The sequence below is a fragment of the Cucumis sativus genome, chromosome 2, assembly GCF_000004075.3.
Source record: "Cucumis sativus cultivar 9930 chromosome 2, Cucumber_9930_V3, whole genome shotgun sequence".
Taxonomy (NCBI): domain Eukaryota; kingdom Viridiplantae; phylum Streptophyta; class Magnoliopsida; order Cucurbitales; family Cucurbitaceae; genus Cucumis; species Cucumis sativus.
This window is the reverse complement of record NC_026656.2, coordinates 12777963-12838910: the sequence shown is the minus strand read 5'-3', so window position 1 is coordinate 12838910 and position 60948 is coordinate 12777963. Positions and strand designations below refer to the sequence as shown.

Sequence of the window (60948 nt, the reverse complement as noted above, 5' to 3'; positions counted from 1 at the left end):
CAACTCTCGTTCTTGATTAATGAAAACATCATTGGCAAATGTTTTCGCAGTTGTTCAGTAATAGTATATGTTTTAAATGTAAAATTATTTTAGTTTAATAAGTAAATAGTAAACAAGAGAAATTTGAAATGAATGTTTATTGTAGTTAGTGAGAGACTTTTAAAAACATTTATGCAAAATCGTGACGCGGTCTTAGATTCTCTAATCATGGAAAACAAAATATTGTGCATTATATTGAAAATGAAAACCCTAGGTAAGAATTGGTGAAAGAAAAAATGTGGAGAGACAAAATAAATCAAAGCTCATAGAGAGCAAATCCAAATCCCATTTTCAGCTCAAGAAGTAGAAATTTTGATCATAAATATCAAACAAACAAATCCCACAAAGCAAAAGGAATCAAAATTCAGGATGACGCATCTTCTTCTGCAGCAAATTCATCCCCAATTCTACTTTTCGCCATTGAAATTCTTACAATCTTCACCATTTCCCTCTCAATTTCAAGCTTCCCGCCCATGCGTTTACTCCCCAACTTCTGTCACCCTTCTTCCTCCACCTCCGGTGATGAGAGGCGCAACCATACGGTGTATGGCCAATTCACGTAGGATTAAAATGGTGGCTAAGCAGATTCAAAGGGAGCTTTCCGATATGCTTCTTACTGATAAGGTGTTGCAGTTCGCCATTCTTCCTGAGGCCTCTTTGGGAGCTGATAAGTATCTCTCGTCTCTCACTACCATTACTGATGTTGAAGTCTCTGCCGACTTGCAGGTATTGAGAGATTGCTTAAATTGAAGAGCTGGGTTTTATTTACTTTTTGCTGTTCTTGCAGAATTAGGTTTTATTTTTTCTTTTGTGCTCTGTTGTCGTGAAATTGGAATTGAAGCTAAGGGATAGTAAATATTTGCATTTGTACAAGAGAAGATATTCTATCAAGTTTTGACTTTTTAAATTGGTATACTACTCAATTACTGTCTTGGATTGTGTGTATAGTGTAGTTTAGCCACTTGGAAATAATTAGGAGGCTTCAGAAGCTCATTTTCAAATGTTTGGTTGAAGACATTTTTGATATTATTATCTTTGAAGCATAAATGAAGTTATAAAAAAATTAACTTAAAGATTTAACTTATTGAGGTACATATTGAAATTGAAGAGAACCCACCTTGAGTAATGCTTGAAAGTTACTTTAGCCTGGATAAATATTTCGGAACAACGATGCTCTTCGAAGTATTCCTGGGAAGTTATGCTGACATCAACCGCTGCTAAACCATTGCTTCTCAAGCCAGAACTGATTCTACTATAGAGACCAATGAAAGAAGTTCATTGATATCTTTTTTTTTTGTCATAAGGCAACTGATCCGGATTGCATCTGCATTTGAACTTGCAGTGCAGTTGTGTAAGTTGTGGCCATTTCTTTTTATTGATGTTTGAACAAATTTAACATTGAGTGAGCTCCCTACAATATAGGATTTTCCTTTTTTGTCTTATTTTAATCAAAATATTTCTTAAACTGAGGTTCAAATATTAATATGTTACACCTTTGACCGTTGGAATAAGATATGTTAAAGGGATAAAAGCCATGGCAGTGCAATAAAAACCCTTTGCTCTTGATTGAGCTGTTTTGGTGTGCTCTTTTTAGACTGTAGTAAGTCTCTTGACTTTCAATCTTGCTATAAATGCGTTTGTATGCTCCTCGTTACTTGATTGATTTGATGTCAAATGCAACATAGAGATTTTTTCATAAAATAGTGAACATGTACCTTTTTATTGTTGTGAAAATTTGAGTACTATGAAGGTCAGACATTATGTTTGCCATTTAACTCTTCACCTTCCATGAGTTATCAGTTTTTTTTTTTTTTTTTTTTGTTATTTACAATTTAGGTATCATGTGCATGTGATGTGAATATGCTAATCTCAACTTACACTCAGATGGAACAATAAATACCTTTTCATATTCATTTTGGTGTATATGTTGGCTGCTTTGCCCCATGCTTGAGCTGATAAGTAATGGTTTTGCTCTATTATATGAATACAAACAAGCAGGTGGTTAAAGTATACGTATCAGTCTTTGGTGATGAAAGAGGAAAGGATGTTGCTATCGCTGGGTTGAAGTCTAAAGCAAAGTATGTTCGAAGTGTATTGGGAAAACGCATGAAGCTTCGACTAACTCCTGAGATTCGCTTTATAGAAGATGAATCTTTTGAGAGAGGAAGCAGGGTAAGTAACAAACTAACATTTTATGTTCTTGCTTCTTAATTCTTATATAAATTTTCTTGCCGTGGCCAGGACCAGTTTCAATTATTCTTAAGAATTCCTTCCACAAGATGTTTTCATCTCATATTCTTCATGGTTTTCCAATGCATGTGTTCGTCTTACAAACTTCATGTTTATCTCCTATTTCCTGTTGAAATATTCCTGGGAAGCTCTAGAAATAATCATATTTTTGGCTGCTATTTCCTACAACAAATGCTTTGAAATGACAAATTTACCAGTTAGAAAAAGAGAGATGGTCTTATCATTTGTGAGAGCAATGGGTCATCTTCTTAGTAAGGGCTCAAACGGTCATGGTCATATGAAAACTAGTAATTGTAGATTAGATTGACTTTTAAAAAGTACAACGCAATTAGCCAGGGTCATATGCATGGTTAGGTAGGTTCCTCTTGGGTTTTTCAAGTTTCCAGTGTGTATTTTGTCTCATTATAATTCGAGCATTAGTCTCTTTTCTTTCATCAATGAAAAGTCCCGTTTCCTTGCCTGTGCGAATTTTCAAGTTTTTGCATCCCTATAATTTAACAACTGGAAGATTACTTCAAGATTCTTTTCTGTACTGATTTGGTTTGAACTTTCCCAGGTAATTGCCATATTGGATCGAATCAAGGACAAAAAGAAGGATACCGTTGATGAAGACTTCGACCAACCTGAACTATCTGATGCTCTTGATGACGACAGGGATTGGAAAGGTGACGATGCTGATGAAGACATAATATATGTACAATAGGTTATTCCATTTCTTGTCCAACATATGCTCATCTATCATGAGGCATCGGTTTGCTCTCACAGGTTGGTCATCTACTAGTTAAATCTACTCTCTCTACCCTTGTCATTATCTTAGTTTTTTTGTACATATGAAATACATTATTACATTGATTTTGTCGAGATGCTCCTTATGTCTGGAATTCATGGTTTCATGTTATATAGTCAATCATCCAACTGATCTTCTTCTTGAAAACTTTGGGGCTCTAGGTTGAAGTATGTAGCCTGCCTATATAGCACTGTAGCTCCTATAATTTCTCATTAAGGGTGAGTTTGGCCATCCATTTGATAGGAATTGCTACTAGGAAATAATCAATTAGAGTATTAAGGGGATATTAGCAATTAGTTAGAGAAATGGTTAGAGTAGCAATAGGAGTATGGAAAGGGAGAGACAAACAGTATATTTATGAGTAATTTAGGGCATGAGGAATCTCAAGATTGGGAAGGTCCAAATATCCCGAAAACTTGGGGTCATTATACACTTTGTTAAAAGATGTATTATTCCACCAAATAAATTTTCTATACTTAGAAAAAACTGTTCTTCAAGTAAATAACCAAGACAAAAACCAATTTAGCCCTATGATTCTTTCTGTTCTTTGACTTTAGCCAAAACTCGAACAAAGCAAAAGGAGAAGTTGTATTAAAACCAATTAAACTTAGGAAAGTAAAAGGTGAAAATGACAATTTTGGTGTGTTCAAGAACTTGGATTTTGGATGATATAATTTTGAATCCTCAATTGTTATTTGCAGAGCCAGAAGTCAATGTAAAGATGCTTCAACCACCAAGAAGTCAGAATGTTCTTCAAAGATTCTCCACCAAACCATTCAAAATTCTATCATCCTTAAAGATGGTAGATAGAAATGGCTTGTTTTCTCTTCTGATTCAATTGTTCGTAGTTACCTAAATAGTGATGATGATAATCATTTTCATATGCTAACTTCTACTGGAATCGAATTAAAATATTGATGTCAAGAAGAAAAGTCATTTCGTATTATTATTTATCATGATTTGACTTTATATAATATATATACACACACACACATACATTTTGTTGATATTCCCAAAGAAAAAATTAATATATTTGTCCTCAACATCGGTATCGAATGTTGATGGTAGAAATTAAAAGGTTGTTTTTGGTAGCATCTATATATATGTATATATATATATATATTTTGTATGAGATGGTGTTCATCTTTGCAACTTGTTTTTCTTTTTTCATACAGATTTGTAAGTGGAAAAGACCTTAAATTATTCCCAATTGTTTTCTTCCATTAGTTAAATGTCAAAAGCAATAGATTACTAAACTTTTATATAATTAATTGAATCATTGTATATAGTTGAAACCATTTGTTCTTGTCTTTCTATTTTCCTTTTTCTTTTCTTCCTAATCTGAGTCAGTTACATAGGGGAAAACTAAATGGAAATGTTAGTTTAAAGACTTGAAAAACATGGGCACTCAACTATTCAAGTTAAATGCCAAGTCATTTCAAGTCTCTAAGCTTACGTATTTCTTCCCTATCTATAACACTATGATATGACTCATATAATACAATAAAATTAAAATAATCACATGAGGGAGGGAGTAAAAATGAAATTATCTAACATTTCTATGTTTTGATATGTTGTTTGTTAAAATATAGCAACACTAACTAGTCTAGAAGAGTCTTGAAGTGTTCATAATATATCACTAGTGTGTAAATTAAATTTCTCTAAAATTATGTTGAAAGATGTAAATAAATATCTAAATGAGAAAAAATCTAAAAATGTCCTAGATTTTATTTAGGTCAAGGAACTCTCGAAATTGGCTTTGGCTGCCATGCATATAAATAGAATGTGTGATTCTTATTTGTGGATCAAGTAAAATAAAGCAAATAAGCAAAAAGAGGAAGCGAGAAAGAGAGTTTAGTAAAAAACTTTGAGTGAAACATAAATCTCTGGAAAAGTATTCATCATTTATAAATTTTCAAATTTAATAAAACTTTCTTCTTATAATCGTGCTCTCGTTGAGAGTTGAACTCAAGACCTCCCGCTTACTAAACGGGTGCTCTAACCAACTGAGCTACAAGAGCTTGATGATTTATTACCTATTTATAACAAAACAAAAGATGAAAATAAAATGAAATAAAAACCACATTAAGTTGAAACTAATAGACTGATTAATAATTTAAAATATGGTTACAATAATAAATATTGTCATTTCAAATATGTTTGGTCATTTAACAGTTAATTTAATTTAGAGTCTAAATTTTAGGACTAAAGTATACGTCTAAGAATTTTATAAATTAAAGTCCAAATTTTGTTTTTTTCTTTCTTTTTCATTTTATCTTCCCAAAAAATAGTGAAACCTTTAAGAAAAACAATTGAATGTTATATACTTCTATTATATAAATTAGTACATCTTAAATTAATATCTTTTTTATCCAAATAATCACACATATATATAAATGTCTTCCCATGTATTCGAGAAAAAAATTACTTTAATTTCATATAAATTTGTGCACTAAAATGTAAAAAAAAAAATGAGTGAAAAGGCTAATATCGATAGGACGCAAATGCATAAATACACAAAGAAAAGTAAAATTTTCTATATATATGAGGAGAATCAAACCTATAATTATAACGTTGATTTTACAAGTTTTATGTAAGTAGAGTTATTTTAAACATATTTTATTTAGTCTTATATAAATTCAAGACTTCAATATTAAAGTGTTTGTGATTATAATGATTTGAAATCAAACGTGTATTATCATTTTAAAGTGGTTGAAGTTCATGACCTTTTTGAACTTTTTAGGTATGGATCGATTGCATTTTTGTAATTTTGCCAAAACAGGAAGAATGCATTTAATAAATAAAATTGAGGATAAACTAACGAAAAATATTTACTTCATAGTTATTGTAAATTAATTAACAACCATTAACACAAAATACTAAGCAAGTAGTAAAGAAAAATATTTTTGTGCCCTCTAGGTTCTGAATGTAAATTGGTTGGATTGGGTTGAATTGAAAATGTCAAGTTGGGTTAGGGGATATTCTCAATCCAATCCATATATTTCGGGTTGGTTGGGTTGACAAACCGTATAACTTGAATAGTATTTATTCACACGAGACTTTGAAGAAATGTAATTTGTGGAATTGAACTTTGATATAGTGATGAATATTGTGAATACAATATCTAGTATTTACTCATTTGATATTTTCTCTCAAATACAAATTAAAACTTAGAACTTTTTATCTTCAATATTCAACATATTGTAGTTGTAAGTCGATTTGAACTTCAATCTTCTAGAATCCAAAGAAAATTTAATCTTTCAAAATCTTGAGGTTGATACGAACTTACACGTCTTTTGAGGGCTTGTACTTCAAACAACTTCAGTACTTCAATTTTTCCTTCAACCAAATACCTCCCAAAATGATTGGGAAGGTCTCTATTTATAGAGAATTTTCATGGGCCCCCATTATTTATTTGGCATCGGGAGCGATTGAATTGAGTTGGATATGAGAAAACTTAGACTACTAAATTATGAATATCATCATTTTTTCGTGATGACGTGACACGATTTAATTGACTAAAATTTATCACTTAAAATATGGGTTGCATTGGGTTGTCATCCCTAAGTATCAAAAATATCCTAATCAACATGTGATTAATTGGTCACTCGATGAATTTTTTTTATTATTCGTACTTCCTTTAGTAAATGAAAATGGAGAAATTTTTTTTGAAATAATAATAATAGAATGTGCTCTCGTTGAGAGTCGAACTCAAGACCTCCCGCTTACTAAACGGGTGCTCTAACCAACTGAGCTACGAGAGCAAGGTGATGGAAACCATTTTAATTTTACAAATTTGAAATATAATTGTTTTTTTGTTTTCTTATTTTATTTAATTTGTGAAAATAAATGCTCTCTTTGTTTGTTTTATTTTATTTTATTTTAATATTAACTCTTTTGTAAATCCTTTTTTATCTTTAAATTTGTATGGACTTACTAAAATTTTGTTTTTTACATTTATGAAATCTATATTCCTTTCATCTTTTTAAATGTTTTAGTATTTTTTTCCACTCTTAAATTTGTAACAATTTAATCGATGACAGAACAAAAAATTAACCAAAAATTAAATGTTAATTTTAAATATTTAATTTTTACTGATCCTTTTCTTTTTACCACTCTTTTCACATTTTCAAATATTGATTTAGACATTCTAATTGGGAAGATATATATTAAGTTAGAATGAGTGTATTTATTTATTTTAATGGAAATTATTTTCACACTAAGGACTAAAATATTAAAGATTAAATTGGTATATATATATATATTTTTGTTATCAATAGCTATAATACCCACTAATTAAACAAACCTCATAGTACTTTAACACATATTTTGTTTGATAGGTAATTTTGCAAAGTACAAGTTTGAGTTTAATTTATATTTATATGGGTAAAAAATAGCATAAAAATAAGTTGTCAAAATGTCCAAACACATTAATAAAACAGCATATTGAATTTAAAAACCATAAGCAAAGAAGACCAAATTAAAAATGAATCAAAAGATTATAAGAACTTATTAATTATATTACTTTATAGTTAACAGATTGAAAAGTTGCATAATGATTGTTCGCACGAGATTTCCGGAGAAATTTAATTTGTGCACTTGAACTTGGGTTGATGTTGTATTCTTGTTGATTTGATGCGATGCGGTTCAATCTCTAGAATTTGATCCTCTGATTCTCTCTCAACTGTATGTCTACGCTTGATTTGGAGGAAGCGGAGCACGTGATGTTCTTGAAGTTTGTTGAACGTCTACGCTTGATTTGGAGAAGCGGAGCACGTGATGTTCTTGAAGTTTGTTGAACGTCTACGCTTGATTTGGAGAAGCGGAGCACGTGATGTTCTTCAAGTTGGTTGAAATGCTTACGCTTGATTTGAGGAAGCGGAGCACGTGATGTTCTTGAAGTTTGAGTCTTGGAAGAAAGTTTGTATCTTCAAAACAGCTTCAATCTTCGAGGGTGGTCAACTTCAGAAGTTAGGGAGTCTTCTAGCTTTTGGAAGAATTCTCTCTGGATCTTCTAGAGTCAAAATTTTTCCAACCCCTGCAAATGAGGAGAATTCCTCTATTTATAGAGTTCACTGGTGGGCTTTATGGGTTTGAACTTGGTTGGTCCATGGACCAGACCCATGGGCTCAACCATATGGACTTAGGTTATATTTAGTCTTTGGGCTCAATTAAGCTTATTTTTTTTTGGCTTAATTGAACTAAAATGATTAACTTAATCCAACGATTAATATGAAAACATGTGGCATTATTAGAATGACCAATTTATTTATTTTAACTCTTTAATTTGGGGCATGTGTCAATTTTAATTAGTCCCAAATTTAATTATTTGTACTTTTCATCATTAACTTAATAAATGATGTGGCAACTTGTGATTGGTCTCAAAATTTCTTATTCAACAAATGCCCCTTTTCGAGATTTATGCACGTATATGGGTGAATGAATCTGGGAAAAGATAAATTTGAAGTCAAAGTACGAGCCTTTTTTTTTTTTTACTCAATTCAGCATATCAAATTAATGAAACTATGAATTTAGTACGTGAGTTTGATTTAAATTTAAAATAAGGGTTGGAATATGGCCAAACCTTAAAAAAAATTCAAAGTTTTATTTCCCACTTAATTTTATTTGAGGGGAAAAAAAAAAAAAATTTAATATGATGATTTTTTTTTTTTTAAAGTAAAATTTGGAATATAACCAAAATTTTAATTTTGAAATAAGGATAAGGTTTCTACCGTACCTTAATTTATCTTGGGGATGCATAAGAATTTGGAATGACCAATTTTAATTTGAGATAAAAAAATCAGGTCCTCAATCTTTAGGTAAAGTTGGATTTATGGCTCCGATTTAAATCCATGATAAAAAGGAGGTCATATATGCAAGTTAATTTAACTTGAATTTCGAAATTGAGAATATATATATATATATATATATATATATATATATATATATATATATATATATATATATATTTTTAAAAATGTTGAAATTTTTAAATATTTTAAATATCTCAATAAAAGTTAAACTTGAGATTTATCCAAAAAAAGAAATAATTTAAAATAAAATAAGATAATTGGATTATCTTTTCTTTATATATATATTTTTTTAAAAAAATCATTCCTATTCCTTTTAGGAATTGGATTTGTTTTTTTTTAAAAAAATAATTAAATATCATTCCTAATCCTTTTAGGAATTGGATTTGTTGGGCTTATAAATAGACTCATACCCTACTCACTTATACCTCATCCAACGCTTATTCCTCATCAAATCGGCAGAAAGGTATAGAAAACTTTTCTTCTCCCTTTCTCTTTTTTTTTTTCTCTCTTTTTTTTTTGTGTGTGTGTGTGTGTTTTTTTTTTTTTTTTCTGTTTTGTTTTTTTTTTGTTTGTTTGTTTTTTTTTTTTGTATTTTTGTTTTTGTTTTTGTTTTGTTTTTTTTTTTTTTTTGCAGGAATGACTTTGTCGAGCTTCTTCTAGGGACGATCGGGCTTCTGCTGTCAGATCTATCGCCCTAGTAGGAGAGATCGACTCTGTCATCGTCGGGCTTCGATCTTCGTTTGCAGAAATGACTTTGTTGAGCTTCTTCTAGGGACGATCGGGCTTTTGCCGTCAGATCTATCGCCCTAGTAGGAGAGATCGACTCTGTCATCGTCGGGCTTCGATCTTCGTTTGCAGAAATGACTTTGTTGAGCTTCTTCTAGGGACGATCGGGCTTTTGCCGTCAGATCTATCGCCCTAGTAGGAGAGATCGACTCTGTCATCGTCGGGCTTCAATCTTCGTTTGCAGAAATGACTTTGTTGAGCTTCTTCTAGGGACGATCGGGCTTTTGCCGTCAGATCTATCGCCCTAGTAGGAGAGATCGACTCTGTCATCGTCGGGCTTCGATCTTCGTTATCACCAATTGAGCTTCTTCGTTTTTTCTTCTTCTTCTTCTTCTTCTTTTGCTTCTTCCTTTTTTGTTTTCTTCTTCTTCTTTCTTTTTGTTCTTCTTTCTTTTTGTTTTTCTTCTTTTGCTTCTTTCTTTTTTGTTTTCTTCTTCTTCTTCTTTCTTTTTGTTTTTTTGTTTTTCTTTCTTTTTGTTTTTGTTTTTTTTCTTCTTTTTCTTCTTTCTTTTTGCTTTTTTTTTTCTTTCTTCTTCCTTCTTTCTTCTTCATCATTTTCTTCTTTCTTCTTCTTGCTTCTCCTTTTTTCTTTCTTTCTTGGTTGTGGTACAAGGGAGAAGATGAAGATGAATCATCTAGCTTGCGACACCTTAGAGCTGATGAAAATGAATTCCATCGGCCAGGTTGCGACACCTGTTAGATGATAAAGATGAATACTCTCAGCTTACGACATATAAGGAGAAGATGAAGATGAATCCTCTCGGCTATGACATATGGGAAGAGATGAAGATGAATTCTCTTCAGTTGCAGCACTTGGAAGAAGATGAAGATGAATCCTCTCGGCTATGACATATGGAAGGAGATGAATCCTCTCGACTATGACATATGGGAGGAGATGAAGATGAATCCTATTCAATTGCAGCACCTGGGAGAAGATGAAGATAAATCCTCTCGGCTATGACATATGGGAGAAGATGAAGATGAATCCTCTCGGCTATGACATATGAGAGAAGATGAATCATTTTCGATTGCAGCACCTGGGAGAAGATGAAGATGAATCTTCTCAGCTATGACATATAAGAGAAGATGAAGATGAATCCTCTTTGATTGTAGCACCTAGAAGAAGATGAAGGTGAATCCTTCCGGCTATGACATATGAAAGAAGATGAAGATGAATCCTCTTTGGTTGCAACTCCTAAAAGAAGATGAAGATGAATCTTCTTTGGTTGCGACACCTGAAAGAAGATGAAGGTGAATCTTCTCGGTTGCGACTCTTAGGAGAAGATGAAGATGAATCTTCTCAGTTGCAATTCTTAGGAGAAGATGAAGATGAATCCTCTCGGTTGTAGCACCTAGAAGAAGATGAAGGTGAATCCTTCCGGCTACGTCATATGAAAGAAGATGAAGATGAATCCTCTTTGGTTGCAGCACCTGGAAGAAGATAAAGATGAATCTTCTTTGGTTGCGACACCTGAAAGAAGATGAAGGTGAATCTTCTCGGTTGCGACTCTTAGGAGAAGATGAAGATGAATCTTCTCAGTTGCAATTCTTAGGAGAAGATGAAGATGAATCCTCTCGGTTGCAACACATAGGAGAAGACAAAGATGAATCCTCTCACTTGCGACACCTTAGAGCAGATGAAGATGAATCATCTTCGATTGCAACACTTAGAAGAAGATGAAGATGAATCCTCTTCGGTTGCAACACCTAAGAGAAGATGAAGATGAATCCTCTTCGGTTGCAACACCTAAGAGAAGATGAAGATGAATCTTCTCGGTTGCGATACCTAGGAGAGAGATGAAGATGAATCCTCTCGATTGCAACACATGGGAGAAGAAAAAGATTAATCCTGTCACTTGCCACACCTTAGAGCAAATGAAGATGAATCCTCTTCGGTTGTAGCACTTGGGAGAAGATGAAGATGAATCCTCTTCAGTTGCTACACCTGAGAGAAGATGAAGATGAATCCTCTTCAGTTGCTACACCTGAGAGAAGATAAAAATGAATCTTCTCGGTTGCGGTTCCTAGAAGAAGATGAAGATGAATCCTCTCGGTTGCAATAAGTTGAAGATGAAGCAGAGGTTAAAGCTTTAGCATTGTGCATGCATCTTCTTCAAGAGGCAGAAACGATGTTACACTGTCGTTTTCATCTTGGAGAGGCGAAGGCAGAGCTGCCCCGATCGTCGTCCTATCGAAGTTGTACCATCGTTATCCTCTCAAAGAGCTGGAGCTGCAGCATCGATGAAGCCTTCAAACTTGAATATAAGGAATCATCAATGAAACCTTTATGCTTGAATATGAGGGATCATTAATGACGCCTTTGAGCTTGATTTTGAGATTCTTTTTTTTTCTTTTTACATGCACTCAACTTGTACATAGTCTTTGCACGGAGTTTGTACATCTTCAATTTATTTCATCTCATTGTTACTAGAGATGACATCTTGAATTTAGGGATTTGCCCCCAATTTGTTATGATTCCTTAGTAGAGATGAACACCCTTTGAAGAAAAGAATTAACTCACGACGTAGTTCAAGGTTTTTTTTTTTTTTTTATAATGGTGGACTGAACTTAAAGTTTTCTTTAAGTTGCCTACGTACCCTTTATAATGTAGGGATCAAGTCATAACGTAGTTTAACTTTTTTTTTTGCTGGACTGGGCTTAAGGTTTTCCTTAAGCTGCCTACGTACCCTTTATAATATAGGGATCAAGTCATAACGTAGTTCAACTTTTTTTTTTGCTGGACTGGGCTTAAGGTTTTCCTTAAGCTGCCTACGTACCCTTATATAACATAGGGATCAAGTCATAACGTAGTTCAATTTTTTTTTTTTTACCTAACAAAATTAAGCATAAAATTTTTTAAGAAATTTACCATTGATTGGGCCAATTCGTAGTCCGTCTTGATCAACGATCTTGTATGCGCCATTTGTATAAACTTCTTTAACAATGTAAGGTCCATCCCATTTAGGTGTGAACTTATTTCCTGTATGCCTTGTTGTGATGATCGGTCTCCTTTACGGCAAGCACTAGATCACCGACTTGAAAGGAGCGAGGTTTAACGTGTTTATCAAAAGCTTTGGACATTCTCGCTTGATAACATTCCAATGCTTGCTGAGCCTCTAATCGCTTTTCGTCAAGTGCTTCTAATTCTTGAAGACGTAACTTCACATTATCTTCGGTAGTCAATCCCTCTTGTACTGCCATTCTTAGTGACGGAATTTCCCTTTCGAGAGGAAGGACAGCCTCCACACCGTAAACAAGCGAATATGGTGTAACCCCTGTAGGGGTGCGATGAGTCGTCGATAAGCCCATAATGCCTCGCCGATCTTTTCTTGCCAATCCCTCTTTGACTTGGAGACAATTTTCTTTAAAAGATTACACAATGTTTTGTTGAATGCTTCTGCTAGTCCATTCGCAGCTGCGTTGTACATGGATGACTTATATTGCTTGAATTTGAATTTTTCACATAACTTGTCCATCATACTATTGGAGAATTGCTTTCCATTATCCGTCACGATTCGATGTGGAATACCGTATCGATAGATGATGTGTGTTCGAATAAAGTCTGCCACGTTCTCCTTCTTGGCTTCTCTCAATGAAATGGCCTCAGCCCACCTTGAAAAATAGTCTGTTGCTGCTAGGATATAAGAATGTCCTGCTGATGATTTTGGTGTAATGGGGCCAACCAGATCGAGTCCCCAAGCCTCAAAAGGCCAAGAAGCCACAGTTGGATGAAGAGGTTCTGGAGGTTGGTGTATGAAGTTTGCATGGTATTGACAAGGCTCACACTTCTTCACATAGTCTATTGAATCTTGGATCATCTTAGGCCAGTAGTAGCCCATTCTTCTTAGCTGGAATTGAAGCTTTGGTCCCGATTGATGTGCTCCACAAACACCTGCATGTACTTCCTTTAGAGCTTTTACCGAATCTTCCTTTCCGAGACATCGAAGGAAGAGCCCTTCAAGAGAACGGCGATATAAAGTTCCCTTGTAATAAATGAAGTGTGCTGCCCTTCTTCGTATCTCAATTTTATGACGAGAATCCTTTGGAAGCTTTCCATGTTCAAGATACTCTATGATGGGTTGACGCCAATCTTCTTCATCAATCAAATAGGATGTTGCCATGTTCACTTCCTGACATTCAGGCCTAACTGGGGGTATAATCCATCGTTGACAAAGTGGTATGTTCAGAGTTACATCATCTGGCATGGTCAAGGCCGTGGCTAAATTTGCCAATGCATCCGCTCTCTTATTTTCTACTCTAGGGACATGTTCTAACATCACATTATCAAACTTTTCCATCAATTGTCGAGCATAAGCAAAATATGGCTTCAAGTCTTCATGTTTCACGTCATATTGAAGCGAGAGTTGATTGATTATCAATTTTGAATCACCATAGACCTCTATGAATGACACTCCGATTTCTAATGCTATTTGAAGGCCAATTATCAAAGCCTGATATTCAGCCACATTGTTTGAACACAATTCGGAAAGTGCAAAGCTATAAGGCAACATATGCTTCTCAGGAGAAATGAGGACAATGCCTGCCCCCGCACCACTTCTTCGAGCTGCACCATCGAAGTACATAGTCCAAGGTTCCATAACTTCTGTGAAGAAAACCTCATCGTCTGGTAGGTCATCACATAACTTCCAATCCGAAGGAATTGGGTGGTCTGCTAAAAAGTCTGCTAGCGCTTGTCCTTTTATCGCCTTTTGGGGAATATAGACAATGTCATATTGTTGGAGTAGAACCGCCCATTTGGCTAAGCGTCCAGCGATGATTGGCCTGGATAGAACATACTTTATAGGGTCTGCTTTTGCCACTAGATGAACCGTGAAGGCCTGCATATAATGCCTCAACTTATCAATGGCAAAGAAAAGTGCAAGACACATCTTTTCGATAGGAGAATAGTTAACTTCAGCCCCAATTAATGTTCTGCTTAGATAGTAGAGAGAACGCTCCTTTCCCTTTACCTCTTCTTGTGCCAGTAATGCTCCTAAGGACCTTTCTTGTGCAGCCAATGTACAATATTAGTGGTTTGTCAGGTACTGGAGCTCCCAGCACTGGGGGAGTAAGCAAGTATTTCTTTATGCTATCAAAAGCGTTCTGACAAGCTTCATCCCACACAAAATTTTCTCCTTTTCTCATCAACTTTTGAAAAGGTTGACACCGACCGGCCAAGTTAGAGATGAACCTTCGGATGTAAGCCAGTCGTCCTTGGAGACTTCTTAGGTCATGCAAACTTTTAGGTCTTGACATCTTCTGAATGGCATCAATCTTGGACTGGTCTATTTCGATCCCTCGATGCCTTACAATGAAGCCAAGAAATTTTCCTGAAGTTACACCAAACGCACACTTGAGAGGGTTCATCCTTAGCTGATATTTTCGCAAGCGATCAAACACGACTTTTAGATCCTTCAAATGGTCTTGTCGTCTCTTTGTTTTGACTACAAGATCATCAACATAACATTCAACATACCTGTGCAACATATCATCAAACACTTTCTGCATGGCACGTTGATAAGTAGCGCCGGCATTTTTCAATCCAAAGGGCATCACCTTGTAACAGTATATTCCCTTTGGAGTTCTGAAAGCTGTCATTTCTTCATCTGAGAGGGCCATCCGTATTTGATTATATCCAGACGACCCATCCATAAACGACAACGCCTCGTGTCCAGTAGTTGCATCAACCATGATTTCGGTGATGGGCAAGGGAAAATCATCTTTAGGGCATGCATTATTCAGATCGCGAAAGTCTACACAAACGCGAAGTTGTCCATTTTTTTTTCTAACAGGGACAATGTTTGCTATCCACGTTGGATATTTGACCTCGCGAATGAATCCTGCTTCGATCAACTTGTTGACTTCCACCTCGATTTGAGGGATAAGCTCCGGTCGAAAACGTCGTTGTGCTTGTTTAATCGGTCGATATCCAGGTTTAATTGCAAGATGATGGACTGCTACTTTTGGGTCAAGTCCTGGCATCTCCTTGTACGACCACGCAAAGATGTCCCTGTATTCGGTGAGCAAACTCATATATTTATCCACCTCTTCGTTAGAGAGGGACGCACTAATGAAAGTCGGACGTGGTTCCTCTATTGTACCAAGGTTCACCTCTTTTAGCTCGTCTACAGTAGATTGGCCACCATCCTCTAAACTTTGTGGGGCATTTTCTGCGTCTTCTTCATGAGTTCCAGTCTCTGATTCCTCAATAATGGTGATGTGATGACATGAAGTTTCACATTCCCCTTGTTCCGACCCTTCTTTTTCAGGATTCGTTAGTATAACATCATGTCTTTTTACCTTTAACGAACCTTGACTTGTATTGAGAGTAACAAAAGTTTTTCTTTTCATGCGAGAAGGAACGTTGCTATGAATTTCTCCATTTTCCTTTGTCTCGCAAGGAAACTTCTTACTACGATAATTATCGACATCTGTATGCTTAATTCGACGCCAAACTTTCACACGAGACATTGGTTCCTTCTTCTTTGTATCTATGTTGGAATCAATGTTGTCGTGTGATCCTTTATCCCCGAGATGATTAAAAATCGGAGCACGGGGTGCTTGTACATTTTTCTTTTTAGACACACCTAGCCTTTCAAAGGCTGATGGTCTTGTAGTTGTCAAGGCATGGCATGTGCTTTCTTCCTTTATGGGAGTCGTAGTTAGCCTTCGAAAGACCGAATGTCTCTCAAGGTTTGGTACTGACTGGAGCCTTTCTCTTTCTGCCTCTGTCATGCTTAGCCTTTCAAATACTACGGGACGTGCAACAGATGGTCTAATTCGATCAAATACTGAGATTCTCTGATTATCACCTTCTTTTACGTCAGTATTGTCATCCTCCTCTATAGTTATATGATTGATGTCAACCACTTTTTCCTTCCCCTTTTTAGTTATACGGATCGGTTCTGGCGACTTGTATCCGAGTCCTTTTCTCGACACGGGTATAGAATGTCCTTCCCGTAGAAGCTTCTTTTGAGTTGAGGAGAGCTCAGGTCGGTCATGAATTTCCAAGCTTTTAAACTCGGTGTGAGCTGTGAAGTCATAACCTGCTTTCGCCATCAATTTGTAAGCCTTGGGGTCGAATCCGTCTTTCGTTCGCCTTTGGGGCAAGTTTGCTTCCACCAGATCTACCTTTACCTCCTGCTTCGCTATCTTAGTTAGTGGTGTAGTGAAGCTTTCTTTTATGATTTCGATGTCCCAACTTTCAAACCTTTTGGAGACTCCATGAATGGTGATTCGCCTTTCTTGCGCCTTGACAGAGGGACATAACGCAAAACTGGTGTGTTTGCAGCATTTTCATTCTTCAAGATCATACCCTTTGTGCTGCGAGTGTATGTTTCACCCTTTCCAGAGTTAAAGGTTCTCGCACTTTCATGTGGTTCTGTGGTTGCGAGTGATTTCAGTTGTGCATTATCTTCTCCTTTTGTAAGAGGAGTCCCCAGTGCATGCCTTGGGTGCACATTTCTACAGCCGACAGTTCGGTGAGCCGATCTTTACAGTCAAGACTTAGAGCTCTCCATCTATTGATGTAGTCGATGACTGGTTCTCCCTTTCTTTGTTTCGTATTTGTAAGCTCCATCATGCTTACAGTACGCCTGGTGCTGTAGAAGCGATTGAGAAACTCCTTTTCTAGTTGTTCCCAACTCTCAATGCTTTCTGGCTCCAGATCAGTATACCATTCAAAAGCATTTCCTTTCAAGCTTCGAACAAATTGTCTGACTAGTTGATCTCCTCTTGATCCTGCATTCTCACATGTTTCGACGAAGTGAGCAACGTGCTGTTTTGGATTGCCCTTTCCGTCAAACTGCTGGAATTTTGGAGGCTGATATCCAAGCGGCATTCTCAAGTTGTCGATTCTTTTGGTGTATGGTTTAGAGTACATGAAAGAAGTCTGAGATGGGCCTCCATATTGTGCTCTGATGGAGTTGTGATCATATCTTGTAATTGTTGAACCGAGAGAGAAGCCACAGAAGTTGATTGTTGTTGTGGCTGATTTTCTTGTACCACGTTCTTCCCTTTGTCATCAACTTTAACGACAGGAGTTTGACTCGATTCAGCAGTTTCACGAGTCTGCATCTGCTCCTTTAAAGCTGCAATTTCGTGGTCTCCGTTCATCAACAACCTTCATCAGGAGATTAATTTTCTCTCCATCTCCGCCATGGCAGTCTCAACTGCTACATCAGCCATCATGACGGACATCACATCTGGGTGTGCTTCTTTCAGTGACCTGCTAGAGGCAGAATCATAATCATTATATAGAGGATTTTCCTTGATGACAATTCCAGCTTTAGGAGATTCCATCAATTGCTTCAGGATGCTCTGCGCGATGGCGGAACCTTGGTCTTGCCCTTGGATGATCCCCTTGGAACGACTACGGGTGATAGGTCCCGTGTACGGTGTCGCTTGCAGCTGAAGATTTGGATGCAGCTTTCTTTGATACCATTGATTTGTTTGTAGATCTAGATGATGAGAGAGAGATGAGAGGTAGAGATGGTCCCACCGGCGTGCCAATTTGTTCGCACGAGATTTCCGGAGAAATTTAATTCGTGGACTTGAACTTGGGTTGATGTTGTATTTTTGTTGATTTGATGCGATGCGGTTCAATCTCTAGAATTTGATCCTCTGATTCTCTCTCAACTGTATGTCTACGCTTGATTTGGAGGAAGCGGAGCACGTGATGTTCTTGAAGTTTGTTGAACGTCTACGCTTGATTTGGAGAAGCGGAGCACGTGATGTTCTTGAAGTTTGTTGAACGTCTACGCTTGATTTGGAGAAGCGGAGCACGTGATGTTCTTGAAGTTTGTTGAACGTCTACGCTTGATTTGGAGAAGCGGAGCACGTGATGTTCTTCAAGTTGGTTGAATGCTTACGCTTGATTTGAGGAAAGCGGAGCACGTGATGTTCTTGAAGTTGGAGTCTTGGAAGAAAGTTGATGTTCTTGAAGTTGGAGTCTTGGAAGAAAGTTTGTATCTTCAAAGCAGCTTCAATCTTCGAGGGTGGTCAACTTCAGAAGTTAGGGAGTCTTCTAGCTCTTGGAAGAATTCTCTCTAGATCTTCTAGAGTCAAAATTTTCCAACCCCTGCAAATGAGGAGAATTCCTCTATTTATAGAGTTCACTGGTGGGCTTTATGGGTTTGAACTTGGTTGGTCCATAGACCAGACCCATGGGCTCAACCATATGGACTTAGGTTATATTTAGTCTTTGGGCTCAATTAAGCTTATTTTTTTTGGCTTAATTGAACTAAAATGATTAACTTAATCCAACGATTAATATGAAAACATGTGGCATTATTAGAATGACCAATTTATTTATTTTTAACTCTTTAATTTGGGGCATGTGTCAATTTTAATTAGTCCCAAATTTAATTATTTGTACTTTTCATCATTAACTTAATAAATGATGTGGGCAACTTGTGATTGGTCTCAAAATTTCTTATTCAACAAATGCCCCCTTTTCGAGATTTATGCACGTATATGGGTGAATGAATCTCGGAAAAGATAAATTTGAAGTCAAAGTACGAGCCTTTTTTTTTTTTTTTTTTTACTCAATTCAGCATATCAAATTAATCAAACTATGAATTTAGTACGTGGGTTTGATTTAAATTTAAAATAAGGGTTGGAATATGGCCAAACCTTAAAAAAAAAAAAAATTCAAAGTTTTATTTCCCACTTAATTTTATTTGAGGGGAAAAAAAAATTAATATGATGATTTTTTTTTTTAAAAGTAAAATTTGGAATATAACCAAAATTTTAATTTTGAAATAAGGATAAGGTTTCTACCGTACCTTAATTTATCTTGGGGATGCATAAGAATTTGGAATGACCAATTTTAATTTGAGATAAAAAAATCAGGTCCTCAATCTTAGGTAAAGTTGGATTTATGGCTCCGATTTAAATTCATGATAAAAAGGAGGTCATATATGCAAGTTAATTTAACTTGAATTTTGAAATTGAGAATATTTATATATATATATGTATATATTTTTAAAAATGTTGAAATTTTTAAATATTTTAAATATCTCAATAAAAGTTAAACTTGAGATTTATCCAAAAAAAGAAATAATTTAAAATAAAATAAGATAATTGGATTATCTTTTCTTTATATATATATTATTTTTTAAAAATCATTCCTATTCCTTTTAGGAATTGGATTTGTTTTTTTTTTAAAAAAATAATTAAATATCATTCCTAATCCTTTTAGGAATTGGATTTGTTGGGCTTATAAATAGACTCATACCCTACTCACTTATACCTCATCCAACGCTTATTCCTCATCAAATCGGCAGAAAGGTATAGAAAACTTTTCTTCTCCCTTTCTCTTTTTTTTTTTCTCTCTTTTTTTTTTGTGTGTGTGTGTGTGTTTTTTTTTTTTCTGTTTTGTTTTGTTTTTTGTTTGTTTGTTTTTTTTTTTGTATTTTTGTTTTTGTTTTTGTTTTTGTTTTTTTTTTTTTTTGCAGGAATGACTTTGTCGAGCTTCTTCTAGGGACGATCGGGCTTCTGCCGTCAGATCTATCGCCCTAGTAGGAGAGAGATCGACTCTGTCATCGTCGGGCTTCGATCTTCGTTTGCAGAAATGACTTTGTTGAGCTTCTTCTAGGGACGATCGGGCTTTTGCCGTCAGATCTATCGCCCTAGTTGGAGAGATCGACTTTGTCATCGTCGGGCTTCAATCTTCGTTTGCAGAAATGACTTTGTTGAGCTTCTTCTAGGGACGATCGGGCTTTTTGCCGTCAGATCTATCGCCCTAGTAGGAGAGATCGACTCTGTCATCGTCGGGCTTCGATCTTCGTTTGCAGAAATGACTTTGTTGAGCTTCTTCTAGAGACGATCGGGCTTTTGCCGTCAGATCTATCGCCCTAGTAGGAGAGATCGACTCTGTCATCGTCGGGCTTCGATCTTCGTTTGCAGAAATGACTTTGTTGAGCTTCTTCTTTAGGGACGATCGGGCTTTTGCCGTCAGATCTATCGCCCTAGTAGGAGAGATCGACTCTGTCATCGTCGGGCTTCGATCTTCGTTTGCAGAAATGACTTTGTTGAGCTTCTTCTAGGGACGATCGGCTTTTGCCGTCAGATCTATCGCCCTAGTAGGAGAGATCGACTCTGTCATCGTCGGGCTTCGATCTTCGTTTGCAGAAATGACTTTGTTGAGCTTCTTCTAGAGACGATCGGGCTTTTGCCGTCAGATCTATCGCCCTAGTAGGAGAGATCGACTCTGTCATCGTCGGGCTTCGATCTTCGTTTGCAGAAATGACTTTGTTGAGCTTCTTCTAGGGACGATCGGGCTTTTGCCGTCAGAATCTATCGCCCTAGTAGGAGAGATCGACTCTGTCATCGTCGGGCTTCGATCTTCGTTTGCAGAATATGACTTTGTTGAGCTTCTTCTAGGGACGATCGGGCTTTTGCCGTCAGATCTATCGCCCTAGTAGGAGAGATCGACTCTGTCATCGTCGGGCTTCGATCTTCGTTTGCAGAAATGACTTTGTTGAGCTTCTTCTAGGGACGATCGGGCTTTTGCCGTCAGATCTATCGCCCTAGTAGGAGAGATCGACTCTGTCATCGTCGGGCTTCAATCTTCGTTTGCATAAATGACTTTGTTGAGCTTCTTCTAGGGACGATCGGGCTTTTTGCCGTCAGATCTATCGCCCTAGTAGGAAGAGATCGACTCTGTCATCGTCGTGGCTTCGATCTTCGTTATCACCAATTGAGCTTCTTCGTTTTTTTTTTTTCTTCTTTCTTCTTATTCTTCTTTCTTTTTGTTTTTTTCTTCTTTTGCTTCTTTCTTTTTTGTTTTCTTCTTCTTCTTCTTTCTTTTGTTTTTTTTGTGTTCTTTCTTTTCTTTTTGTTTTTTTTTTTTTTTTTTTTCTTTTCTTTTTTCTTTCTTTTTTCTTTTTTTTTTTTTTTTCTCTTCCTTCTTTCTTCTTCATCATTTTCTTCTTTCTTCTTTCTTGCTTCTCCTTTTTTTTTTTCTTTCTTTCTTGGTTGTGGTACTAGGGAGAAGATGAAGATGAATCATCTAGCTTGCGACACCTTAGAGCTGATGAAAATGAATTCCATCGGCCGGGTTGCGACACCTGTTAGATGATAAAGATGGATACTCTCAGCTACGACATAGTAGGAGAAGATGAAGATGAATCCTCTCGGCTATGACATATGGGAGGAGATGAAGATGAATTCTCTTCAGTTGCAGCACTTGGAAGAAGATGAAGATGAATCCTCTCAGCTATGACATATGAGAGAAGATGAAGATGAATCCTCTCGGCTATGACATATGAAAGGAGATGAATCCTCTCGATTATGACATATGGGAGGAGATGAAGATGAAAGCGGTTCAATCTCTAGAATTTGATCCTCTGATTCTCTCTCAACTGTATGTCTACGCTTGATTTGGAGGAAGCGGAGCAGCTGTGATGTTCTTGAAGTTTGTTGAACGTCTACGCTTGATTTGGAGAAGCGGAGCACGTGATGTTCTTGAAGTTTGTTGAACGTCTACGCTTGATTTGGAGAAGCGGAGCACGTGATGTTCTTCAAGTTGGTTGAATGCTTACGCTTGATTTGAGGAAGCGGAGCACGTGATGTTCTTGAAGTTTGAGTCTTGGAAGAAAGTTTGTATCTTCAAAACAGCTTCAATCTTCGAGGGTGGCCAACTTCAGAAGTTAGGGAGTCTTCTAGCTTTTGGAAGAATTCTCTCTGGATCTTCTAGAGTCAAAATTTTCCAACCCCTGCAAATGAGGAGAATTCCTCTATTTATAGAGTTCACTGTGGGCTTTATGGGTTTGAACTTGGTTGGTCCATGGACCAGACCCATGGGCTCAACCATATGGACTTAGGTTATATTTAGTCTTTGGGCTCAATTAAGCTTATTTTTTTTTGGCTTAATTGAACTAAAATGATTAACTTAATCCAACGATTAATATGAAAACATGTGGCATTATTAGAATGACCAATTTATTTATTTTAACTCTTTAATTTGGGGCATGTGTCAATTTTAATTAGTCCCAAATTTAATTATTTGTACTTTTCATCATTAACTTAATAAATGATGTGGCAACTTGTGATTGGTCTCAAAATTTCTTATTCAACAATGATATACAATATACCAATTATAATAGAGAATATATATATATATTCTCTCCTAGAAATTTACCAAGTCCTTAATCATTATCCTTACAACCCTAACCCAATCAGTCAATGACCAAAAGTATCTAATGCCAAAAGAATTAAGTAGTTTAATATATTATATACTTTGCTAACTTATTAAATAACTATTGTATATAGTTATCAAACTATTTCTCTCTCCAATAGAAGGGCATGAAAATGGTATATATATACACACACACATCATCATTAGAAAAATGTTCTGTAAGATGGATTTCGAGTCATGTCTCATGAATCATTATCAAACCCATTATATTTTATGGATAAAACTTGTTCAAAATATTAATTTCTCACAATTCTTTTTTAATAAAATGGATAAAGTGAGGGATTGGGATTGATGAAAGGTTTGTGTTTAGGTTGTAGTTATCTTCACAAATTTAAATTTTGATGTTTTTTAAATAATAATAATAATAATAAAAGTTTGATGTGATAGGGAATAATCCAAAATTGTATATACTTCATGGAATTATAATGGTTGGTTTAAAATATTTCTTTTTTTTTTTCAATTTAAAAGTTTATTTTGTTTGTTTTCTTAACTTCACTTAAATTTTTTTAATTTTGTATTTATTTATTTGAATTATTTTCAAATATAACTAAACGAACTAAAATATTTATAAATATAGTAAAATTTTATAGACTACTATTATTTATTCCTAATAAATCATAGATATCTATGAGAGTGTATCTTTGTCAATTTTTATTATATTTGTAGATATTTTTTTCATACATTTAAAAATAGATTTTTAGGTGTCTTTTCTTGTATAACAAAAGGACCAACTTTTAAAAAATGGGTGGATCTAATAGCAAACACAACGTCAAGCATGATGTCATAGATAATATATCCGACAAGAGAGAGTTGTTACAAAAGCAAGCATAAAAATAATGACACAGAAGTTGATAACCTAGTTTGGTGCAAAGTCACCTACATCTGAGAGAAAATGTGCTTGATGGAACGAAATTTTACTATATAAAGAGTTTGGCAATTACAACGAAAGTATTTGTATGACAGACTCTTTCTTAAGTAATTCTCATTAGCTTGCTCTTCAACATTTCAACTTAGACTATCCCCCTAAGTTTGAGCTTCTCTCACTTCCACAAAATGCTTTTTCATGCTTTTTATAAGATTCCCTCGCATTCACCATATTAGTCTCCCCTCTAAATACTATATCAAAATAAACTCCTTCTAAGTTCTACAATGACTACCACATCAAAAAGTCTCAATGATAAGTACAAGGTTTTTCATACCTCGATCAAGATCTATAATAATGACTACAAAAATCTCAACTTCAACAACAACCACAAGTTTGAGGCTTACACAAACCTTTTGCTCAAAATGTTTAGTGTACACACATTTTTCTCATGAGGCGGTGTCTAACCCTAAAAATGAATAGTAATGCAATACAAAAATGGTTACCTTTTCTAAATATATTTTTGGAGAGAATAACCAATATTTGCACGATAATAAAAGTTGAAAATAAACAAAAGAATAAATACTCCACAAATCTATAAATGGCTCAAATTTTACCTTTAGTCAATCAATGCAAATGCAAAAGCAAAAGCAAAAAACTAGGTTGAAATAATTTTAAAAAATAGAAAGCCATAAAATGCAATTTAATTTGGAAAAAAGAAAAAGAAATGTAATTAATGTAATTAAAAAAGAGATTCTTCATAAGCTCCACGTCAGCAGGGAAAAAGAAAAGGAATCTCCACGTCAGACTTGGTTGCCATTTGATTTGGAAAGGCCAGGTGGTGACGTATTGAAGTTTCCATCAAAGTGAATGGCAACTTTTTTTTAAGAGTGCTTTTGACAAATTCAATACACAATATCTCTATCATTTATAAGTTTTATTCTCAAATTCTCAAATTATATATATATAAGAAAAAGAGATCGATGTTGATGCTTAGGGCAAGGGGGGAATTTGGTCACTCCGCCAACCTTTTCTTCTTCTTCTAGGAGCTCAACTTTCGAAAAAGACTATTTGAGCTTAAGAATTAATCTCGCGTACTATTCGAATCTGTTATCAAACAATTCAATTTCAAAAGGAAACATAAAAAGATTCAGATCAACCTCATCTATAAATATATCATTATAACTTTAAATAAGAGAAATTATATTTTATTTCATTCTCAAATTTAAAGTGTGTATGACAAATGTGTAGGCATTTTGTTCTTTATCCTTTCTCTTTCAAAATAAATTTGCCTTTCACTGTAAACAATATATTTTTTTAATTTTAAACTCTGAAAATAAAGAATTATTACTTTTTGAGCTGTGTGTTGAGTTAGAGAGAATCCTTGGATTCATTAATTCTATTATTTGAATTGCAATACTAAAAAATGGGAGAGGTGAATTTGTAATTTAGTGAGTTACAATTATTATTGGACCAAAACTGTCCAACCTTTTTTAGAACTTTTGTTTCTACTCTGTTTACCAATAAAATAATTCCTCTCTAAATTTGTCAATCAATCAAATTAATTAAACAAGTTAAATTTACCTTTTGAATTAATTCATCCAATAATCTTAATTACAAAAAAAAAATAGACCTACAAATATAGCCAACCTATCTAACGTTCACATGACACTAGCTAACATTGAAGTAAGAAAACTCACAAACCGATATTACATTTGTCATGCACATTCTTATGATTACGTAAGAGAGTGAAAGAATATGAAAATGAGGTAGTTTGAGGGTAGAGTTAATTAAGTTTAACTATAATAATGTATCCTCCAATTCTCTTTTGGAGTCTAATTATCAAAATTAGGTTTATCTTGGTTTTTCGAACATGGAGCACCAAACACATTGTGTGCAAAAGTTGAACACCTTAGTTTCTGAAGTCGAGACTTAGGAAGACGTTGACTTAAATGTCGATTTATAACAACTTGATGTGATTTGAAAAGTTTTTAAAAGACGAAAAGGGTCATTGGGTTTGAAGATGGGAGAGATGATGTGAGATAGTAACGACACGTCATTCAATCATAATGGATGGACCTCTTTATCCTAAACCACCCAATTTTTTTAGTCCCAAATATCCAATCCATTACTTCTTTTTATTAAAATATTTTCTAATATAATTATGTGATTTTAAAAATATATATTATATATATCAACTATCTCGTTATATACTTTCAATTTTGTATTAAAAAAGTCGTTAAAATTTTTAATTTTCTATTTAATAGATTATTTTTCTAGTCAACTCTTTTAGAATGAAAAAAACGTTCACTAACCTACCCGACATTAAATTGAAAGTTAGAATACGTACACATTTTTTTTAATGTATACTTTATTGTTTAATTTCTTAAAATTTAATTATGTTAATGATATATTAGACCTAAAATGTTTTAAAATATGTGAATTAGGTTGTCGTAAAAATCAAAACAATTTATTTAAAGTTAAGATTATTATGTTAAAAGTATATTTAAGTTTTATATTATTATTCATATTTGTTTTAGTGAATGTGTACTTAAAAAGAACATAAAACATGAGAGGTAAGAATTCAAATTTTTTAATTAATAGATTAATAGATACTTAAATTAACTTACAAACTAAACTTAGTTGTTACAAACAATTTAATCGTCTAAAAGGGATGTATCCCTATCGAAAGAAATTAACATAGAGTAAAGAACATACCATAAGGGTTTGTTTATTTAAAGGTGAGTTGTAGGGTATAAATAGTAATAAAGTTGTTTTATGTTTAGAATAAGATATAAATTCAATTGATAAATGTAGTTGTAAAGTCCCAAATTAAATATGATCCAATGGTAGCTTTTTCATGAAAAAGAAAAATATATATTTTAAAAAATATTATAGTAAAGGATAAATAATTGCTAAAATGTTTATAAAATATAGCATTTTATTAAAGATAAAGAAGTGTTTATCAAACTATATTCGATTTTTTCTTTTTTGCATAATTGTAATGTTTTATATTATACAGTGAGTTTGAAAAAAAAAAATCAAATTTAGTATGAAATAATATTAATTGAAGTTTTGTCTTAAATCAAGAAACACTCATTTAATTAACTAAAAAATTATTCATTTAATTAATTTCAATAAATAAATAAAATATATATATATATATATATTTATGCCAAATTTTGGTTATAAGAAAACGCACTTGATATGACATCAATGGTAAATTTGTATTTTGAAAAAGAGAGGACTTGCAAAATAAAGAAAAAGATTATGATATCATAATTAAGATGTAGAAAATAAATTAGAACTTTTAAGTTACATTCTCAAATGCTCAAATCACCCATTTTATAGAATTTTTTACTCTAATTCTCTTTGAATTAGGAATCTCTTATCATTCATTAACCTAGGATCGCATACTATTTTATGCACGCCCTTGGTTTTGGAATAAGTCGGACAATGCAATGTGGGCTTTTTTATCATTCTCCTCGACTCATGCTTGGCTTGGCTTGGGTCAAGCCAGACGACAACTGTTCCTTTAGGCTCAACCTTGCCTAGACCAACCCTATTCTTTTGTGCTCATGTTCGACTTAGGTTTGGTTTGAGACAAACTATAACTATCCCTTCACGTTTAGTCTCACTAAGCCAACTGCGTAGAATGAAGTTGGTTGAACCCATTCATAATCTCCATTTTTTTTTATCGAGCAATTCTCGTTATGTCCTTTAGTCTAAACTAGCTCAAAATATTTATTATATTAAATTATTTTTTAAAAATAAAAGAAATCCCATCAAGGAAAAATTCTTTATTTTAATTGGTAGGAAAGAAAAACTTTCTTTCAAAATCAAAAGGACTCTTTAATTACTATCCACCAAAAATAATAAATGATAATAATAAATAAAATAAATGAGAGTTCACTAAAATTTGGCAAAATTATTTCATCCACACCCACATGTATATCCTAATTTCTTAAAGAATAAAAAAGAAAAGAGAAACCATTAAAAGTCTCTTTCAAAAATAAAATAAATAATATTTTTAGTATTTTCTTTTAGAATTATTTTTTTCAATTTGACAACAATTTTGTTTTTCATAGTTTTTTCTTTTTTCAGTTTTTCTTTTCTTTCAAGAAACACTTAAATTGGTAACCAAATGCTAAAATAAAGAAAAATTCTTTTGAAAAGTTGGAAATGTAACCAAACAACAAATAAAAAACCAAATATCATTTAAAATTAAAAGCCTCTTGAAACCCTTTTTTAGTAGGAAATCCAAATGTATAACAAAAAAAAAATAAAAGATGACATTTTGTTTTTGAAAACCGTTTTTGTTTTCTTAAAACTTCTTAGGCATAATTTTATATTTTCTATTTAGTCAATTTCTAAAAACAAAACAACTTTTGAAAACTCTTCAAAAATAAATCTATCTTTTATTTTATAAACACCTTAAAAATGTAGATAACTAAACATAGAAAAACAATATATAAAATGTGGTTTATAAGAATCATTTTCAACAATGAAATAAAACTATAGGGTATTTATTTTCTAAAAGTGTCATTTTAGAAATCATTTGAAGTATTTTGAAAGAGTTATTCTAAATCTTTTCTTTATAAAAAGATTAATTTTTTCTTTAGTGAATCAAAACATATCATAAAAAATATAATATTCAAAACTTGTTTTTATGTTCTTAAAAAGATGCATGAACCAAAATACAAAATTTAGAAGAAAGTAAACATAAATCACAAACCATAAAACACAAAAAATAAAATTATTACCAAACAAAGTCTAAATATTATCAAATAATACCAAAATGTAGAAGATTAAACTTCCAATTGACAACATTTACAAATCATCTATTCTAGTTTTTAAACATTTTTTACCTTTCCATACCGTTATAGGACCTTAGGCCAAAATTAAGATTAATCGTAAGTTTATGTTAGCACTAATCTACTTTTTTTTTCTTGCTATTTTTTATCTTTGTGTTTTAGTGGTTCGTCTTCCTTCCACGTCTCTCTTCACCTCTACGCATTTTCCTCTCCTTTTGCATTTTTTTCTCTTCGTTCTTAGTTATGCAATTTTTCTCGGAGAAAAAAATGCATTAGCATTTAATGAAGAACAAGATGAACGAGCAAGAAATATACGTAAGAATCTAAGCAAATAAAAAAAAAAGAATTGAAGAAAAATTGTAACGGTCTAATTAGGTATGTAAGATGATTTTTGATTAGGTTTTTTTAACTTGGCCTCTAAAAAGGGATCATTGGTATAACTTTTCCATAACAATCATTCTAATTCTAACAACTCTTTTTTTTTTTTTTTTTTCTTGTTAAATTTAGACTAAAATAAGGAAATTTTAAAAACCAATCAATAAAAAGAAGTGAAAAAGAAAATAAAAATTGAAAGGAATTTCAAAAGTGTTGGGTTCAATTTTTAAAAGTCCAAAAACCTAAAAGAGAAGAGACCATCAAATTAAGGAAACTAAAAGAAAAACTCCAAACGGCTTCAAAAGCCTTCAAAAGCCTTCAAAGCCATTCCTTATTCCTACGGTCACCGTCTTCTTCATCATCTTCTTCTTCTCCGAGCTCCTCTTATGGCGGTCGCCACCACTCTCAACCTCCCTTCTCTTTCTTCCTCTTCATCTCTCTCTCATCCCACCCCCACTCTTCAAACCCATATTTCCGTTTCCTCTAAAACCCTCCAAAAATCCCACTTTCCCTCTTCCTTTTCTCTTCCCAATCCTCACAAACCCCTCTTCCTCTCCTCCGCCTCCAAATCCCCTATCTCCGACTTCTTCTCCGGTCACGACGAAAACGATTCTTCCGACGAAAAACTCCGCGAGGAGTGCGGTGTTGTTGGAATCTACGGCGACCCAGAAGCCTCTCGTCTCTGTTATTTAGCACTTCACGCTCTCCAACACCGTGGCCAAGAAGGCGCCGGAATCGTTGCCGTCAATGAAAACGTTCTCCAGTCTGTTACTGGCGTTGGCCTTGTCTCTGAGGTTTTCAATCAAACAAAACTTGATCAATTACCTGGGGATTCTGCGATTGGTCATGTTCGTTACTCCACTGCTGGATCTTCTATGCTTAAGAATGTTCAACCCTTTGTTGCTGGTTACAGATTTGGGTCTGTTGGGGTTGCTCATAATGGTAATTTAGTTAATTATCGCTCTCTTAGAGCTAAGCTTGAAGATACTGGTTCTATTTTCAATACTAGTTCCGATACTGAGGTTGTTCTTCACCTTATTGCAATTTCAAAACATAGACCTTTCTTGTTGAGGATTGTTGATGCTTGTGAACAGCTTGAAGGAGCTTATTCTATGGTTTTTATTACTGAAGATAAATTAGTTGCTGTTCGTGACCCTTTTGGTTTTAGGCCTTTGGTTATGGGTAGGAGAAGTAATGGGGCTGTTGTATTTGCTTCTGAAACTTGTGCTCTTGATTTAATTGAAGCTACATATGAAAGAGAAGTCTTTCCTGGGGAAGTTTTAGTAGTTGATAAGAATGGTATTCAATCCCTCTGTTTAATGGCTCATCCTCAGCCTAAATCCTGCATTTTTGAACACATATACTTTGCTCTTCCCAACTCTGTTGTCTTCGGCCGTTCTGTCTACGAATCCCGCCGAATATTCGGGGAGATACTTGCCACTGAAGCCCCTGTTGATTGTGATGTTGTAATAGCTGTCCCGGATTCAGGAGTAGTAGCTGCTCTTGGGTATGCAGCCAAAGCTGGGGTTGCTTTCCAACAAGGTCTCATAAGGTCTCATTATGTGGGGAGGACATTCATCGAACCATCGCAGAAGATTCGTGACTTCGGTGTAAAGCTGAAGCTGTCGCCTGTTCGAGCAGTGTTGGAAGGGAAGAGAGTTGTTGTTGTGGATGACTCAATTGTTAGAGGCACAACATCTTCAAAGATTGTGAGATTGTTGAAGGAAGCAGGAGCAAAAGAAGTTCATATGAGGATAGCTAGTCCTCCAATTATAGCCTCATGTTATTATGGAGTGGACACACCAAGTTCTGAAGAACTGATTTCCAACAGGATGAGTGTGGAGGAAATAAGAGAGTTTATAGGCTCTGATTCACTTGCTTTTCTGCCATTTGGTAGCTTGGAAAAGCTTTTGGGAAATGATTCTACAAAGTTTTGCTATGCTTGCTTTTCAGGTAACTACCCTGTTGAGCCAAGAGAATTAAAAGTGAAAAGGGTGGGAGATTTTGTTGATGATGGGTTGAATGGAAGCTTGGAATCCATTGATGGAGGTTGGGTTCAAGCCAATATAAACCAGAATCTTGACAATAATCTCACAGTGGAGAAAGTTGGAGGTCTTTGATCTTTTACTTCTAATATCATCTCTTTTGATTTTGTCTGTCTTTTCTTATATCCTTTTCACAAATCTTAGAATTATAGATGTGATTTCTGATGGGAATGCATAATTTAGAGTAATAAGTTATGTAATGATTAATGAGCTCTCGAAAAATGGTAATGATCCTTGCTTATGCTAATTTTGCATTCTTTGTTACTCTAAATGCTGTATGGTTTGACCGTTGTTTGTTACTGAATAAGTTGGATGTTTTGGGTATGCTCGGACCCAAACCTGACTGATATTAGGGTATAACAACAACAATAAAAGTAGAGATGCTTTTTCTTTTTTGAGGGAAGATGAAAATGTTACCTAACATAGTTATTTATTCTTGTTTTTTTCTCTTCTAAGCTATAGATTTTCCTTTTCCTTTTTTTCCTTTTTCTCTTTCAAGTCTCTTTTGACATTCCATAATTTACAGCAATGCAGTAATGTAATGATTAATGAGCTCCACAAAAATGTTTTTTACTTGCACTAACTTTGGCTTCTCTCCTACTCTAAATGTTTCATGCTTTGACAGGGTGTTCGTTATTGAATAAATTAGATGTTTGGGTATCCTGACCTAAACGCTGAGTGTTATTAGGATATAACCAACAATAATAAAAGTTTGGGTCTTGCCGAACATGGTTTGATTGATTTGTGTTTTTGTTCCTCGCAAGGCATAGACTTGTTCTTTCTATAGAAATGGCTTTGATTAGATTTTTGCTGGAACTAGAAGAAAATGTTTCTTCAATGTTCGTGATCTTTAAAATCCTAGTAAATTTCAGTTGCACGTAAAACTTGCCATTTCATTTTACTTGTCTCGATGTAAATGACGAGATGAATTTGTACTTTCGAATATTCAAATATGAAAGTGTACTATATTAGAACCAACATTGAAAGATAATTTCTGTTAACATAAAAGCAAACACAAGGAAGATAGGTTAGTGATTTCATTTCCAAGCAAAAGACTTTATATTGTACCAACAAATCTTCCCATTTTAAGAAACTCCAATTGAAAAGATGAAAGATTGGTTGCATACATTTCACAAAGTTATTCTTTATTCTTTTACATACATTTAAGAATCACTCATTAACTGTTGCTAGTTGGTGGATGTTTGCTGTTTATGTTTTTGGCAATGGAATGTTTGTTTGTTTGTTTGTTTTTTAAGCCATGGAATGTTCTATTTTGTTCAATAATCCTAATGTTTTCTTTAATATATATAGAGAGTAAATAAAACTAACAAAAGAAGTATCAGCTGGTTTTTATAAGTATCATAAAGATACCATAGGTTAGTAAAGTGGATTTTTGTCCAAATGAATTATTTTGGGACTACGACAAGAAGAGCTCATTTTCAGTAAAAAGTGGCTTATATTGATTCTCTTCCAACTTCTCCCTTCTCAAACAATTTGATGAACAAGATATGGAAGACTCTGTACAAGTCGTAGGCTATTCCTCCCAAATGAAAAAAAAAAAAAAATGTATGGAATGTCTCAACAATCTTCCAACACATGAGGTTCTGCATTTTTGGCAGATTGTATACATCTGTTTGGATGTGCTCTTTATGTTATTGTGGATTTGAATCTAATATTCATGTTCTTTGGTTTTGTAAAGGAAGTAGAAATATTTTAGTCTTCTTGGTTTCCTTGTCTGTCTGTCTCTCTGTTATACCATTTACACCGATTATGCATCTTTATTTTGTAAGGCAGTTTAGAGAGACTCTCAGTTGCCAAGATCTGAGGATTTTCTTCCTTATCTTGTCCTCTATTTGGCGTTGTCTCGCAATTCAATAATGTATGAAGGTTGCACTCCAATATTCTGTTGAACATCCTCTTGCTTGGGTGCTTTCTACCGAATGGTATGATAGGCAGCCAACCAACCAACCAAGCTCATTGCCTTTGGATCTTCCTTCCTCTGAGAAAGACTACTTGGACAACCCCTCCTACACGGCCTCTTAAGGCAAATTTTGATGTTGCCATTGGAAGTACCAAGGGTCTTTTGATAACAAGTTATTGTTTATGTGATTCTCATGGTGAGACTTTTATAGGCAAGGTCAAGTAAAAATTTCAATCTTTGTAGAATAGTTTACAAATATAAGTCTAACAGTGATAGTCATAGATAAACATTAATAAACATTTATACCTATGATAGTTATAAACATTGATATATGTTCATCAATGCCTATCACGGTCTATTACTTATAGACATCAAGTTTTTATATGTTTGTAAATATTTTAGCTTATTTTTCTAGGAAAGCTATCTTTTTAATTAAATCAATTTCCATCACTATTTTACCTACATAGCTTATAAGAAAAACAACTTAAAATTTAAAAGTAAAAAATAGCAAAAAAAAAGAAATATATATAACTAACTAAAAATAGTTAGATAAATCTTGCTATAATTTGTAAATAGTTTCAATGTTTTGCTACTGTTTGAAAAGAAAAGTTACAAAAAATGAACATTTAACAAAATATTTACACTTCATTGAAAAAATCAAGCATAATAAAATTTGTTTTTTTAGTGATTTCGTTTTATAAAATGTAAACAATTTATCAATTTTTTCTATTTAAAAAAAAATCCTTTTTAAAACACCTTACAAAAATATAACACTTCAGAATCCAAATTTTGTATTTTAAAAAATAAGAAAAAAAATATTAAGTTAAAAAAATGAAAAAGAAAAAAGAAAATATTGTATTGATCTCGTACATTAAAAACGGCAACGTTTTGTTCAATGGAGAAAAGAAGGTTAGAAAAACGATGTTGTCGACTGCCGTTTTAGCGATTGGAAAAATAGAAAAGAAAAAAGAAATGTCAGAAGTGGGATTTGAACCCACGCCCTCGTTAGAGGACCAGAACTTGAGTCTGGCGCCTTAGACCACTCGGCCATCCTGACTCCTTGTTTCAAAATTCTAATAACAATAATTATATAGTCTTCTTAAGATCTATCCATGATATATTTTGTTATAATTTGCCTTTCTTCACAAATGTTGTTATACACTTCATTATTATCTCTAAATAATCAAAGTTTAGTTGTGGGATCTAACTCAACCATCCCAACCCGTAAATTTATTCAACCCAAACAACTTTTATAACATATGCATCTAACCCATTCTAACTTAATTTTTTTTGTTTAAGTTAAAAGGGTTTTTATAAAACTTTTTAATAGTTGATGGATATTTAACGATTTCACAAGTGGTAAGAATATTTTTTTAACCTCTTTTGAAACTTTTAAAAATTTAGTAGCACTTTTTATGCTTTATTTTGTTAGAATTTAGCCTAAATTTTATGTCAGACTTGAATTCAATATAAACTAATTTTAGGTGAGCATATGAAGCAATCTAATTTAATTATAGGGTTTGAGTTTAATTGAAATCGAACCTAACCTAAACAAGGTTATAACTCAAGTCAAACTATTAAGACTTAGTTGGATTGATCAAACTTTTTGGAATCATCAAAGTTGGACCCCTACCAAACATAATTCACTTAAGGGTCACTACATATCAAAGGAAGCCCATCAACCATTATGGACCAATAATATTTAGGTTGGCCTTATGCACCTAAGTTCACCTTTACCAACCAATTGTAAAAGAACAGAAGAGAGAAAACAATTATTAACATTTTTAGATCTAATAATTAAGTATATTTCAACATTTTTAGATCTAACATTTGTTATAATTTGTTTTAGTTGGGTTATATATGTTAATGTTTTAAACAACGAAACAATTTCTTTATTTATCAATTTTTCTGTTAGTTCAGAAACAAATTAGAGGGTTGGTGTGGGGACTCAAAGTTTTAAAGAGAAAATAATTGTTAATATTAAGCTCAAAATTGATGAGCTCCTAACTTAATTAATTGGGAGATTTATGCTAATTAGATTCTTGTAATTTAGAGCTCATTTTGGTGGGTTCAACTACTTCTCATTTTCCACGTATTTATTAAGTTATACTTTAAATTTGGGTTGCCCTAATTAAACGTCGAGACAAATAAATATACTAATTTAAACACTAAATTTTTATAAATATGTATCAATTTACTTTATACATCATGCATGTCCCATTTGCAAAACTATCATGCAAAAAACTCTTCACGAGTGAATAAATTTAAACTTAGTTAAAATTTTCTTTGAGAGTTGTCTGTGCATCAACTTAAAAGTGATCGTAATGAAAAGTTTAAATTGATCGAAATTATAAGTTAAACAAAATTTGGATCTTTTTTAGTATAAATTGGGTAAAGGAATTAGGTCATTAGCATACACTGATATTAGATGAGATAAGCTAATATGTTGACAAAAAGATTAAATTTGAAGTTTCAATTGATACAACGACACATTTTAGGAGTATGTGTATTATTGATACATTTTCTATTTTATTATACTATTTTGTGAATATTGCATCAATTTAAAAATTGTTTTAATTTGATTCAAAACATGAATAAATCTTAAGCAATATTTGAGATCATATTCCTATTTTAAATGAGAAAACAATGAATGAGGAGAATATTATTTTGGGTATATATGCATGAGAGATGGGAGACAAAGTGTGTAAGGGCAAAGAAACAAAGTTTGTTTGTGTCCATAGAGAGAATTGTTTCAAATTATTAAAGAGAGAGAGAGAGAGGGAGAGAATATGATTAAAAATTCTATACCCTTAAATGCATATTATAAAATTATTAAAAATGCTATAATTTAACTAATCACCCAATGATTAAATAATAAGTCTCAATTAAAATTTGTGTTTTTTTTCCTTTTCCAAGAGTACTATGTGTTGTTGGAGTAGAAAGATGTTCGGCACTATGTAAAACTTCTTCGGAATAAAATCCGATAATTATAAGGACGGAAGATCAAACTGTCAATTTCTTAAAATAGGTAGATAAATTGAGACTTTGCATTACATGATGACATGTGCATGTATTTAAAGCTACCTAAATTTAAAAATAAGTATTAATTGGCCGGATCTGAGAGGCTTAGAAAACAATAACTATAACTAAAATAATTACTTAAAAAGTTTCCATATAGTTTGAGAGTTTGAGAATTCGTGCATCATAACTCTCAACTTTTCAAAGTTTCTATACTAAAATATAAACGATTCTAAACCCATAGAAAACAAAAGTTAGTCAAGTTAAACTTAGCTCAACGATAATTAACGTGATCTTTCCTCCTTAAACTTTAAGAGTGAAATAAAAGTTCAATTATAATTTAAACCCTAAATTTAATTTCGATCTCTCCAAATTACCATCCAAAGTCTAATGTTCATCCGAAAATGTTGTGAATGTGAGAGAGAGAGTTTATTTGCTTTTTTTTTTTTTTGAGAGAGAGAGATAGAAATGTATCCATTTGCAAATAAGTCTCTATCTAGAAAATGTGCAATAGAAAAAAAAAAAAGGCTTCAGGGAAAACAATTAAAAACCATATCCCAATCATATAAAAATGTGAAAGGAAAATTAGGTCATGTGGTTGATGAGCTCAAAAAATTAGGTCATATTCGATTCCATCATTTCTTTTCTCTAACTTCTTTGTTGGTATTGGAAGTTGAAACCCTAAATTACACCATCTTATCTCAACCCATCTCCCAATCACATGCAATAATATTATGTTGCAATGTCCTAAATTTTGTCCAAAAGTTCTTGTTCTATACAACTACTTTTATTATAAAAATGAATAAAATACCGTTTACATTATATTTCCATACAAATTTAACATGACATCACAATTAGAATGAAGAGATTCAAACCTACAACTATACCTACCAAACACGTCAAACGTCTCGTGACTTTTACTTTTGAACTTCAATATACAGTTTCTTTTCTTTTTATATATATATATAATAATAATAATATTTATCTTTTTGAAACGTATGAATGAAGAACTGCAACATACCAGTATTCAATGGCGAATTAAAAATGAACTCAAGTTAGAAAGGGGAGTGACAAGCAGAGTTACCACTAAGCTACCTACAAATATTAAACATTAGTTAGTTTTCTTAATACATATTATATAAAGACGATAAAATTGAGGGGGTTCAGTCCCTCTAGACTTATACTAAATCCGTTGGTGCCAGTACTACAAAAACCATACTTCTTTTAATTTGTTTCATTACTATAAATTTATTTTCAAAAATATTTTTTAATGTTGATGAACCTTACTCTATTTTTAACAATGATAAACAAACTATATGGTAATTTAAAATTTTTCTATAGTATGAGAATTTTTGTTAAAGTAAAGATGTAACATACTCAAAATTTAAGAACAAAAATGGTAGCTCTGTCTCACTCTTGTATAAGAAATTATAACGGTGGATAACAAGATTCTCGGTATCGAGTCGGCAGGAAGGATTTAGATAATAGATAAAGGAATTGATGTAGAAGTGTGATGGCTTTCCAAGAAGACAAGGGGCAGAGGCATTATATTATATAATGGCCTTTTATATAGTCTTAATCATAAATTTCCCTTTTCAAAAAAAGGGCCCATTATTCCAATGTCTATAAAAACCCTACTGTTCAAGATGAAAGAAAAATAAATGACTAATTCAAATGGGATTTCATACATTAAAATAAGTTTAAAGTAATTCAATTTTGAATTTAGCTATTTGTATGATATATGACTGATTAAGTGACATGTAAAAGAATGTGAAAAGGATTATGATCATACACTAGTGTGTATAAACATATATAAAACTAATATATATTGTGTTATTTATTATCACTTTATTTGATAACGTATAAAAGAAAGGATCGGTAAAGTTCTTCGTGGTTTTTTATTTTTAAAATTTTTAAATAATTAGTAGTTAAAACAGGAGGATGATCGATGGAAAAAAAATGTTCTAAAATTATTTGTTATTATTATTATTATTAACAATAGTTTGAAAGTGATGCAAACTATGTGTACTGTGTACGTATTATTATAGATCCTAGCTAGCTCGTTCATAGATTCATATGGGATTATAACTGCGACAATTTTATATATGGTCAACAACTTAGGTAAAGGAGAATCGAGATAATAGACCAAGTAATTATCCTATTACAACAATCCCTACAAAAAAAAAATAATAATAAACTAAACTCAAGATATATAACTTTTTGATCGTATCGAATTAATGAAAATGTATGCATGTCGGTAAATGGATTACAAGTTAATGGTTGATTAGGTTTTGAGTTTGATAGAAAAGACCCAAATTCACTGCTCATATCTCAACCACTCAATTCTATATTTGTCAAAAACATTTCATGGCCAACCTAAGATTAGAACTCTTAATTAAAGCCACAAATTAAACCAAAAGCCAAAAACAAAGAAAGATTATATATTAATCTCTCTTTTTCTCCCTTTATTTCCTTCTCAATGTGTTGCTTTTTGCAATAAAGTGCACTATTCTTTTTTTCTTTTAGCTAAACAATGGTGGTTGATTTTGAAAGTGGTAGCCAATACTAATTGGATCATGCACCAAAATGAAAAGAAAAAAAAGAACCCTCTTGGAAGAAACCAAGTGTAAGCTTTGTGATGTATAAAGGTTTGTGGAATTGTATGTAAAGCCAATTCATATATATAATATGTGTGTGTTGTATATACATTGTATATGTGAGATATGATGTAAAATGAGTGTTTGCTTTTATGATAATTGGTTTTGTAAGCCAAATAGGAATCAAATTTTCTATTATTGTTAATTTGTTTTTTTTAGATTTGTCCATTGTAGCTAGATAGGGATAAGTTTTTAAATATTTGGTTACCTAATTTTTTGAGCTTGTTTAAGGGAAGGAAGTGTGTTTGTTTTGTGGGATTGATATAATACAAAATGACTCTTTACAATAGTGATTAGAGAATTTCGGTTTAATTAAGTACGTGCGCAACCTAACGTTGGAATTAAGACAAGGTAAAGAGTTTGACGTTTACGTGACAACAAAATGGTAAATCTCTCCCAAGTCCAGATTATTTAAATACCTGAAGATCATACAATTTTTATATAATCACAAAAATTCCAACATATTTTTATTACTAAAACAAGTGGCCTTCTTATAAATTTGTAAGCAACCGTGTATGTAGATAGCAATTTATGAATTGTGAGAATCTTCTGTTTTAGACAAGTGAAATCGAAAGAACCGCAACTTGCAGCTATCTCACCTTCTCATTAAGAAAAAGATGGAGAATATATAACGAGAGAAGCTATCTTTTTCAAAGCAAAAAACAATCCTAAGAAGATGTCAAAACTGCAATACCGTGAGAGATTCTTTAATACATACACAAAAGATTCTTTCACATAGAAAAAAATTAAATTAGATTAGTTTTCTTGTTTTATGTGAATGCACCTAAAACAATAGCTATAGCACAAGAGAGGATACAAATTAAAAATGTTCTCAACACTCAACTTGAGTTAGTGGTTCATCAACCTCGTTAGACTTTCACAAAGGGCAATTACTCAACACACCTCATGGCTAATTAGCCTCACGTCTTCACATGCTTCTTTGAGTACCTCTTATCTTCAACCATAACTAGCTACCACAAAATGTTGCAATCAATACATAACTCACTCATTAATTTCCTTTCCATTGCTACCAAAGTGTGTGGCATTCTCAACTCTCTCTCTCTGAAAACATAACTTCGCATCTTACTATCTTAGTATATTTTGAATCTGTTATTTGACATTTTAAATGATTAAATTTCTGAATTTTGTTGTATTCATATTTATGTTATTTATGTTATTCACGATTTTGGTGATAGAATTTAAAATAGTGCGTTATATATAAATACTCTTATAACCGAAGTAATCTTATATTTTCTCTTTAATAATTAATAAACAACTTTAACACACGGTTAATGAATCACATAAACCTCTACGTTGATTTCATATTGTTTTATGTTTTTTTTTATCTTTGCTTGTTAATTTCCTAACATGACAATTAATATAAATTAATCTCAAATCACAAACAAAAACAAGGTCGAACGTTATCATTCTAAAAAGAAAATGGTAGGTTTAAATTTGACGATATTTAATAACCATTACAAATTCGTGAATAAATTTATTGATATTATTCGAGATGTCGGTAAACCAAGTTGAATAAACCTCCTCTACAAATGATTAAAGTTTGGATTTGATGTAATATTTAAGAATTGTCATGTGATTGGTATGTATATGAACTTTTGTTTGGTAAAGAATGTGAGTCAATTTAATGGTTTGGTATTCCACAAAATGAGCAATTCTTGGATGCCTCAACACATTTAGCCACTTTTATCTCTTACCCCAAATCTTTTTTTCAATTCCCTTTGCTCTATGCATCCACCAAATTCCCCATTTGCCCTTCAAAAAAACTTCCCACAAAAATATCTCGTTAAAATATCATTTTCGTCCTTACGTTTCGTATTTTTAATCTTTTAAATTGAGTTATGAAAATATAATATATAAACACGTTATTAATTTTCTTTTGTAAAATTATTATCAGATAAAAAATAACAATAAATCAATTGCAAGAATATAGTTTTCAACAAACTTTAAAGGGTAGGGACCAAACTCGTATTTTATAAAAGAAAATATCATTTTACTCTTTATATTTTGTTTTCATATTAATTTTACCGTTCACTCATTTTTTTTATTATTGGATTCTATTTATGGCATTTAAAAGAAAAGTTAATTTTTACCATAAAGACTAATTTTAAGCTTTATTAAAAATATGTAGTTTAAAATTGGACAATTTGAGATATAAAAACATATTTTTATCCAATTAAAAATTTTATATTTGAGTAAGGGTATGAAATGTATATATTAATTTAAACATAATTTAATTATAAAAATATATAACTTCAGTCAATAGGTCAAATGTTTGAGTCCCTTCTACACTCTCATTCATTTTTAAACTAAAAAAAATCTCGGAAACATATCGAATAAGCAACCAAATGTTGCAAACGTAAATATAATATAAATAAATATAATAAGTTCCTTCAAATGTCCATTTATTTTCATAGTTTATCGATATTTTTTAAAATAAAATTTAAACCTCAAATTTATGTTTACGTCAACATTTTAAATCTCGAATCTAATAGATCTTTTTATCTTTAAAAAATATATATATTCTAACATTCTCACTCGTTGTTAAACTAAAAAAGTCCTTAAAACTTGTCGTCTAAGTAACCAAAGATTACTAATGTGAATTTAATATATATAAATATTTTGAACTTATTTAAAAATGAAAAATGTTACTTTTTATAAGTTTTTTTTTAAATATTCATTTATTCTCATATTTTATCGATATTGTTATTGATATTTTTTAGGGTAAAATTTTAAACCACAAAATTATGTTTACATTAACATTCTTGTATTCTCTTTTTTATCTTTAAAAAGAACATATATTCTAACAAAAGAAAAAACAAAAGAGGATAGATTTAGAGAATATAATAATTCTTAAAATGTGAAGAAAATGAGCCAATTAGTAGGAGACGCCATTTTTCTTTTAACAAACTTTTGGACACAATTAATTACTTTAAACTCATTTTAGTTTTATTAATGCAATACAACTTATTCATTATTCATTAAATTTTAATAACATTGTTTGCTCCACATATATTAAATCCTTAAGAAATTTAAAATAGAGAGTAAATCTACAGAGTTCAAATCTAAATTAATACAAATTAAACTTCATTGGTTAAATTGTTGTTTCTATAAAAGTTTAGAACTATTTTATAATTATTTATTTTTCTTTTTTGTTTCGTTGGTGGAAAATCTATTTTTAGTGTTTAGTTTTCAAAAAAACAATATAAAGTAACTATTTTTTTTATAATTGGAGGGACATTTTTAAATATAGGAAAGTAAACTAAATATTTATAAATTATAGAAAAATTTTGTGTTCTATCAACGACAGAAACTAAAAAGAAATTATTTTCATCTATGTTATTGATAGAAGCATATATCAGTGTGTCTATCAATATTTATTATTTCAGATAATATAAAATTTTACTGTATGTTGTAAATGTTTCGTTAAATTTATTTTCTTTCTTTTAATTTTGACAATTTTCCATAATTATAACTAGGTTTATATTAAATGAAAGTAATTATGATGAATTTTTTAAGTTTCATACTTTTTAGTTTTTAATAGGTGTAAAATAAAACTATTTTTACAATATTTTTTCATGCAGTTGTAAGTTAATATCTTTATTCTAATAACGTCAATATTTTAAATACATTGATTAATCACTAATAAAATAAGATATGTAAATATATAAAATAATTGTGTAAAAGCAAAAAAAGTATACGATAATAAGAGTTTATCGAATTAAAACAACCAAATTCTAAACCGATTGAAATCATATAAAAAAGTTCGAGAAATTTTAGGATTACAAAAGTATATATGTGTTTGTAGAGTTGTTTGACGTTGACTCTAATTAAGTTTAAGAAACATAGTTCGATAGGCATAAAATGTATTATCAACTCTAAAGTTTAAATTCAATTTTCGATAATAAAAAATATTCTTGAAAAAGAGAATAGGACGAAAATTTTAAAATAAGAATAAGATTGAATGAGAATATAATGCTATATATTGCGTGAATTAAAATCATTTTGGAATCTATAGAATCATATTCCAAAACGTATATAATGATGATTTTGTTTATCATAAACCGAACTTAATTTGTGGAGACCAAAATTTTGGATGAATAAAGAAAATATATCCATAAACTTAAATAATAATAAAATTTAGAATTGTTGATTTTTTTAGATAGAGAATCATATTTAATTTCTCTAAATTTATAGATTTGGTTCTTAAATTAGTATATGGCCCTAAGTCAAATCATATATACATATATAGTGTAATATGTTACAAATTTTTTATGCAATCTAAATAGATAATAAATTTTATAAGTGAAATATAGAAATATAAAATGAAAAAGTAGATTTTAAAAAGATGTATGGTGGATATGAACACATGAATTTTGTTGATGGGGTTTATAATAATCAAACACCTTGTCCCCAAAGCAAAAACTTCAGGCCGCCAGAGCCGCCGCAGCCGGCGGCTGCTTCTTTCCCAAATAAAGAAAGAAATATGGGTAAAGTACAATTGCCAGTGGAAATTGAACTAAAAAATCAAAAAGAAGCAAAGAGTATAGATATAGATTAAAAAGTATTAAAGTACATGGACACCAATTCAAATTCATCCGAGTCCAAAGTTATTTTCGAATTTATCCTCTACCAGTTATCTACGTTTTTCACCTTTGGATAGAGACATTTATGTGACGTAACTAATACGGTTGATAAATCATGTAAATTTCTACGTTGATTCTTTTAGTACTTTTATTTATCTTTATTTGTCGATTTCATAACCACAAATAAAGGATTAAATTACAAAAATACTTCTTAACGTTATAGTTTGGGTAAGAAATACTTTAAACTTTCAAATGTTTCAAAAATATTCTTAAGCTTTGAATTAAAATTGTTCGCAAATACCTTTATCGTTACTTCTCGATGGAAACCGATAAAAAAAATTCATAAATACCTTTGAGTTTTAAAAGTTTTAAAAAATGCTCTCATTTATCCAAACTTTACACCAATTTTCTCACTAACCTAAATTTTAAGTTAAAACCATAACTTTTTTTTTACTATTAACACAACGAATAGTTTACGAACACAACCAATCTCTATATTTATTGTTGTAATTAACATAAAGTTATTTGTAAAATATAAGGAGAAATTTTTATTTTGGAGTTTTATGAATTTTTTTACAATTTTATGTTTTAATCAAGGTTTAAAATATCGATGTTGATAGGTATATCAAAGTCTTTTTGTTTTTTACATATATCTTGATTTTGATGGATGTTTCTGATTTTATTTTAAAAAAATCAAAAAATAAATTTAAATTATTAAATAAATATTTTATTATTTCAAATGAGTAAACATGTCAATTATTTATATTAGTGTCATTTTGACGTTGATTTTACCATTTTTTCTATTAAAATAACAAACTGAATTATAAATATTTTGCCATTTCTTCTATTAAAAAAAACACAAAATACTTAATTATTAGGAGAATTTACATAAATGGAAGAAAATGGAAAGTGACATTCAAATTTTAGTTATTCATTTTTTACTTTATTAAAATTTTGCTCGACCATAAATAGTTTACCAATCCTTCTATTTTTAAAAATCTCTTAATTATTATTTTAAAACAAAATTATTTAAATATAGTAAAATAATCAAAATATTTAAATAATATAGCAAAATATTTAATTTGAAATTTTGCTCTATTTTATAAGCAATTTCAAAAGTATTATCATTTACAACCTTTCTTCTACTTTACATGTAGTTTTTGACCTATCGAGTTAATACAATTTTAGTTAAATTTAAAGTAATTTAATGTGAATATTTATACTTTACCTAAAATTTAAAGAATTTCACAAATGGTCAAAGACGTAAAGAGGGAAAAAAATGTGTAGTTGATGCTTTGTTCAGTTTCATTGAATTTTAGGTTTCAAAGAATTTTTTTTTTATGGATGATTTGTTTTTAATCATCTTTTTCATTCCACTAGAGTCGTGTAACACATGCATAGTCACATCTACACATATATTTAATATTATAAATATTTTAGAATCTTTATATACATTAAAGTTTGATGTTTAAATAAATGTTTCGATTCTTACTACTTACCATTAGTAATACCTTATTTACCGACTAACAATTGAGTTTGTGTTGATTTTCTTTACATTTTAATTAGATGTTCAAATAGTACGAAGTCGGAGATAACATTCCCGTTCATGCTTCCCATTCCATTATTCTCCATCTTTGTAAAGTTTTGCATTTAATTTTGAGAGAATCGTTAAAAGATGGAATAACAAGCTCAAATTTGTTAATTAAATACATAAATTTCTCCATAACTTTTATATATAATTAATTCTACGTGAATAATTTAAATTTATGAGAATATTTTATATATGTAATAATCAAATATTTAGACTCATGTTTATGTAATAATGATAAACAATATTTTTTTTACTATATTAAAATATATATATATGTGTGTGTGGTAAACGAGATGGAAGAAAAATGAACCTCTCTAGTTTCAACATGTTAATCATCTTGTACAAGATTCATCGTTTAAAAGTTGATATCAATCAATGATTTTTTTTTCTTTTTTTACTTAGTTGGAATCATTTACTTATTCTTTTGTGTTAACATGATCATAATTTACTAGTTAGATCTAATACATAACATACATATCATGTTTTAATGAAGAAAATACTATGCATATATTGATTAACTTATCTACTACGTGTTGATGTTGTAGACTATCTAACATCTTTCAAAAAGAATATTTGAAAGAGAAAAAAAATGTCATCATCAATCCTTTTTAGGATGTGACTAATTAAATATCAAAATAAAGTAGGATTAACTTTTAAAAGAAAAACAAAAGTAATTTCAAAAAAATATATCAAAACAAAATTTAAGTTCAATAGCATGGTTTGTTTGTATGAGCAGTTTCGCTTGAATTTTAACAGTAAAGTTTTTAATATATTAATTATTGATTTATAGGAATGTGTGATCAAATCTTCCGCTTCATATTGTATCAACTACTATTGATCTAAAAAAAATTAGAGGGAGGAGAAAGAAAATCAAAAGTTTTTTTCTTCATTTTGTATATGATGTGAATTTGATATAATATTAAATGATTGTTAGCTTCCTTATGACTTTTAATGTTGGTTTGTTTTCTTTTCTTTAAATTATTTCAATTCTTAAGGGCTCAAAATCATTTATTATTATTGTTGTTATTATTTGTAAGACTAATACTTTATTTCATTAATGATTACAAGGACAAAAATCAAAATAGAGTATTAAAATATAGTGTCCAACTTTTGAATTTTTTAAATTTATTTTTAAATATATTAAAATAAATAAACATTTATAAAAAAAAAATTAGAATCTATCTATCAATATTAATATATTTACAATTTTATGATTTAAAATAATTTTCCTTTAATTTTATTTCTTTTGATCGGTAAAGCATGAAAGTTTCGTATTATCTAAAATAAATAAAGATGAACAAAAAGCTGGTCAAATTATGTGAAAATATAATAAAATAAAAGGTTATTGTCAAATTTTTTATTTTCAAAACCAACCAAGTATTTGATCATTATCTTTTAAGTGTTTTGTTTTAAATATATTTAAATTTAAAATAGTGTTGTTAGTTTTTTTCTTTAATTTATTTTAATCGCTATGCTTTTAATTTTAATCTATATATTTACTTTATGATTTCTAAAATTAGTTATCATTCCTCATAGTTAATTTGATCTTAGTTTTCATCCAACTATTCAAATTAACAAAAATAATTTCTATTGAAAATAGGCAAAGTCTACTTAAGCATTTTAAATTTCAATAACTAAAATTAAATAAATCACAAAATTGGACTAAGTAAACTTTGGTTATACAGTAAATTTTTTATAGTTTTATTATTTTAAAAAACTATCCTATATATTATTTTGATTTTTGTAAGCATCAATCTTAAGGGCACATGGTGTTGTAAAGTCTAAAAAAGACAAATGTAGTTTTTCTTTTCTTTTGTGTTTTTTTCAAGGGAAGAAAAAGTATATATCATCCTAATTTAATTATATCATATAGAATAAACGACTAAAGGTTAAATTGTGAATTCAAACCTTCAACTTTCTCACAAATTATTTAATATATTTATGGCTTATTCAACCTTCTTTTTTCTTTAGGTACATAATCAAAAGTTTAATATTCAATACAAAATTAAATTCTATATTCCAATAGATGCATTAAATTAATAATAATAATAAATCAGAGACAAAAAAGTTTTAAAACCTATTAAATATTATTTAGACTTTGGAATTTTATCGCATACGAACCTATAATTCTTGTGAAAAATCAACGATTAATTTTAATTAAATAAAATATACATTTACATGACATTTCTCTAATATTAATGGTAAGAACAGGAGGGTAAATTAATTGAAGGTAAATGTCTTAATATGTTGTAAATATAATATCAATTCATGAACAATAAATCATTAATGTTAACTTAGTTATAAACAGATAAAAATGATTTTTTAAAAAAAACCTATTTTATCATTGAAATCTTGTAATTTAATTATTTTCCAAATAGTAGTTTTTGACGCATAATATATAAAAATTATATAGGTGGTTCGATTAAATCCTATTTTATTTTCTCTCAACTTTGAATCTCATTAATTATTTTTTAAGAATATAAATGTAAATATTTATTTTGTTTTTCCTCCACACATGCATGTCACATATATATATATGGAAAGAATCAAACCACCTATTCGTTTTTATATGCATGTAACCACCTTAGCTCCAAAAAAAAATAATTTGTAAATTAAAAATTGAAGATACCATGTTTAGAATAATGAATAAATTATTATAGTTTGTGTTTATGATGTAAATTAATTTAGTTTGAATTAGAAAAGTATGTTTTTGGTGTAAAGACTATTTAGTTTGATAGATAATTTTGGTGAGAAACGGTGGAGAGAAGTGGAAGCATGGAAAGTGTAAGGGAGAAAGAAGACATTTTGTAATTTAGTAGAGAAATAAAAGTAATTTTCTGATTTATAGAGAAGAAAGAATTAATTGGGTATTTAAGAAAATGTTATATAGTATTAGAGGATTAAGCAAAGGGTGTGGGGCCGAAGAAAAATGGAGAGAATCTTTGAGAGGAATCTGGGCCCACAAATGGGAGTGGGACCCAGTGCTTAAACACAAAAAGAGAAAGAAAGAAAAAAAAAGATCAGAATCCACTTGTTCACTGTGACGTATAATTGGAGATTACATTGGATCCTCACGGGCCTATCCCCTGATGCCACGTCATTGAAGAGCCACAACGAACTGTCTTTCTATCGTACCCTCCCCGTGATTTAGGTTATTCTAAAAGACTAAAATACCCATGCCTCCCCCTCCCTCCTTTGCTTAATACCTCAGGACAAACCTGTCAAATTCTAAACTCCATCGGACTCCATTACCCTTGTCCCCCCAAACATTATCGAAAAACCATTCTTTCTTTCTTTCTTTCTTTTTAATCAATGTATTACAAAATGGTCCCTCAATTTTTTTTATTTTATTTCTTTTGATAGAAAATTTCTTTTAAATAAAACATATCATTATCTTATTCAAACTTGGATTCCCATTTTGCTTTAAAATGCAAACTAAATGTTTTCTTAAATACTCCTAATTTGAAATTTAAATTATAAGTTCTGATTTCAAAGGGGTATTTAAGTTTTTAAAGAGAGTGGGAAGACATGCCAATGTAAATTTGTCAATATCTCCACACGTGTCCATGTTTCGTCACCACACCTCCATCACATTTCAACACATCAAAACCAAAAACATATTCAAACAAATTTCTCTCCCCTCTCTCTTTCTATCTTGTATTCTTTTATGTTCTATATTTTGTTTTTCGAGTAAGTATTCTTTAGAGTGTTGATTTTCTATTTAGTTTTGGCTCAACTACAAACGAAGAACAAATTATGTTTTATTTTGAAGACAATGAGACATTTCCAAAGTGTTGGCATATCGAGCCATACTACTAACGGGGTTATATTTTGCATATTTACTCTTTTGGAGCATAGCTCCATCGAAGTGCAACTAACACTTTTAGATTTTTTTTTTCAATTCCGTCCTTATTATTTATACTTTAAAAAAGTAAATTTTATTAGTAAAATGTCGGGGTATCATTAAATTATTTACTCATTAATATATTTGAACATGTGAACTTGTCATTCATATTTATTTTGGACGTAGAGATCGATATGTCCATCCAAAAATAATCTGATACAACAACATCCATTTGTTTTTTTAATGGCCTTGATATGTACATGTTTTAAATATGTTAATAAAATGCTGCTTTTTTTATATATAAAATCAATACAATGAAATAAAATTGAAAATTTTGTAAAATTATAATATATGTATGTATGAATTATTAGGTGCATTTAACTCCTATTTTGTTTTAGTTTTTTTTTTCCTTAACAAGTGTGAGAGTTTGACTTTCAATCTCAAGGAAATTAGGAGGAAATTGCTAGAAATGATACAAAGTGGTTTATGTGCTTTTGGGCAAGAACAAATTTGAAAAAGGAAAAAATACTAGATTAAATCTTTTTATTCTCTCTTTTTTTTTTTTTGTTAATCTTTTCTCTATTCTCTCTGATCGTGATATCCAATCATCGTGCAAAGTGTAGCACATGTTCAATCGATACAAACAAAACACGTTCAATAGCTTGTAGATGCTATTTTCTTTCTCTATACTCAGTTCATCCACACAATCTTCTTTTTTATTTTCTTCCTCACTGTTCATTATCTTATATTCACGGATGATAATAAGATCTAAATCTTCACGTAGGTGGAGATTGAAAATATAACAAAATTGAAAGTACAATAATCAATTAAAATTATACATCTATACATAAAAGGAAGAAGAATATAATTTAGAATCTTCATCCAAAAGTTGCATGAAGAAATAACAATTTTTATTCTTATGACAATGATCACATGAATTTCTTTTTCGTTTAAATACACGTGGTAGTGTCTAATGTGTTGGTTTATGCTTTTTAATTTTTGTCTCTATTATTATTATTTTAAAAGTTTCAATCCAATCCTTTGTATTTCAATTTTTTTTATTATTTAGATCCTCTTTGAAAGTGAGAATTAAAATTGACTAATGATAAATTTAAATTCAATTAATTAATATAAATTTTTAGAGGAAGAAATAAAGTTTAGTGAATTTTTTAATCATTCATTCAAATTTCTAAAAGTTGGGTTTTACTCAAGTTTCCTTTGGAAAAAATTTGTTATATTTTATAAATAGTTTTATTCATAATAATTTTTTATCATCAATTAATATTTTAAAACATTTAATATGTGTATGTATTATATATGTATGAAGTGAAGGTGAAGGTGGTGAAGGTGGTGAAGGTGGTGAAGATAAGAGAGTAGTGGTGGGGGCTAAGTTTATTGACCAAATAAATTAATAGTTCCAAATAGTTAGACAAAGACGTGTTTTAATTCAGATTCTAAGTGGTGAAGGTTTCTTTGACTCTTTCACTTAATTCTTATATACATTGGACTTTATTACTTCTATTTTACCTAAATGCATTCTTTCCTTAATTCAATCTCATTAAATAATAACACCAATAATATATTCCTAATTAATATATTATTTATATATTTCAACCTAACCTATTATTCTATTTTCAAACCTTTTCCTCTGTCCAAAATTAAAAGAACAAATTTTAGAATCATTAAAACCTCAACCTCCCGTTTCAGTCTCCATAAAGTCTTGTAAAATAATAATAAACTATATTATTTCAAATGTGTAGTTGGAATTACCCACTAATTAAACATTAAATTTTGATTATTATTATTATAATTAATTGATTCATTCATGTAAACATTTTTTTATTTTGTATTTATTATTGTAGTACATCATATAATGCATGTCTACACGATACTATATGGTACATATTTCAAATCCTTAAAAGAAAATTTATAAATAAATAAGTTTTAACATTAATGAATGTATTTATAAAAGTTTTTCTAAATAGTAATACAACTCCGCATCTTTTTAATGTTTAAGAGGTCTTTTAAATAATTTTATACTTTTATTTTAAATAGTTACGTGACATTTGAAACTTGAAAAATAGTTTCATCCTATTCTTTTTAAAATTATTTTTTTAATCTTAAATATCATATAACAATTTTTAGAAAATAAAAAAAAATATATGTACTTTTAGAACCTTTTAAATCTATTTTTTAAAATTGAACTAAAAATGTACGTTTTGGAAACTCAAAAAACAAACGAGTCTTTTCTTATAACCCTAAAAACTCGAAGACTAAAAAGTAATTTAATTTGAACTTTTCATTATTTGAATCAAATCATCAAAGTAAATAAGTAGAAAGTCTTCTAAATAAATATGGAGACAATACAACGAGAGTTTAGATTGCTATCTCTATATTCATCCTCATTTTAAATGTAATAAGATTTTTTGAGTTGAATGATAATACCTTTGTGGAAACTTGACATCGTTGTTATCTTATTTATTTATTCTTGTAAAGAAAATATATTTCTTTCTTGACAATTTAACTACTATATTTAAAAAATCATATCAATAACAATTCCAATTTGAACACCACTTAATTGTTTCTTTTTTTCCTTTCTTTTTTAGTTTTATAACACATGAGGATTAGGATGTTTGGACATTTAGTCTCTTCGCTAATATTATATATATATACCTTTACCAAGTTAATATATACACAAATTCACAAATGACATTTCATATTATCACATACCAAATGAATATGAGTTTGACAAAGTCGATTTTAACGTGTAAAAACGAGAGATTCAAACATCTAACCTATCTATCACTTAAATATATAAAAGAATTTTAATAGAAAAACGTAAAAGATTTTACCCTTAAAAATTAAATATACATGAAATAGAAACTACACTCGAGGAAGAGAAAGGGAGTGGGTGGGGGGAGCCCTCAAATGTTAAATTCAAAGCACATGGGCGTTTGGCTTTCCCCTCACCTCCAACAATTTCTCCCATTCTTTTTTTTTACCTTTTACCATAATATATTTTAGGGTTTTCTCATTTTCTCATTATTATTAATTTTTTTTAAAAAAACAAGATATTTACATCATCTCACAAAGTGTAAATATTCAAAAAGAAATTACCATACTTGACAATTATTCTTAATAGTACTATAATTGTTTTTTTTTTATTTGTATAAAAAAGAGTAAAATTAAGTGCCTTCTTCAACTTTTCATCTTGTTTGGTAAAGAAAGAAGAAGAAAAAAAAGATAGAATTGTCTTTATCAGAAGGATGAAAAAAGTTTGGGAAAAATATATTTTTTTTATTATTATTTATTTAAAGAAAAAAAAAAGATTCACTTTTTCTTCACTTATTAAATGAAAAAGTCCCTTTTTATTTTTAAAAAAGAAATAAAAAGAAAAAAGAATTGCATGGCGGGCCCACATGTGAAGGGTTGAAAAGCCGTAGTAACGGAAGATGACGGGAACGGACGTCAAATGACGGGGGAAAACAAAAAGAGAAAGACACGTCATTGACTCATTACTCTCCGCCCGTTAAAAAGTAGTTTGACGAGCCGTCAACATGTGGGGCCCTGACCACTTAATGGTCCCACTTGGCAATATCACTTTGCGTTTTTCTTTCAAACAAATTAATTAATTAATTTATGATTTTTTGGGAAGCGGTTTTTTTTTTCTTTTTGTAAAATTATATTTTAAATTAATTTGTATGGAAGCAAAGCAACCCCAAATCATGAGAGATGCTTTCCGTTGATTCCTAGGCCTTTTTTTTTTTTATTCAACTGCCTCTTCTTTTCTTTTATTATCTCTTCACCATTAAATAAATTAAATATATGATTATCATTCCAACTTTAGTTACCATCAATCTAAAAATATTTATGATATAAATAAACTAATATTAGAAGTTACTAAAACAGTATTTCCAACCCTTCAGATATTGTGTGATTTGCACCTATAATTAATTTAAAAGAAAATGAATAAGTGAAAAGAAGACAGGAAAACAAAACGTAATGTAGTGGGAGTAATTGAGAACGAGACCATTCAAAGTTGCCAACCGTTTGGCCGTCGTCCTTTGCTTGAGACTCTGCAGATAAGATTTGTCTCTTTTCTTCCAAATATTATTTCCATTCCTTTAAATAAATATAAATTATTGTCTTTAACAAGACTACAATGACATGTATAATACAAATCATCTTTACCGCACTCAAATATCAGTTTTTGGTGTATGTTCTAAAATATCTACTCAATCACCCCGCTAAATTATGATTACTGTTGGAGCAAGAACAAGATTATAGGTTGATCAGTAGGAAGAAGTTGATAACTATTTCTTAATATGGTCTTTTTAGGTGAAACAAAAGACAAAAAATCACCATAGTTTTGCTTAATAATATCAAACATATCGTTGTAAAAAGACGTGGTGGTAGGGAGATTGTTGTCTCCAAAGAGTGGTATCATGGTTATGCACATGACTTACTAAATGTTGGTCGAACCATCAAATGTCTAGTCATAAATTACGACGGAATAGATGACTATTTTGAGAGAAAATTTGATGGTCGTTCTTTAATTGGTTTTTAAAAATTATTAAAGAAACAAAGTCCAGGTATGATACTCAAACCATTGGGTTTATTCTCTACTAAAAAATGACACTATATTTTGTTTAAAATGTAAATGATGATTAGATTATTCTTTTTCTTAATATTTTTCCTTTTTGAATTTTCCACTTTTATGACTGACTCAACGTGACACGTGGCTTTTTCTTATGACGCCACGTAAACATCTAACTTTCTCCTTTGCTTTTTTTTTTTTTCCTAAATAATTTTCATTATTTTTTGGATTCTTTTTTCTTTTCTCTTTTCATTTAAGTGATGGGATTTCTTTCTTTTTCACTTCATTTTTTAAAATCTTTATTATATGGTGTCTCTTAAAAAAAGAACAAATGTAAGATGGTAGCTAGTGATAAGGAAGAGACATTGCCACATTTCTTGAAGCAAACAAATAAATTTATAATTATTATGATTACATCTCTTAAAGTCTTATTTTCTTTTCACACATGCATGGAATAACAAATCAAATATAATTATTTTTTAAAATATTACTTGTCATTTATAAATTGTATATATATATATATGAAAATTATTTTTTATAAATATAATCTTCATTAAATATTTTTAGATATCTATAGTTAGAAAAAAAAAAAAAAACAGAAATGTGCATGCCAGCTTCAATTTAATTTAGCTGATTTTTCAGTACAGCATTGCAAACAAAAAAAATGTTAATTACATTTAAGCTAAATTTATCATTTTGACTAATTCAAGAGGTATATATTTTTTTATAGAATTTTAAAATGATGTATTTAGTTATTAATATTTTTAAAATGTTATTTTCTTTTAATATTAAGACTATTTTTAAATATAAAAAATTAAATCAAAATATCACAATTTAATATAGTAATCAAAATATCACATTTTAAAATGGTTTGGATTAAAAATTGTTTGGAACAATGTGTGATTTTATATGAAGTGATATCATGATTGAAAGGAAACTAAATCATGTTTGTATGTAATTTACAAAACTAAATCATTACAACTTTATATAATTTTAGTAGATTAATTAATAAAATAACTAATTAGTTAATAATTATAAAAGAATTATTTTAACTGAATAATAGTTGACAAATTAAAGGGAAATGTAAAAATGTACAATTAAATACATTAATTGATATAATTATACCTCTGTTAAAAAATAAATAAGTACATGATTATTCATTTATATTACAACCAACTATTTATTTTTTATTAATTTGAGTTCAATAATACTAATTATAAATTTAATTTAAATGAAATCAGTTACTTTGAATTAAATGGAAAACAATATAAAGAAATCGTTTGATATTAATACAACCAATAGAACAAATTTTTTACTATATTTTAATTAGTCGTAGTTACCTAATTAACATATTTAAAATATTGTTAGCTAAAATTTATGTAAACAAGTAAAACCTTTATTTGTAAGAATGAATGAGTAAATAACACATTTATAATCAATATTTTATATCATCTTTAACTATTAAATAAAAAGAAATCATTGTATTTAATTATTTTTAGTAACTAAATTATAAACCATATATTAAATTAGTGTTTAATGTAAAAGTTAATTTATCAATATTTGGTGCACCACCATCTTTTTGCACATTAAGGAAATAAAAAAGAAGTTTGTTGAGTGCAATTCTTAGTTAAACAATTAATTAAATTATATATTACATAATACTAAATTCAATTCATGATTATATCTATTTTTTAAAAATAGTTTGATTATTTTGCTATTTTGATAATAATTCTTCTTCAAAGCATGAAAATATTATTAGTACTATTTTAATTTACAAAATCGGTAAAACAAATTCATAAATTTTATAAATTGACATATCCGTCCACGTAGGAGTGTTTAAGAAATCAAACAATTCGAACCTTCACGACTCCACGAACTTCAGTAATCTTGATATGAAAATCATAAGATTTGAAAATTAAGATTCCAACTTAAGAACATATCAATTTTAAAATCCTAATAATCAATATGAGAGAATGGATTAAATTTGGATTATCCTTTGATCGAAAATCAAGAGATAATGAGAACTAGTTTCTCACTCCATGTTAAAAAAACGTTTCACAAACAAAGTGATCAAACTTACCCGAATGTTCTTGATATGTAACACTAATTAAATCGAAAATTGTAAAAGAATGGTGATGAGACTCTATCATCTTCAGGAAAATTTTCCATTGATATAAAAATTTCAAATCTTTAAAATATCAAAAACTCATGTGTTGTATTTTGTTTCCAACTTTAAATTGAACCTACTGCAAAGAACATAAAAAGTTCATTCGATCTATAACTCGAAATAACCAAAACCCAAATAAACATATATGGGTATTGGGTACAATAATAAAAACGAAAGTTATAAGGTATGTTTTTTAAAAATAAAATTAATTACAAAGCTCAATTGGTTCTATTCATGTTAGGTGCTATTGACAATTATAGAATAGATTACTCAATTTTCATAAGGTATATTTTTAGTTTTTGAATTTTTACAACCATGTTCCAAGAATAACCTTTTTTAATTTGATACTTTTCTTTTTAAAAGCTAAAAATAGAAACATATATTTTTGGCATTTTATTAAATATGATTAAAGTCATACCCATATTGATCATATTTGTTTTGGGACTTTGCACGGATTTATACGTATAATTTGACAATTAATAACTTTTAAAGGTAAAATATGAACAAAGCATCACAAGTCAATCTTTCAAATAACTTTTATAAGATTAAAACATTCTTATCGATGAAAAAAATAGATTCCAAACAAATACATCTCACGATAGGTCAATGACCTCCAGACATCCAAATTCGACAGCATATTGAGCATTTAGGAATGTTGTATTACAAAAGATCATCAGAAATATCTCTTACATCACGAATCTTGACGTCACCCGAATGCAAAATTAAAAATTGGCAAGATAGAACACAACCCAAATAGTCCCAAAGCACCCACCCTAACCATTTGTTTGTTTGACAAGACTCCAAATGACATTCATGTTCAACTTTCAAATGTTTGTATAGGAATCAACACGTCATTTTGACTTTACAAAGAATTCGATGCATTTTTTTAAGTCTTTTAATATTCTTATCATGTCACTTTTTTTATTTATTTACGTTTTACTTTGAAATCTATAGTAAAAATGTAATTGAGATTTAATAGAATCTTTTATTTTAGCATAGATAAAAGAATTAGAAACAAATCATGTTTATAAACTATAGAGATAAAGTTCCAAGAAATTTAACGAGAATTTCACATTTTTTTCTTTGAATAGTGCAAAAACAAGCGAGGTATAATAATCTGAACCTTAGTTACCATTTAGTTTTGCTCCCTTTGCTATTGGTAACATTTTTCCGACAACATAACCCTATCTCAACTAATATAGACATGTTGAGTAAAAAAAACGAGAAGTCCAAATATTTCGTCCGAGAATTAAAATATTTCAATTCATCATACTTACTTAAAAGTTAAATCAAATTTGAGGACTATGCAAATTCTTAAACAAGTAGTGTTTAGGTTTATTGGTACAAAAAGGGTTGTGCACTTAAAAGGGTTGAGTAATCAATAAAAATTCAAACTTAAGAAGGTAAAATGGATCTCATTCAAATTTGGCAAAAAGAAAGTAATTTAATTTAGAATGGTTCCAAGAAATTAAATAATAATAATGAGATTGATGGTGATGAGGTGGACCGTCAAGATCTTGTCACGTCATTTAGTCTCACTCCACGAAACTTCCTCCTACCTTCTTCCTTTTTTCTTTTTTTTTTTTATCGTTTTCCATTATATCGCGATTTTTTCAAATTAATTGCTTACTATTCTTATTTTTTTTTATAAAGTATAAAAATATCCCTCCACTTTTTGACATTTCAAATTTAAAATATTTTAATTTTTAACTTTGACTTTACAAGAAAGAAATTTAGTTTGTGGTTAGAAGAATATATTTAGGTTCATAAATTTAATGGAAAGGAAAGTTGTGGACAACTCAAAATTTTAAAACCTTTGAGCATAATGCATGTCAATAGGGTTACCTTGTAGGTAGCATAATGCATGTCAATAATGTTACTTTTGAAGTGGTTAGTTTGAAATTATGAATATGTTGGGTTTTAAGTGTTTTCTGTGTTTTTATTTGATTGTTGGTATTAGTTTGTTGCTATATTTGTAAATAAGTAGTGTAGGGTGATGTTTAAAAATTTTATTTTCATAAAAGGAATTGTTTGTGTTTGCAAAAAGAAAAGAATTAAGAAGCAATGAAATTGGAGTATTAATTTTGATAATTAAAGTAATAATATTAAAAAGCCACGTAAGGAAGGATAACAAGAAGGGGAGAAGCCTCGGGAGATGTATATGCTAATGGAGGGGTCCCGCATGAAAGTAGGCCACGCGGCAACCCGACGCTGATTAGTCCATTTATTTTGAAGAAAGAAAATTGAAAAATAGAATCTCACTCTTTTTTTTTTTTCTTTTTATAAAAATTAAATTAATAAAAACCGCCAGAAATATTATCGGGTCATAAACTACCGGGTTAATGGGTGGCTGCTATTACGATCCGAACCGAACCCGATTCATATTCTCCTATAAAAGGACGCTTGGTAATGCATGCAAATCTCGCTCATTCTAACCTCGTTTAAACGCATTCCGTCGTCTCCGACGGCTCTACATTTCTCTCCGCGTTTTCTCCGTTAGGTTTCCGTTTCTTCCTTCTTCTTTTTCTCCGCCTCTTTTGCCCGGATAATTCTCCTTTCCATTCATTCCCGATTCCTCTTTGTTTTCTTTTCTTTTTTTTTTTTGTTTTTGGACCGAAATTCTTAATTCCGTTCTTTGAATTCGTTTCCAGATCTGCATGGTGAAGAACAGTTTCGGTGTTTAAGGCTTTGATTGGTGTGTTGTTTTAATTTCATTTTTTGTTTCTTCGTTCTTGTGAAATTCTTCTTCTGACCGGATCGCGGTGGGATATTGCAAGTGTATAGGTGATCGTGGTAAATTTGGCGGTGGAAATAGCTACTCTTTCTGCTTCTTTTGGGGGGGTAGCCGGGGCCTCGGCCTCGGCGGGTTTTAAAGCCCCCACTTGCACAAAACTCTGAAACTTCCATTACTTTTTCTTAACAACTTCTCTAACTACGACTCTCTTCTTTCTTTAATTTTTCCATTTTCTTCTTTTTATTCATTTCTTGATCCGTCGTCGGAGAGATGCCGGCCCTAGCTTATTGCGTAGACGCTGCTGTAGCTCCTCCTCCTGGCTACGTTTTTGCTGGGGATAGCTCTCTTCCGTCGTCGGTTTTATTTTCCGGCGGACCTCCGGAGACTACCATCTTTTCCTCTCCTGACTCTCCTCCCACCTCTGAAAACATGTCATGGTCTCCTCCTCTTTCGTCCTCTCTTTACAAGATTGATGGGTGGGGTGCTCCTTATTTCTCTGTTAATGGTTCTGGGAATATGGCTGTTCGTCCTTATGGGACAGCTACTTTACCCCATCAGGAGATTGATTTGCTTAAAATTGTGAAGAAGGCTTCAGATCCGATTTGTTCTGGTGGTCTTGGCTTGCAGCTTCCTCTTATTGTGAGATTTCCCGATGTGCTTAAGAATCGTCTTGAGTCTCTTCAGTCTGCATTTGATTATGCTATTCAATCTCAAGGATATGGTTCTCATTACCAGGGTGTTTATCCCGTTAAATGTAACCAGGATAGGTTTGTTGTTGAAGATATTGTGAAATTCGGATCTTCTTTCCGTTTTGGGCTTGAAGCTGGGTCGAAACCAGAGCTTCTTCTGGCAATGAGCTGTTTGTGTAAAGGGAATTCAGATGCCTTTTTGGTGTGTAATGGTTTCAAGGATGCGGAGTACATTTCTTTGGCGCTTATTGCCAGGAAGCTTGCTTTGAACACGGTGATTGTTATTGAACAAGAGGAAGAAATTGATTTGGTTATTGATTTGAGCAAGAGGCTGTTTGTTCGTCCTGTGGTTGGTATGCGCGCGAAGCTGAGAACCAAACATTCTGGACATTTTGGGTCTACCTCTGGCGAGAAAGGAAAGTTTGGTCTTACGACTACCCAGATCCTTCGGGTGGTTCGGAAGCTTGAACAGGCTGATATGCTTGATTGCCTTCAATTGCTACATTTTCACATTGGATCCCAGATCCCTTCTACTGCTTTGCTCGCTGATGGCGTTGGCGAGGCTGCTCAGATCTATTGCGAATTGGTCCGTCTCGGTGCCAACATGCGTGTTATTGACATTGGAGGTGGTCTGGGTATTGACTATGACGGGTCGAAGTCTTCGGACTCTGAGTTATCTGTTGCTTATGGACTCGAAGAGTATGCTGCTGCGGTTGTTGATGCAGTCCGCTGTGTATGCGACCGTCGGTCCGTGAAGCACCCAATAATTTGCAGTGAAAGTGGCCGAGCAATCGTCTCTCATCATTCCGTTTTGATATTTGAGGCTGTCTCTGCTAGCAGCTATGAGGTCCCATCCATGAGCTCACTTGAACTTCAGTATCTTGTCGATGGGCTAACCGATGAGGCTCGTGTAGATTATCAGAACCTTTCGGCTGCAGCTTATATGGGTGAGTATAAAACATGCTTGGTGTATGCAGATCAACTGAAACAACGATGCGTTGAGAAATTCAAGGATGGGTGTTTGGGAATGGAACAACTAGCTGCTGTAGATGGACTTTGTGCTCTTGTTGCCAAGGCTGTTGGAGAGTTGGACTCTGTTAGAACCTACCATGTGAACCTCTCTATTTTCACGTCAATTCCTGATTTCTGGGGTATCGACCAGCTGTTTCCAATTGTCCCCATTCATCGTCTTGATCAGAGACCAACCGTGAGAGGCGTGCTGTCTGATCTTACCTGTGACAGTGATGGTAAGATTGATAAGTTTATTGGTGGTGAGTCGAGTTTGCCGTTGCATGAGCTGGAAGGCAATGGCAGTTTGTCAGGTGGAGGAGGTGGGCGATACTATCTTGGGATGTTTCTGGGCGGGGCTTATGAGGAGGCTCTCGGTGGTGTTCACAACCTGTTTGGTGGCCCGAGTGTGATTCGGGTGATGCAGAGTGATGGACCGCATAGCTTTGCGGTGACTCGCACTGTGCCTGGGCCATCATGTGGGGATGTCCTCCGAGTGATGCAGCACGAGCCCGAACTCATGTTTGAGACCCTCAAGCACCGAGCTGAAGAGTTTGGACAGGAGGATGACGATGGTGGTGAGGGCATAGCTAATAGCTTGGCCATGTCCTTTCGCAATATGCCTTATTTGGCGAGTGCGTCTTCCTGCTGCAGTGAGACTGATTACAATGGTGCTGTGGATTCTGGTGCTGGCGATGCCGAGCAATGGACTTACTGTTATGCTTGACAAAGTTTGTTAAGATTTAGGCGTCCTCCAGCCATCCCTAATTAGCTATTGCATTTCTTCTCTAGTAGGTCTGTTTTTGTTGTCCTTATGGGTCCGTCGATGTATTTCCATTAATTTCCCTTTTCTATATTTTGCAAAAAGAAAAAAAAAAAAAGAGAACTTTTTTTTTTTTCTTTGGTGTGTTACAAAGGGTTGTGAGAGCACAGCGACAGTAGCAAAGCTCCTTTTCCTTTGGCCTTCCTTTTTTTTTTTTTTTTAACTTCTCTTTTTTAGTACAGAGAGAGGGGATGGGAACACCGAATCCACCCTTTTGTAAATTCGGGATCTTGTTCTCTCTTGGTTATGTTACTGTGTAGAATTTGAGTTTTCCTTTTCCTTTAATCAGAAAAAAAGAAGAAAAAGAAGCTGTCAATGGCTAT

The 60948-nt window shown here is 31.3% G+C and overlaps 4 protein-coding genes and 3 non-coding genes across 7 annotated transcripts; 3 read left to right on the top strand and 4 right to left on the bottom strand.

The window, feature by feature from the left end:
* Positions 1–239: 239 nt before the first annotated feature.
* LOC101215399 (probable ribosome-binding factor A, chloroplastic) lies at positions 240–4045 on the top strand. Its single transcript, XM_004151290.3, has 4 exons — positions 240–765; positions 2038–2211; positions 2846–3054; positions 3778–4045. The coding sequence occupies exons 1-3, from the start codon at positions 409–411 to the stop codon at positions 2990–2992; spliced, it is 678 nt and encodes a 225-aa protein (XP_004151338.1). The 5' UTR covers positions 240–408; the 3' UTR covers positions 2993–3054; positions 3778–4045.
* Positions 4046–5023: 978 nt separating this feature from the next.
* Positions 5024–5097, bottom strand: TRNAT-AGU. Its single transcript has one exon. It is a non-coding gene; the product is annotated as a tRNA-Thr (tRNA).
* Positions 5098–6766: 1669 nt separating this feature from the next.
* Positions 6767–6840, bottom strand: TRNAT-AGU. Its single transcript has one exon. It is a non-coding gene; the product is annotated as a tRNA-Thr (tRNA).
* A 6038-nt stretch (positions 6841–12878) lies between these two features.
* On the bottom strand, positions 12879–14564 carry LOC116402072. Its single transcript, XM_031880857.1, has 2 exons — positions 14066–14564; positions 12879–13927 (listed from the first exon to the last, which is right to left on the bottom strand). The coding sequence occupies exons 1-2, from the start codon at positions 14562–14564 to the stop codon at positions 12879–12881; spliced, it is 1548 nt and encodes a 515-aa protein (XP_031736717.1).
* Positions 14565–29179: 14615 nt separating this feature from the next.
* Positions 29180–31375, top strand: LOC101203840 (amidophosphoribosyltransferase, chloroplastic). Its single transcript, XM_004150086.3, has one exon. The coding sequence runs from the start codon at positions 29314–29316 to the stop codon at positions 31045–31047; it is 1734 nt and encodes a 577-aa protein (XP_004150134.1). The 5' UTR covers positions 29180–29313; the 3' UTR covers positions 31048–31375.
* A 2491-nt stretch (positions 31376–33866) lies between these two features.
* Positions 33867–33950, bottom strand: TRNAL-CAA. The gene has a single exon. It is a non-coding gene; the product is annotated as a tRNA-Leu (tRNA).
* A 23845-nt stretch (positions 33951–57795) lies between these two features.
* On the top strand, positions 57796–60669 carry ADC (arginine decarboxylase). The gene is given in 1 exon segment (NM_001308900.1): positions 57796–60669. A coding segment is annotated over 1 exon segment (2154 nt). The 5' UTR covers positions 57796–58375; the 3' UTR covers positions 60530–60669.
* Positions 60670–60948: the final 279 nt, after the last annotated feature.

Excerpts from the sequence above, each read along its gene's own strand:
- LOC101215399 (XM_004151290.3), top strand. The coding sequence starts at position 409 with ATGACGCATCTTCTTCTGCAGCAAATTCATCCCCAATTCTACTTTTCG. Across the intron at positions 766-2,037 it reads AAGTCTCTGCCGACTTGCAG|GTGGTTAAAGTATACGTATC; the intron begins GTATTGAGAGAT and ends ACAAACAAGCAG. Across the intron at positions 2,212-2,845 it reads CTTTTGAGAGAGGAAGCAGG|GTAATTGCCATATTGGATCG; the intron begins GTAAGTAACAAA and ends GAACTTTCCCAG.
- LOC116402072 (XM_031880857.1), bottom strand. The coding sequence starts at position 14,564 with ATGTGTCTTGCACTTTTCTTTGCCATTGATAAGTTGAGGCATTATATG. Across the intron at positions 13,928-14,065 it reads GTCATTCATAGAGGTCTATG|AAAATAAGAGAGCGGATGCA; the intron begins GTGATTCAAAAT and ends TCCCTAGAGTAG.
- LOC101203840 (XM_004150086.3), top strand. The coding sequence starts at position 29,314 with ATGGCGGTCGCCACCACTCTCAACCTCCCTTCTCTTTCTTCCTCTTCA.